At 41.1% G+C, this 72,089-nt stretch overlaps 1 protein-coding gene and 1 pseudogene across 2 annotated transcripts; both read left to right on the forward strand.

Annotated features, from left to right (window-relative positions):
* The first annotated feature begins 3,619 nt into the window (after positions 1–3,619).
* On the forward strand, positions 3,620–45,266 carry LOC137287181 (uncharacterized). Of its 2 annotated transcripts, none has more exons than XM_067819355.1 (2): positions 3,620–3,677; positions 43,287–45,266. In XM_067819355.1, the coding sequence occupies exon 2, from the start codon at positions 43,528–43,530 to the stop codon at positions 44,590–44,592; it is 1,065 nt and encodes a 354-aa protein (XP_067675456.1). In that variant the 5' UTR covers positions 3,620–3,677; positions 43,287–43,527; the 3' UTR covers positions 44,593–45,266. The 2 variants fall into 2 exon arrangements, with proteins under 2 accessions (XP_067675456.1, XP_067675455.1); XM_067819354.1 differs by lacking the exon at positions 3,620–3,677 and adding an exon at positions 41,146–41,271.
* Positions 45,267–49,017: 3,751 nt separating this feature from the next.
* LOC137288071 (uncharacterized) lies at positions 49,018–50,118 on the forward strand (annotated as a pseudogene).
* The last annotated feature ends 21,971 nt before the right edge of the window (positions 50,119–72,089 follow it).

Raw genomic sequence — 72,089 nt, forward strand, 5'->3', positions numbered from 1 at the left:
CTTGTGAAACTCGAGTAAACAGAAACTTTTCACTGTGCTTGCGAACTCTGTCCACAGACGTGTGAATTTTCATCTCCTTACGATTGAAATTACCTGAAATAATTGCGCTTGAAGCAACCCAACAAATTCTTCTAGACATGGCTTATGCGTTTCCCTTTTTACTTGTATTTAAGTCAGGGCTTCAGATGATAAAAGGTGTGTTACTATGAACAGCAAGAACGAAGAACAAGACAGTTTTATTACCACACTTCTCAGCAATATCCAGAATAAAAAGTTAAAGGACAGCCTGTTTCAGAACTAAGATGTGATACTATGGAAATGTAAGGCTTAAATAATTGGGAAGACCAATCCATATTTGGAGAAGGCTCCTCTGGTAACTAATACATGGATATCACATGTATTTACATTTTAAGGAAATATTGTTAAAGATATGGCGGTACTGCTATTAAACCAAATAACTGTTCCTGTACTGTTTAAAGAACAGTATTAAGTTTAGGTTTTACTTGTCGAGAATGACCATATAAAAGTCATTTCTGATTTTCACTTTTCAAAACACGGTAATTTGTTTAAGGAAAACAAATGCGCTTTCTCCAAAACCACATACACGCGAAAAAGAAACGCCCGTAAAATGTCTTTCTTTCTTCAACAACCAAACGAGGGTGATAACAGGGTTAGTATTATTGCCTGTGCAGCATCATACATCCCTTCTGATTTCTGATGAAGAAATCACAGTTATGAATAGGATAGAGTTAAGATGTAATGCAGATTAACGATTAAAATCAAATTCAATATGTTGATGAAATTGTGAAAGTTGAAAGTTCTCAAAGATATGACAGATATGACATTTAAAATAGTTTCAATAGCCGTGGACCACGTTGGCTGAACTTGGAAGGCTCCACAAGAACCCAGACGCCGTTGGTCTGGGTTCGATTCCCCACGTTGGTACAATACCTGAATCTCATAAAAGCGGCGTAAACGTGATATGAGCTGATTCGGGTATTTTATTTTAGGAGGACTACTTACACCTTGTTTCAGATAAACGCACACAATTGCACAAGAAAAAAAATCAATTTTACTTGAAAATCTTGATTTTGATGAGATTTCTTACAAGGATTAGAAAGGCATCGCCACAACGCAACAGAAATCACCTTCCAGTTGAAGTTGTGCAGCAAAAAGCATTCACTGTCGGGCAATAAAAAGCCAGATTACTTTCAGAAATTCTTTTTGAATGAGTTTCAAGGTTAAATCACTACGTCACGTCTTGACACGGAACATCGACATTGAAAGAATGCATTCTGGAGATTAGCAATCTTCTGTTGCCAGGCGTCTGAATGTTACTCTGAACAAGATATGGCTTGCAGCTCCTTGCAACCAAACAGGTATAACAAATGACCGTCCCCGTACAGCAGACCTCGATTTACCTCTGCAGCCCAAGATCGGCACAGTTGCGTGATCGTACTGCCACGGGTGAGAGTACAGTAGCTAGGGTGCCTGGACTTAAAGGTCACATGCAACCAAAAAATCAAAACATAATTAAAACACATTTATCACTTATTCATGACATATAATATACATTGCTGCTTTTAAAAAAACAAATAAACAAAATTATAAGCGTACAATCGCGATTCAAAAGTGTAATAATTTGTACTTGGGCTTACTTCCCCCGAAACGAAGCCCTCGGGAGACCGAACCCAGTCATAGCGGGTGGATACACTCAAGTGTAACGATGGCTTCCGATTGGCTGTTTCATTTGCTGATACACTGAGGGTTCGTTGTGTGTACAGAAAGATGATCTGTTTGATGGGCATTTTAGAAGTATAGCCAGTCACAAGAAAGTAAGATTCTTTATGGATAACAACTTCTTTTTGTGTACTTGATGTGTCGTTTCAGTATGGATTCATATACTGTTGTCAAACAAAATCATATACACTAAAAGAAGTCGTTATCCATGAAGAATGTATATAGAGATGTTGGGTTTGGAAAATACATGTTCTCTGAATTTTCGTTCGATCCAATCAAAAATTATCTCAGCAGAGATGGTGAACTGGAAACTGTCGTTCGTCCAAGTACAAAGCAGGACTTGAAGCTGACAAGAGTTTGCACCAGTTTCCGTCAGATCGTCATCCGAAAAAAATGAATGTAGTTTGCAACCACAGACATAAAAACATGTCATGTGTATCACACGTGCCTAGGTACATAATGTGGCAGACACGGGACTCGGGTGCACGAGTCATAAATCATCTTATTTCCTTTATGTCGTATAGTCTGATAGGTGTTAAGTGTACATTGCACGTGGTCAATGATTGAAGCTGTGTATTGCATGTTGTCTTTAGGAGACAGGCAGGCAGACATATAGGTGTGAATAAACCAGATACTGAGCTTTCTCTATGACAGAGACTGCTTACCACAATCAACAAGGTTTTTTACGTAACGAGTAGATTATGTACTTGTTTGTGTACACAACCAAGATTAGACTACTGCTCACGACCTCAGACGCTGGGCATGCACACTGTTTCAAGCTCCGCGAACCTATTCACTGCGCATGCGTTTTGGACGCAGCGCAGCACAGCTATTGAAACCTGTTTTCCCCCCAGCGTTGGGGGAAATTTAGTTAGTGAAACGTTTGAACTCCGATTTCGTGGGCACTTTTTTCATCGCGTTTTTTTCAACTTTATAGGTTGAATTGGCATTTTTTATGATTTGTTTAGGTAAATGCATACCGAAAGGTATCAGAATCTGCAAAGTTGTGTTTTACGTTGCATGTGACCTTTAAGAGGGTATCCGGTGAAACTGTGCGGAACACGTTGAAGGGGACTGGCCTGAGTGCCAGGAACCCGTCGTCTGAGTCGTGCTACATCGTCACCATCGTGCTCAGCGTCTCCGTTATCTAAAAGCATCCGCTTGGTTGTATAGACATTAACTTCTTCTAAACGTGTGTAAAATTTCATGCACGAAATTCTTTTTGTGGACGAGTTATTCAAGTTTGAAAATACAATATTTTCGCAACAGATTTCTCGTCTATGCGTTTCTTTTTTAAAATAGTATACATAGTGAACGGTTTAATATATGAGATTCGTTCTTAGTCGTTAAAATGTATACGAAGCTTTCTATGACGGCATTCCTATCAAATGATCTTTCATCTAGTTCTTTGGAAGGCCACTATGAAATGGACGGACGAACACAAGGTGAATTTCATTTTCTTTTTCTACAGTATACCGCATAATTATAATAAAATACATCTAGTGCTAGAAACTGATATCTCGTAAAATTATGGGAACTCAATCAAACTTGATTTAAGATAACTATACCCCTACTATTTCGTGGGGGCGTTTAATAACATGACATATTACCTTGTATGCAGATGCCAATAGTGCAGTTTTTAGATTTCAGGACTATTTTGTTACGTTTATATTGCAGTGAGCAAATCTCAATCAATAACATATGAAGCCGCCAGCAAATACGCACACATGTTCATGTATTTCATTTGACGACCCGGGCCAAGGTGTGACACCGAGTTCGAAAACGCTTGTAAGCTGGATGCCAAGCGAGGAGTGATTGGTACTCCGGTCCATGTTTATTAATATCCCTCGGGTTTCTCCAGTATTGTATGCATCATAGTGGATCAGTCTGCAACATTCTGAGTGGGACATACACTATCATCCCTGTTCTACTTGGTGGTAAGTTCGTTGATTGCTGGTTGATAGAATTTTAGTTACATCCCAAAAGAGCCAAGTTTAGTATACATTTTGAATCTTATTTGAATTGTCTGAGTTATGGTTCAGACACGCAAGAATGACATACAGGCCCGTAGACGTAATTTCTGTAGGCGTACAAGCTATTTAAGTGTAGAATAAATATTTTTATGAATTTAATTTTTGTATGATCCATATCAAATTTTCCACATCTCACCTACAATCACATAATTTCTGTTGAATTTTCCGTTGCTTATTTATCGAATGGCGATTAGCTTATCAAAATACGTACAGTGCCGTGAACTCCTTTAACATGACATTGGATTGCGCATTGTGGAACCATGCGTATGTTGATACGTACAGTGCCGTGAACTCCTTTAACATGACATTGGATTGCGCATTGTAGAACCATGCGTATGTTGATACGTACAGTGCCGTGAACTCCTTTAACATGAGATTGGATTGCGCATTGTAGAACCATGCGTATGTTGATACGTACAGTGCCGTGAACTCCTTTAACATGACATTGGATTGCGCATTGTGGAACCATGCGTATGTTGATAACTTCAGTTGCCTGCCAAATGTACAAAGATCCATCTCAATTAATATTGTTGGTGTTACACTGAAATAACATGGAAGTCTATTATATATAATATTACAAATTATAATTACGTCAAGTGTCCGAATATACCTGGTGCGGAACTGTAGCTGCAGCCAAGTATATTTGTGTGAACTAAGCAGGTTCAGGTCGCGTGGTTCATTTTTCAGGAGTTGGTTTGTCATTATTGTCCACGCGTGCCTGTAGTCATCGGCTCGTGGTGAATTAGCTCATGATTTTGATGAACATTACATTGAAGAAGACAAATGAATACGTTGATGAAGACGAAGGCATAGTTTAGTTGTTCAACCTTCTTTAGTTGATTTCACAAGACATGAGAAACAAGTATACATGAATGAGGTGAGCGGACTTCCAGCTCAATCCCAGGGCCTTTCCTGCTCGCGGCATAATCGTGCTCGCGGTCGTCCCTACAAAGACAGTCGGAATGCCGGACTCCACACTCACATCTCACATAGATATATATATATATACACACACACATACAGTATACATACATACATATATATATACATATACACACAGTTTTCATCAACAATGGACAGGCAAAGATTCAAAACTGGACAGATAGAAAACTATAGCACTTCCTTGTACAAGTGATATGATGATAGACGCAGTCAAGGGGGATGACCAATAAAGGCCATAAATGTCATATGCAGTAATTAATGGAAGTGACAAAGAGGAACAAACCGACAAGACAATGTACGCTGTAGTAGTGATAAAAATTAAGAATGCAGATTAGATAATAACAAATGGTTATCATATGGGCTGGCTACATACTGTTTTCATGTATCTTTTTGTTTCACTGAGTCATGAATGAATGAAGTGTACTTGTAGTCAAATTACTAGCAATACAAAACTAAAACTCAAAGCTCTTTGTTTGTTTTTATTTCCACAATTTATCATAATTATTCGCGGAGGTTTTATTTTCGCGGATAATTTTTTTGCGCGAAAAGCGCGAAAATTAAACCCCCGCGAATAATAACGATTTCACATTAGTTTTTTTTTTTAAAGAAATATTTGGATGATGGCTGCCCTAAACTAGGCATTATAACATCATTGTGTACTTTTCAACGCAAGGGCTTATCACTGGAGTGTTATACAGCTTGTATAAAATGTTAAAAATGTTAAAAGGCACAATTGCCAGTGGAAACTCGAGGGTAAAATGTTTGATGATCGGTAAACTGCTTTACTTTTCACAAAGTGCAAGCAGTAAAACACCTGTTACCAAATATTCAGCACTCAGGCACAAACAATTACTTTGTAACAGCTGTTTGTGCTATTGTACACTAAAGTTACTTGGCGCCCAGGTGACAAATGATCAGCTGCCCTTCAAATAGCAATACACTGATATTCTCAAAAATAGCAGAATAAGACAGACAGTTTTTCATGTCACATGTGTGGAATAACAATCTCATCATGTGGACATTTACCTTATTACTTCAGATCTGTTTATACTGGGTATGAATGGAAATGCCATAGTTCAAATTGAGACGCATTCTCAATAACAGAGATAAACAAAATTGGTGCATTTCATAGCTGGTTACCACTTGTGACAGTAATTCTTTATCGTCAAGTAACTGTAAGACTTTATAAATGCGCTATTATTTATCACATTCAATGACATCACCACTTTGCACAGTGTCCCAATAGCCAAATGTTTAACTTCATTAATCAATATATTATCACAATGTTACAAAAAACATATCTCAGAAACATTCTACATCATGTGGCAAAACAGTGCAGTTACCCTTACCATTGAAAAAGACTTGTTCCAGGAAACTCCCGTTCGTCAATATTCTCATTCGAATGACTTGTCGAAATAATCCAAGCTTCCAACACGTGATTGCAAGGATATTTGGGGTGCACATTGTCACTTACACGGAATTTCTGAACATCTACTAAACGTAAATTACAAAACGTAAATTACATCCTTGTATTGTATGTTCAGGATGAGGGTTACATTGCTCCGTTTTGGTGATTTAATGTTTGGAAACAGACACAGTTATGCTGTCCTTTTAAATAGATTAGGGCCAGCATCCACTTGTATGCTTCTTATCTTATTGTGGCCTCCATTTACATGCGGCTTATCTTATTGTGGCATCCATTTGTATGAGGCTTATCTTATTGTGGCACCCATTTGTATGAGGCTTATCTTATTATGGCATCAATTTGTATGGGGCCTATCTTATAGTGGCACCCATTTGTATGAGGCCTATCTTATTGTGGCACCCATTTGTATGAGGCCTATCTTATTGTGGCATCCATTTGTATGAGGCTTATCTTATTGTGGCATCCATTTGTATGCAGCTTATCTTATTGTGGCATCCGTTTGTATGAGACTGATCTTATTGTGGCGCCCACTTCTATGAGACTTATCTTATTGTGGCATCCATTTGTATGAGGCTGATCTTATTGTGGCATCCATTTGTATGAGGCTTGTCTTATTGTGGCATCCATTTGTATGAGACTTATCTTATTGTGGCATCCATTTGTATGTGGCTTATCTTATTGTGGCATCCATTTGTATGAGGCTTATCTTATTGTGGCACCCATTTGTATGAGGCTTATCTTATTATGGCATCAATTTGTATGGGGCCTATCTTATAGTGGCACCCATTTGTATGAGGCCTATCTTATTGTGGCACCCATTTGTATGAGGCTTATCTTATTGTGGCATCCATTTGTTTGCGGCTTATCTTATTGTGGCATCCGTTTGTGTGAGACTTATCTTATTGTGGCATCCATTTGTATGTGGCTTATCTTATTGTGGCATCCATTTGTATGCGGCTTATCTTATTGTATTGTGGCATCCATTCATATGCGGCCTATCTTATTGTGGCACCCATTTGTATACGGCTTTCTTATTGTGGCATCCATTTGTATGAGACTTATCTTATTGTGGCATCCGTTTCTATGAGGCTTATCTTATTATGGCATCCGTTTTTGTATGAGGCCTATCTTATTGTGGCATCCACTTGTATGAGGCCTATCTTATTGTGGCATCCGTTTGTATGAGACTGATCTTATTGTAGCATCCATCTGTATGAAACTTTTGTTATTGTGGCACCCATTTGTATGCGACTTATCTTATTGTGGCATCCGTTTGTATGAGGCTTATGTTATTATGGCATCCGTTTTTGTATGAGGCCTATCTTATTGTGGCACCCATTTGCATGAGATTTATCTTATTGTGGCATCCATTTGTGTGAGGCCTATATTATTGTGGCATCCGTTTGTTTGAGACTGATCTTATTGTAGCATCCATCTGTATGAAACTGATCTTATTGTGGTGCCCATTTGTATGACACTTATCTTATTGTGGCATCCGTTTGTATGAGGCTTATCTTATTATGGCATCCGTTTTTGTATGAGACCTATCTTATTGTGGCACCCATTTGTATGAGGCCTATCTTATTGTGGCATCCATTTGTATGAGGCCTATCTTATTGTGGCATCCATTTGTATGAGGCCTATCTTATTGAGGCATCCATTTGTATGAGGCCTATCTTATTGTGACATCCATTTGTATGAGGCCTCTCCTACTGTGGCATCCATTTGTATGAGGCCTATCTTATTATGGCACCCATTTGTATGAGGCCTATCTTATTGTGGCACCCATTTGTATGAGGCTTATCTTATTGTGGCATCCATTTGTATGAGGCCTATCTTATTGTGGCACCCATTTGTATGAGGCCTATCTTATTGTGGCATCAATTTGTATGAGGCCTATCTTATTGTGGCACCCATTTGTATGAGGTCTATCTTATTGTGGCATCCATTTGTATGAGACTTATCTTATTGTGGCATCCATTTGTATGTGGCTTATCTTATTGTGGCATCCATTTGTATGCGGCTTATCTTATTGTATTGTGGCATCCATTTATATGCGGCCTTTCTTATTGTGGCACCCATTTGTATGCGGCTTTCTTATTGTGGCATCCATTTGTATGAGACTTATCTTATTGTGGCATCCGTTTCTATGAGGCTCATCTTATTATGGCATCCGTTTTTGTATGAGGCCTATCTTATTGTGGCACCCATTTGTTTGAGGCCTATCTTATTGTGGCATCCATTTGTATGAGGCCTATCTTATTGTGGCATCCGTTTGTATGAGACTGATCTTATTGTAGCATCCATCTGTATGAAACTTATGTTATTGTGGCATCCATTTGTATGCGACTTATCTTATTGTGGCATCCACTTGTATGAGGCTTATGTTATTATGGCATCCGTTTTTGTATGAGGCCTATCTTATTGTGGCACCCATTTGCATGAGATTTATCTTATTGTGGCATCCATTTGTATGAGGCCTATCTTATTGTGGCATCCGTTTGTTTGAGACTGATCTTATTGTAGCATCCATCTGTATGAAACTGATCTTATTGTGGTGCCCATTTGTATGAGACTTATCTTCTTGTGGCATCCGTTTGTATGAGGCTTATCTTATTATGGCATCCGTTTTTGTATGAGGCCTATCTTATTGTGGCACCCATTTGTATGAGGCCTATCTTATTGTGGCATCCATTTGTATGAGGTCTATCTTATTGTGGCATCCATTTGTATGAGGCCTATCTTATTGTGGCATCCATTTGTATTGTGGCATCCATTTGTATGAGGTCTATCTTATTGTGGCATCCATTTGTATGAGGCCTATCTTATTGTGGCATCCATTTGTATGAGGCCTATCTTGTTGTGACATCCATTTGTATGAGGCCTCTCCTATTGTGGCATCCATTTGTATGAGGCCTATCTTATTGTGGCATCCATTTGTATGAGGCCTATCTTACTGTGGCACCCATTTGTATAAGGTCTATCTTATTGTGGCACCCATTTGTATGAGGCCTATCTTATTGTGGCATACATTTGTATGGGGCCTATCTTATTGTGGCACCCATTTGTATGAGGCCTATCTTATTGTGGCATCCATTTGTATGAGGCCCATCTTATTGTGGCACCCATTTGTATGAGGCTTATCTTATTGTGGCACCCATTTGTATGAGGCCTGTCTTATTGTGGCACCCATTTGTATGAGGCCTATCTTATTGTGGCATCCATTTCTTTGAGGCCTATCTTATTGTGGCACCCATTTGTATGAGGCCTATCTTATTGTGGCACCCATTTGTATGAGGCGTATCTTATTGTGGCATCCATTTGTATGAGGCCTATCTTATTGTGGCACCCATTTGTATGAGGCCTATCTTATTGTGGCATACATTTGTATGAGGCCTATCTTATTGTGGCATACATTTGTATGAGGCCTATCTTATTGTGGCATCCATTTGTATGAGGCCTATCTTATTGTGGCACCCATTTGTATGAGGCCTATCTTATTGTGGCATACATTTCTATGAGGCCTATCTTGTTGTGGCACCCATTTGTATGAGGCCTATCTTATTGTGGCATACATTTGTATGAGGCCTATCTTATTGTGGCATACATTTGTATGAGGCCTATCTTATTGTGGCATACATTTGTATGAGGCCCATCTTATTGTGGCATACATTTGTATGAGGCCTATCTTATTGTGGCATCCATTTGTATGAGGCCTATCTTATTGTGGCATACATTTGTATGAGGCCTATCTTATTGTGGCATACATTTGTATGAGGCCTATCTTATTGTGGCACCCATTTGTATGAGGCCTATCTTATTGTGGCATCCATTTGTATGAGGCCTATCTTATTGTGGCACCCATTTGTATGAGGCTTATCTTATTGTGGCACCCATTTGTATGAGGCCTATCTTATTGTGACACCCATTTGTATGAGGCTTATCTTATTGTGGCACCCATTTGTATGAGGCTTATCTTATTGTGGCACCCATTTGTATGAGGCCTATCTTATTGTGCCATCCATTTGTATGAGGTCTATCTTATTGTGGCACCCATTTGTATGAGGCCTATCTTATTGTGGCATCCATTTGTATGAGGTCTATCTTATTGTGGCATCCATTTGTATGAGGCCTATCTTATTGTGGCATCCATTTGTATTGTGGCATCCATTTGTATGAGGTCTATCTTATTGTGGCATCCACTTGTATGAGGCCTATCTTATTGTGGCATCCATTTGTATGAGGCCTATCTTATTGTGGCATCCATTTGTTTGCGGCTTATCTTATTGTGGCATCCGTTTGTGTGAGACTTATCTTATTGTGGCATCCATTTGTATGTGGCTTATCTTATTGTGGCATCCATTTGTATGCGGCTTATCTTATTGTATTGTGGCATCCATTCATATGCGGCCTATCTTATTGTGGCACCCATTTGTATACGGCTTTCTTATTGTGGCATCCATTTGTATGAGACTTATCTTATTGTGGCATCCGTTTCTATGAGGCTTATCTTATTATGGCATCCGTTTTTGTATGAGGCCTATCTTATTGTGGCATCCACTTGTATGAGGCCTATCTTATTGTGGCATCCGTTTGTATGAGACTGATCTTATTGTAGCATCCATCTGTATGAAACTTTTGTTATTGTGGCACCCATTTGTATGCGACTTATCTTATTGTGGCATCCGTTTGTATGAGGCTTATGTTATTATGGCATCCGTTTTTGTATGAGGCCTATCTTATTGTGGCACCCATTTGCATGAGATTTATCTTATTGTGGCATCCATTTGTGTGAGGCCTATATTATTGTGGCATCCGTTTGTTTGAGACTGATCTTATTGTAGCATCCATCTGTATGAAACTGATCTTATTGTGGTGCCCATTTGTATGACACTTATCTTATTGTGGCATCCGTTTGTATGAGGCTTATCTTATTATGGCATCCGTTTTTGTATGAGACCTATCTTATTGTGGCACCCATTTGTATGAGGCCTATCTTATTGTGGCATCCATTTGTATGAGGCCTATCTTATTGTGGCATCCATTTGTATGAGGCCTATCTTATTGAGGCATCCATTTGTATGAGGCCTATCTTATTGTGACATCCATTTGTATGAGGCCTCTCCTACTGTGGCATCCATTTGTATGAGGCCTATCTTATTATGGCACCCATTTGTATGAGGCCTATCTTATTGTGGCACCCATTTGTATGAGGCTTATCTTATTGTGGCATCCATTTGTATGAGGCCTATCTTATTGTGGCACCCATTTGTATGAGGCCTATCTTATTGTGGCATCAATTTGTATGAGGCCTATCTTATTGTGGCACCCATTTGTATGAGGTCTATCTTATTGTGGCATCCATTTGTATGAGACTTATCTTATTGTGGCATCCATTTGTATGTGGCTTATCTTATTGTGGCATCCATTTGTATGCGGCTTATCTTATTGTATTGTGGCATCCATTTATATGCGGCCTTTCTTATTGTGGCACCCATTTGTATGCGGCTTTCTTATTGTGGCATCCATTTGTATGAGACTTATCTTATTGTGGCATCCGTTTCTATGAGGCTCATCTTATTATGGCATCCGTTTTTGTATGAGGCCTATCTTATTGTGGCACCCATTTGTTTGAGGCCTATCTTATTGTGGCATCCATTTGTATGAGGCCTATCTTATTGTGGCATCCGTTTGTATGAGACTGATCTTATTGTAGCATCCATCTGTATGAAACTTATGTTATTGTGGCATCCATTTGTATGCGACTTATCTTATTGTGGCATCCACTTGTATGAGGCTTATGTTATTATGGCATCCGTTTTTGTATGAGGCCTATCTTATTGTGGCACCCATTTGCATGAGATTTATCTTATTGTGGCATCCATTTGTATGAGGCCTATCTTATTGTGGCATCCGTTTGTTTGAGACTGATCTTATTGTAGCATCCATCTGTATGAAACTGATCTTATTGTGGTGCCCATTTGTATGAGACTTATCTTCTTGTGGCATCCGTTTGTATGAGGCTTATCTTATTATGGCATCCGTTTTTGTATGAGGCCTATCTTATTGTGGCACCCATTTGTATGAGGCCTATCTTATTGTGGCATCCATTTGTATGAGGTCTATCTTATTGTGGCATCCATTTGTATGAGGCCTATCTTATTGTGGCATCCATTTGTATTGTGGCATCCATTTGTATGAGGTCTATCTTATTGTGGCATCCATTTGTATGAGGCCTATCTTATTGTGGCATCCATTTGTATGAGGCCTATCTTGTTGTGACATCCATTTGTATGAGGCCTCTCCTATTGTGGCATCCATTTGTATGAGGCCTATCTTATTGTGGCATCCATTTGTATGAGGCCTATCTTACTGTGGCACCCATTTGTATAAGGTCTATCTTATTGTGGCACCCATTTGTATGAGGCCTATCTTATTGTGGCATACATTTGTATGGGGCCTATCTTATTGTGGCACCCATTTGTATGAGGCCTATCTTATTGTGGCATACATTTGTATGAGGCCCATCTTATTGTGGCACCCATTTGTATGAGGCCCATCTTATTGTGGCACCCATTTGTATGAGGCTTATCTTATTGTGGCACCCATTTGTATGAGGCCTGTCTTATTGTGGCACCCATTTGTATGAGGCCTATCTTATTGTGGCATCCATTTCTTTGAGGCCTATCTTATTGTGGCACCCATTTGTATGAGGCCTATCTTATTGTGGCACCCATTTGTATGAGGCGTATCTTATTGTGGCATCCATTTGTATGAGGCCTATCTTATTGTGGCACCCATTTGTATGAGGCCTATCTTATTGTGGCATACATTTGTATGAGGCCTATCTTATTGTGGCATACATTTGTATGAGGCCTATCTTATTGTGGCATCCATTTGTATGAGGCCTATCTTATTGTGGCACCCATTTGTATGAGGCCTATCTTATTGTGGCATACATTTCTATGAGGCCTATCTTGTTGTGGCACCCATTTGTATGAGGCCTATCTTATTGTGGCATACATTTGTATGAGGCCTATCTTATTGTGGCATACATTTGTATGAGGCCTATCTTATTGTGGCATACATTTGTATGAGGCCCATCTTATTGTGGCATACATTTGTATGAGGCCTATCTTATTGTGGCATCCATTTGTATGAGGCCTATCTTATTGTGGCATACATTTGTATGAGGCCTATCTTATTGTGGCATACATTTGTATGAGGCCTATCTTATTGTGGCACCCATTTGTATGAGGCCTATCTTATTGTGGCATCCATTTGTATGAGGCCTATCTTATTGTGGCACCCATTTGTATGAGGCTTATCTTATTGTGGCACCCATTTGTATGAGGCCTATCTTATTGTGACACCCATTTGTATGAGGCTTATCTTATTGTGGCACCCATTTGTATGAGGCTTATCTTATTGTGGCACCCATTTGTATGAGGCCTATCTTATTGTGCCATCCATTTGTATGAGGTCTATCTTATTGTGGCACCCATTTGTATGAGGCCTATCTTATTGTGGCATCCATTTGTATGAGGTCTATCTTATTGTGGCATCCATTTGTATGAGGCCTATCTTATTGTGGCATCCATTTGTATTGTGGCATCCATTTGTATGAGGTCTATCTTATTGTGGCATCCACTTGTATGAGGCCTATCTTATTGTGGCATCCATTTGTATGAGGCCGATCTTGTTGTGACATCCATTTGTATGAGGCCTCTCCTATTGTGGCATCCATTTGTATGAGGCCTATCTTATTGTGGCATCCATTTGTATGAGGCCTATCTTACTGTGGCACCCATTTGTATGAGGCCCATCTTATTGTGCCACCCATTTGTATGAGGCCTATCTTATTGTGGCATCCATTTGTATGGGGCCTATCTTATTGTGGCACCCATTTGTATGAGGCCTATCTTATTGTGGCATCCATTTGTATGAGGCCTATCTTATTGTGGCACCCATTTGTATGAGGCTTATCTTATTGTGGCACCCATTTGTATGAGGCCTGTCTTATTGTGGCACCCATTTGTATGAGGCCTATCTTATTGTGGCATCCATTTCTTTGAGGCCTATCTTATTGTGGCACCCATTTGTATGAGGCCTATCTTATTGTGGCATCCATTTGTATGAGGCCTATCTTATTGTGGCACCCATTTGTATGAGGCCTATCTTATTGTGGCATACATTTGTATGAGGCCTATCTTATTGTGGCATACATTTGTATGAGGCCTGTCTTATTGTGGCATCCATTTGTATGAGGCCTATCTTATTGTGGCACCCATTTGTATGAGGCCTATCTTATTGTGGCATACATTTGTTTGAGGCCTATCTTGTTGTGGCACCCATTTGTATGAGGCCTATCTTATTGTGGCATACATTTGTATGAGGCCTATCGTATTGTGGCATACATTTGTATGAGGCCTATCTTTTTGTGGCATACATTTGTATGAGGCCTATCTTATTGTGGCATACATTTGTATGAGGCCTATCTTATTGTGGCATACACTTGTATGAGGCCTATCTTACTGTGGCATACATTTGTATGAGGCCTATCTTATTGTGGCACCCATTTGTATGAGGCCTATCTTATTGTGGCATACATTTGTATGGGGCCTATCTTATTGTGGCATACATTTGTATGGGGCCTATCTTATTGTGGCACCCATTTGTATGAGGCCTATCTTATTGTGGCATCCATTTGTATGAGGCCCATCTTATTGTGGCACCCATTTGTATGAGGCTTATCTTATTGTGGCACCCATTTGTATGAGGCCTGTCTTATTGTGGCACCCATTTCTATGAGGCCTATCTTATTGTGGCATCCATTTCTTTGAGGCCTATCTTATTGTGGCACCCATTTGTATGAGACCTATCTTATTGTGACACCCATTTGTATGAGGCGTATTTTATTGTGGCATACATTTGTATGAGGCCTATCTTGTTGTGGCACCCATTTGTATGAGGCCTATCTTATTGTGGCATACATTTGTATGAGGCCTATCTTTTTGTGGCACCCATTTGTATGAGGCCTATCTTATTGTGGCACCCATTTGTATGGGGCCTATCGTATTGTGGCATACATTTGTATGAGGCCTATCTTATTGTGGCATACATTTGTATGAGGCCTATCTTATTGTGGCATACATTTGTATGAGGCCTATCTTATTGTGGCATACATTTGTATGAGGCCTATCTTATTGTGGCATACATTTGTATGAGGCCGATCTTATTGTGGCATACATTTGTATGAGGCCTGTCTTATTGTGGCATACATTTGTATGAGGCCTATCTTATTGTGGCACCCATTTGTATGAGGCCTATCTTATTGTGGCATCCGTTTGTATGACGCCTATCTTATTGTGGCACCCATTTGTATGAGGCCTATCTTTTTGTGGCACCCATTTGTATGAGGCCTATCTTATTGTGACACCCATTTGTATGAGGCTTATCTTATTGTGGCATACATTTGTATGAGGCCTATCTTATTGTGGCATACATTTGTATGAGGCCTATCTTATTGTGGCATACATTTGTATGAGGCCTATCTTATTGTGACACCCATTTGTATGAGACCTATCTTATTGTGACACCCATTTGTATGAGGCCTATCTTATTGTGGCATACATTTGTATGAGGCCTATCTTATTGTGACACCCATTTGTATGAGGCTTATCTTATTGTGGCATACATTTGTATGAGGCCTATCTTTTTGTGGCATACATTTGTATGAGGCCTATCTTATTGTGGCATACATTTGTATGAGGCCTATCTTATTGTGGCATACATTTGTATGAGGCCTATCTTATTGTGGCATACATTTGTATGAGGCCTATCTTATTGTGGCATACATTTGTATGAGGCTGATCTTATTGTGACATCCATTTGTATGAGGCCTCTCCTATTGTGGCATCCATTTGTATGAGGCCTATCTTATTGTGGCATCCATTTGTATGAGGCCTATCTTATTGTGGCACCCATTCGTATGAGGCCTATCTTATTGTGGCACCCATTTGTATGAGGCCTATCTTATTGTGGCATCCATTTGTATGGGGCCTATCTTATTGTGGCACCCATTTCTATGAGGCCTATCTTATTGTGGCATCCATTTGTATGGGGCCTATCTTATTGTGGCACCCATTTGTATGAGGCTTATCTTATTGTGGCACCCATTTGTATGAGGCCTATCTTATTGTGGCACCCATTTGTATGAGGCCTATCTTTTTGTGGCACCCATTTGTATGAGACGTATCTTGTTGTGGCATACATTTGTATGATTCCCATCTCATTGTGGCACCCATTTGTATGAGGCCTATCTTATTGTGGCATACATTTGTATGAGGCCTATCTTATTGTGGCATACATTTGTATGAGGCCTATCTTATTGTGGCATACATTTGTATGAGGCCTATCTTATTGTGGCATACATTTGTATGAGGCGTATCTTATTGTGGCATACATTTGTATGAGGCCTATCTTATTGTGGCACCCATTTGTATGAGGCCTATCTTATTGTGGCATACATTTGTATGAGGCCTATCTTTTTGTGGCACCCATTTGTATGAGGCCTATCTTATTGTGGCACCCATTTGTATGAGGCCTATCTTATTGTGGCATCCATTTGTATGGGGCCTATCTTATTGTGGCACCCATTTGTATGAGGCCTATCTTATTGTGGCATCCATTTGTATGAGGCCTATCTTATTGTGGCACCCATTTGTATGAGGCTTATCTTATTGTGGCACCCATTTGTATGAGGCCTGTCTTATTGTGGCACCCATTTGTATGAGGCCTATCTTATTGTGGCATCCATTTCTTTGAGGCCTATCTTATTGTGGCACCCATTTGTATGAGGCCTATCTTATTGTGGCATCCATTTGTATGAGGCCTATCTTATTGTGGCATACATTTGTATGAGGCCTATCTTATTGTGGCATACATTTGTATGAGGCCTATCTTATTGTGGCATACATTTGTATGAGGCCTGTCTTATTGTGGCATCCATTTGTATGAGGCCTATCTTATTGTGGCATCCATTTGTATGAGGCCTATCTTATTGTGGCATACATTTGTTTGAGGCCTATCTTGTTGTGGCACCCATTTGTATGAGGCCTATCTTATTGTGGCATACATTTGTATGAGGCCTATCGTATTGTGGCATACATTTGTATGAGGCCTATCTTTTTGTGGCATACATTTGTATGAGGCCTATCTTATTGTGGCATACATTTGTATGAGGCCTATCTTATTGTGGCATACACTTGTATGAGGCCTATCTTATTGTGGCATACATTTGTATGAGGCCTATCTTATTGTGGCATACATTTGTATGAGGCCTATCTTATTGTGGCACCCATTTGTATGAGGCCTATCTTATTGTGGCATCCATTTGTATGAGGCCTATCTTATTGTGGCACCCATTTGTATGAGGCCTATCTTATTGTGGCACCCATTTGTATGAGGCCTATCTTATTGTGACACCCATTTGTATGAGGCTTATCTTATTGTGGCATACATTTGTATGAGGCCTTTCTTATTGTGGCATACATTTGTATCAGGCCTATCTTATTGTGGCATACATTTGTATGAGGCCTATCTTATTGTGGCACCCATTTGTATGAGACCTATCTTATTGTGACACCCATTTGTATGAGGCGTATTTTATTGTGGCATACATTTGTATGAGGCCTATCTTGTTGTGGCACCCATTTGTATGAGGCCTATCTTATTGTGGCATACATTTGTATGAGGCCTATCTTATTGTGGCACCCATTTGTATGAGGCCTATCTTATTGTGGCACCCATTTGTATGGGGCCTATCGTATTGTGGCATACATTTGTATGAGGCCTATCTTATTGTGGCATACATTTGTATGAGGCCTATCTTATTGTGGCATACATTTGTATGAGGCCTATCTTATTGTGGCATACATTTGTATGAGGCCTATCTTATTGTGGCATACATTTGTATGAGGCCTATCTTATTGTGGCATACATTTGTATGAGGCCTATCTTATTGTGGCATCCATTTGTATGAGGCCTATCTTATTGTGGCACCCATTTGTATGAGGCTTATCTTATTGTGGCACCCATTTGTATGAGGCCTGTCTTATTGTGGCACCCATTTGTATGAGGCCTATCTTATTGTGGCATCCATTTCTTTGAGGCCTATCTTATTGTGGCACCCATTTGTATGAGGCCTATCTTATTGTGGCATCCATTTGTATGAGGCCTATCTTATTGTGGCACCCATTTGTATGAGGCCTATCTTATTGTGGCATACATTTGTATGAGGCCTATCTTATTGTGGCATACATTTGTATGAGGCCTGTCTTATTGTGGCATCCATTTGTATGAGGCCTATCTTATTGTGGCACCCATTTGTATGAGGCCTATCTTATTGTGGCATACATTTGTTTGAGGCCTATCTTGTTGTGGCACCCATTTGTATGAGGCCTATCTTATTGTGGCATACATTTGTATGAGGCCTATCGTATTGTGGCATACATTTGTATGAGGCCTATCTTTTTGTGGCATACATTTGTATGAGGCCTATCTTATTGTGGCATACATTTGTATGAGGCCTATCTTATTGTGGCATACACTTGTATGAGGCCTATCTTATTGTGGCATACATTTGTATGAGGCCTATCTTATTGTGGCATACATTTGTATGAGGCCTATCTTATTGTGGCACCCATTTGTATGAGGCCTATCTTATTGTGGCATCCATTTGTATGAGGCCTATCTTATTGTGGCACCCATTTGTATGAGGCCTATCTTATTGTGGCACCCCTTTGTATGAGGCCTATCTTGTTGTGACACCCATTTGTATGAGGCTTATCTTATTGTGGCATACATTTGTATGAGGCCTTTCTTATTGTGGCATACATTTGTATCAGGCCTATCTTATTGTGGCATACATTTGTATGAGGCCTATCTTATTGTGGCACCCATTTGTATGAGACCTATCTTATTGTGACACCCATTTGTATGAGGCGTATTTTATTGTGGCATACATTTGTATGAGGCCTATCTTGTTGTGGCACCCATTTGTATGAGGCCTATCTTATTGTGGCATACATTTGTATGAGGCCTATCTTATTGTGGCATACATTTGTATGAGGCCTATCTTATTGTGGCACCCATTTGTATGGGGCCTATCGTATTGTGGCATACATTTGTATGAGGCCTATCTTATTGTGGCATACATTTGTATGAGGCCTATCTTATTGTGGCATACATTTGTATGAGGCCTATCTTATTGTGGCATACATTTGTATGAGGCCTATCTTATTGTGGCATACATTTGTATGAGGCCGATCTTATTGTGGCATACATTTGTATGAGGCCTATCTTATTGTGGCATACATTTGTATGAGGCCTATCTTATTGTGGCACCCATTTGTATGAGGCCTATCTTATTGTGGCATCCGTTTGTATGACGCCTATCTTATTGTGGCACCCATTTGTATGAGGCCTATCTTTTTGTGGCACCCATTTGTATGAGGCCTATCTTATTGTGACACCCATTTGTATGAGGCTTATCTTATTGTGGCATACATTTGTATGAGGCCTATCTTATTGTGGCATACATTTGTATGAGGCCTATCTTATTGTGGCATACATTTGTATGAGGCCTATCTTATTGTGACACCCATTTGTATGAGACCTATCTTATTGTGACACCCATTTGTATGAGGCCTATCTTTTTGTGGCATACATTTGTATGAGACCTATCTTATTGTGACACCCATTTGTATGAGGCTTATCTTATTGTGGCATACATTTGTATGAGGCCTATCTTTTTGTGGCATACATTTGTATGAGGCCTATCTTATTGTGGCATACATTTGTATGAGGCCTATCTTATTGTGGCATACATTTGTATGAGGCCTATCTTATTGTGGCATACATTTGTATGAGGCCTATCTTATTGTGGCATACATTTGTATGAGGCTGATCTTATTGTGACATCCATTTGTATGAGGCCTCTCCTATTGTGGCATCCATTTGTATGAGGCCTATCTTATTGTGGCATCCATTTGTATGAGGCCTATCTTATTGTGGCACCCATTCGTATGAGGCCTATCTTATTGTGGCACCCATTTGTATGAGGCCTATCTTATTGTGGCATCCATTTGTATGGGGCCTATCTTATTGTGGCACCCATTTGTATGAGGCCTATCTTATTGTGGCATCCATTTGTATGGGGCCTATCTTATTGTGGCACCCATTTGTATGAGGCTTATCTTATTGTGGCACCCATTTGTATGAGGCCTATCTTATTGTGGCACCCATTTGTATGAGGCCTATCTTTTTGTGGCACCCATTTGTATGAGGCGTATCTTGTTGTGGCATACATTTGTATGATTCCCATCTTATTGTGGCACCCATTTGTATGAGGCCTATCTTATTGTGGCATACATTTGTATGAGGCCTATCTTATTGTGGCATACATTTGTATGAGGCCTATCTTATTGTGGCATACATTTGTATGAGGCCTATCTTATTGTGGCATACATTTGTATGAGGCGTATCTTATTGTGGCATACATTTGTATGAGGCCTATCTTATTGTGGCACCCATTTGTATGAGGCCTATCTTATTGTGGCATACATTTGTATGAGGCCTATCTTTTTGTGGCACCCATTTGTATGAGGCCTATCTTATTGTGGCACCCATTTGTATGAGGCCTATCTTGTTGTGGCATCCATTTGTATGAGGCCTATCTTATTGTGGCACCCATTTGTATGAGGCCTATCTTATTGTGGCACCCATTTGTATGAGGCCTATCTTATTGTGGCATACATTTGTATGAGGCCTATCTTATTGTGGCATACATTTGTATGAGGCCTATCTTATTGTGGCACCCATTTGTATGAGGCCTATCTTATTGTGGCATACATTTGTATGAGGCCTATCTTTTTGTGGCACCCATTTGTATGAGGCCTATCTTATTGTGGCATACATTTGTATGAGGCCTATCTTATTGTGGCATACATTTGTATGAGGCCTATCGTATTGTGGCATACATTTGTATGAGGCCTATCTTATTGTGGCATACATTTGTATGAGGCCTATCTTATTGTGGCATACATTTGTGTGAGGCTTATCTTATTGTGGCATACATTTGTATGAGGCTTATCTTATTGTGACATCCATTTGTATGAGGCCTCTCCTATTGTGGCATCCATTTGTATGAGGCCTATCTTATTGTGGCATCCATTTGTATGAGGCCTATCTTATTGTGGCACCCATTTGTATGAGGCCTATCTTATTGTGGCATCCATTTGTATGGGGCCTGTCTTATTGTGGCACCCATTTGTATGAGGCCTATCTTATTGTGGCATCCATTTGTATGGGGCCTATCTTATTGTGGCACCCATTTGTATGAGGCTTATCTTATTGTGGCACCCATTTGTATGAGGCCTATCTTTTTGTGGCACCCATTTGTATGAGGCCTATCTTATTGTGGCACCCATTTGTATGAGGCCTATCTTATTGTGGCACCCATTTGTATGTGGCGTATCTTATTGTGGCATACATTTGTATGAGGCCTATCTTATTGTGGCACCCATTTGTATGAGGCCTATCTTATTGTGGCATACATTTGTTTGAGGCCTATCTTATTGTGGCATACATTTGTATGAGGCCTATCTTATTGTGGCATCCATTTGTATGAGGCCTATCTTATTGTGGCACCCATTTGTATGAGGCCTATCTTATTGTGGCACCCATTTGTATGAGGCCTATCTTATTGTGGCATACATTTGTATGAGGCCTATCGTATTGTGGCATACATTTGTATGAGGCCTATCTTATTGTGGCATACATTTGTAAGAGGCCTATCTTATTGTGGCATACATTTGTATGAGGCCTATCTTATTGTGGCACCCATTTGTATGAGGCTTTTCTTATTGTGGCATCCATTTGTATGAGGCCTATCTTATTGTGGCACCCATTTGTATGAGGCCTATCTTATTGTGGCATCCATTTGTATGAGGCCTATCTTATTGTGGCACCCATTTGTATGAGGCCTATCTTATTGTGGCATCCATTTGTATGAGGCCTATCTTATTGTGGCACCCATTTGTATGAGGCCTATCTTATTGTGGCATCCATTTGTATGGGGCCTGTCTTATTGTGGCACCCATTTGTATGAGGCCTATCTTATTGTGGCATCCATTTGTATGGGGCCTATCTTATTGTGGCACCCATTTGTATGAGGCTTATCTTATTGTGGCACCCATTTGTATGAGGCCTATCTTTTTGTGGCACCCATTTGTATGAGGCCTATCTTATTGTGGCACCCATTTGTATGAGGCCTATCTTATTGTGGCACCCATTTGTATGTGGCGTATCTTATTGTGGCATACATTTGTATGAGGCCTATCTTATTGTGGCACCCATTTGTATGAGGCCTATCTTATTGTGGCATACATTTGTTTGAGGTCTATCTTATTGTGGCATACATTTGTATGAGGCCTATCTTATTGTGGCATCCATTTGTATGAGGCCTATGTTATTGTGGCACCCATTTGTATGAGGCCTATCTTATTGTGGCACCCATTTGTATGAGGCCTATCTTATTGTGGCATACATTTGTATGAGGCCTATCGTATTGTGGCATACATTTGTATGAGGCCTATCTTATTGTGGCATACATTTGTAAGAGGCCTATCTTATTGTGGCATACATTTGTATGAGGCCTATCTTATTGTGGCACCCATTTGTATGAGGCTTTTCTTATTGTGGCATCCATTTGTATGAGGCCTATCTTATTGTGGCACCCATTTGTATGAGGCCTATCTTATTGTGGCACCCATTTGTATGAGGCCTATCTTATTGTGACACCCATTTGTATGAGGCTTATCTTATTGTGGCATACATTTGTATGAGGCCTATCTTATTGTGGCATACATTTGTATGAGGCCTATCTTATTGTGGCATACATTTGTATGAGGCCTATCGTATTGTGGCACCCATTTGTATGAGACCTATCTTATTGTGACACCCATTTGTATGAGGCCTATCTTTTTGTGGCACCCATTTGTATGAGGCTTATCTTATTGTGGCATACATTTGCATGAGGCCTATCTTATTGTGGCATACATTTGTATGAGGCCTATCTTATTGTGGCATACATTTGTATGAGGCCTATCTTATTGTGGCATACATTTGTATGAGGCCTATCTTATTGTGGCATACATTTGTATGAGGCCTATGTTTTTGTGGCATACATTTGTATGAGGCTTATCTTATTGTGGCATACATTTGTATGAGGCCTATCTTTTTGTGGCATACATTTGTATGAGGCCTGTCTTATTGTGGCATACATTTGTATGAGGCCTATCTTATTGTGGCACCCACTTGTATGAGGCCTATCTTATTGTGGCATACATTTGTATGAGGCCTATCTTATTGTGGCACCCATTTGTATGAGGCCTATCTTATTGTGGCACCCATTTGTATGAGGCCTATCTTATTGTGGCCGCAACGTATGATCACATCCTTGAAAATCGTTCTAATGACTAAAGATAAAATTGGTTAGCTCGTTCTGTCGATTGTCTTTGTTGATCAGTTGACATTTGTTTGAAGACAATGTAGCTCTCTGCATGGCATACAACTAATTTTACTTGTTTAAGTTGTTTGTAAATGGTAAATGGTATGTACATCAGCTACCATAAGGTAAATTACGTTACTTCTACCTACAAAATTGAAACAAAAATTGTTTTTCTGTTTTTTTCTCTTTCATGTTTTTTTATGATGTTAAATATAAAAATTCATTATGAAACTTTGTTGCTTGTTTACAAGGTTGACTTAATTTTGAAATATTATCTAGAAGAGAATTACTGGCGGCAGTTTCTTTCATCAACAGCACGAAACGGATAACCAACAGTAAAGAAACAGTCAGTTTCAAATATTTTCTCGATATCTGTCCTTGTCACACGTGGTGATAGAACATTCTGCATGCAGGAGCTGTGTTGTGGAACACACTTCCAGCCAATTTACAAGACAATACCAGCATCAGAGGTGTGACATCTAAACTAAAACCCTCACGTTCAAAGGAGCATACGACTTAGCGCCATTGAATAGTTTTCTGCATTAAGGAGCTATAAGAATGTCTGACTTATCATTACATCACACACCTTTGTTGTTTAATAGTTTCACACCTAGTTCTTTTACGGACTGTTAGTTTCCCCTTGGGAATCAACAAACAACAGGGTTCAAGACCAACATGTAGCATGTTTGCATGCATTTTCATCCCTACAGCTGTTCGTTCATATCCATGTGTGGATTTATTACAAACACTCATTTTCCGATAATCGAAACAAGCCGAGCTGTGTAATTTATTCCGTCACATGCACGATGGATGTGTGCAACTTCTACAGTATGTTTTCTATTAGTATAGCGTCAATATCGGTGTAAGCTGCTCAAAGGAGCTTTGTTGTTTAACAGGGTTTATACTTCTGAAGGTCAATCGTATATTCAGATTCCAGTGGTTTAGTATCTAATATCTAGAGGTTCTAGTTGAATTTTTTCTCTCGATCTATGGATGTTAATCTTCTACGGCACATCATATTAATCTCAACTCCGAGGGGAGTCAACGAGGGGATGTCAATAAGTTTTGAGCCTTGAACATGTTTCATACCCAGGTGTCACAGCCTTTGATGCGACATTGAACCTTGGGGTGTAGCTGATGTGATATATAAGTTTTGGTATCCTACTCTCAGACGTTATTGAACAGCTCACACTGACAGAAAGAGACCCCCCTCACGGCAGTGAAAATGAATAAAATTGAGTATAGAGCAGTAATTAAGTTTTTAGTTCTTGAAGGAAACTCGGCGATGAACATTGAAGAAATGCTTTCAGCAGTTTATGAGAAGTCTTCCCCTTCATCTGCTACCATCAAACGATGAGTCAATGAATTTAAGCATGGTAGAGAGAGTCTTGAAGATGACCACCGTCCAGGTCGCCCCACAACAAGCACTAGTCAGGAAAACATTGACAGAGTGCATAGACTTGTGCTGGAAAATCGTCGAATCACACTCCACGAGTCAGAGGGGACCACAGGCATTTCACACGGATCCATCAAGACAATTCTTCATGAACATCTCGTCATGTCTAAGGCGTGAGCAATTGCAAGATGGGTGCCAAGAATGCTTACAGATGAAATGAAGCAAACAAGGGTCACCATAAGCAACTCCATGCTAACCAGATACAACAAAGAATCCAGAAGATTTTCACTTTAGTCTAGTAACCTGTGATGAAACCTGGATCCACCGCTATGATCCTGAGAGCAAACAAGAATCCATGGAATGGAAACATGTCACTTCTCCCAGGACCAAAAAGTTCAAAGTCTCCAGATCAGTGCAGAAGGTAATGGCGACAGTCATCTGGGATAGCAAAGGCGTCATCCACATAGATTACTTACCACAAGGAAGAACAATGAATGGGGAATATTACGCTAACTTGTTGGGGTAAGTGCGACAGTCAATCAGGGAGAAGCGCCGGGGCAAGATCAGACGTGGTATTCTTCTACATCAAGACAATGCTCCAGTACACATCTCTCGCGTTACAGCCGCTGCTGTCCAGGAATGCGGGTACGAAATCTTGCCGCATCCCCCCTACTCTCTAGACCTGGCACCAAGTGATTACAATCTGTTCCCAAATCTCAAGAAACACTTGCGTGGTCGTAGATTTCAGGATGATAAAGAGCTTGTTGCTGCTACTGAGGCTTGATTTGAGGACCAAAATGGCGCCTTCTACAGAGATGGCATCAGCGCCTGGCAGAAAAGATAGAACAAGTGTCTTAACTCACAAGGTGACTATGTTGAAAAATAAATGTGGTTCATACCAATATTTTGTGTTTTTCTATGCAAGGTTCAAAACTTATTGACATCCCCTCGTAGGTATTGTGTCTTTTCCCCATCTTTACGAGGTACCCATTGACAGCTGGGTGGACTGGGGCAGTACATGTACTTTGTCCATGTTTACTGTACCCGTTACTAGATGTTTTCACACATCCATCCATGTGACTACCATCTATTTACCAACAGACCGGTGGGTTCTTTTAAGTGCACAGGGTTGTATACTGGCACCTGGCGCCTTAGACAGCTCGCCCACCACCCAGGAGATATGATACTTCTTGACGCTATCACTTATCATTAAATAAAAAAAGCTTATAGTTTATTTTGTTTCGGAAGTGATGTCATTATCTCAGTCTTTCTTATCACTGACCGTGTTCGGACTATTTGTTATTGTTGTTGGTTGTTGCGGTTTTGCCTCTGGCCCATTGGATACTATGTTCGGAATCGTGTCTGAAAACTCCAAGAGGTCATATTTAGATTTATGCATAAAGATTTCAAAAACTCTCCACAAGACCAATGACAAAAGGAATGATTTCAACCTTCCAATAGACAGCTTTCCTCATGACGAGCAATATTCCAACAGCTCAGACCTTTGGTGTTTACATTTCACAACCTTTGAGGTACAGTCGAGCCTGCTCCTTTCACCAAGATGTCAAAAAGCCCCCATACCATTCTAGCTTATAAATTGCAATATTACAATATTCAAGGCCTCACTAAAGCTTTTAAAACCTATTATGGAAGACATGTCGAGGACATTTCCAAGTTTCATGCATGCTCGTTGCAATACCGTATTTTCTACCATACTTGCCTAATTATTTCAGGTGAACAGCTGAGACTAGATTTATAACGGGTTCCATCGATGGGGCTGAATCGGCTTTTGAATTAGTTTCCAATTTTCCTAGTCATTTGGGCTAGGTATGCCTGCAAGTTATTAGCCTACAAAATGATTCATCAGCCCGAAATTTGAAAGTAGAAACTAAGCCTAAGTGCACAACTGTGTGAAATGCCATCATTTATCAGGCTATAGTCATGCACGATTTGATTGTGTATTATAACATGACAATTCGGAGAGAGTGATATATTAAAGAAAATGACCCCATGAAAATTCACTAGCCAGTCGGACCAGTGACCGTGAAGATTTACTGACCCGATTGGATTTGTGCTAGACACCGGCTTGCGGGCCAGTGGTTATTTTGTACACTGGGCAGGATATGCCCTTTTCGAGCACTCCAGGTGCCACTTTATCCATACATGTCATATGTGAAACCGTACTTTTTCCTGATAATTTCTGAATCTCGAAATTGAATAAAAATTAGGGCTGTAACGATGCATCGACGTATCGGTGGATTGTAATTACTGAGTCTCCCATAGCAACTTATCGATGGTAGAAACGAAAATAGCACGTGTAGGGTAGTGATTGACTTCCGTTGATAAATTCGTCGCGCAAATACATAATGTTTGGCTGCAGACTTGCAACCTCATATGAGTTTATGATTTAACTGTTTACTTGATCTGGGTTTCACTTTTCTTTTCAGTTATTAACGTTTGAAACTACCTCAAGTTGTTTTTATTGTGGCTTGTCTCATTCACCAAAACAGATTGTTTGCTTACTGCATCCATTGACTCTTAGGTTCCAGGCTGTGTATTGGTTGGTAAGTCATGACTGTAGCTATCATGACCAGGATCTGCTTATAGCATTTCGTCACTAGCAACATTAAATCCTACATCTTTTTAACTTTAATGAATCGACCGCTGTAATATGCTCCGGCATATGACTGTTCGTACACACGTGGCTGTCATTTGTACTGCCTGCCGTGGTTGCACCTGGTGCATACAGCACAGGGGCTGGTACAGCGTCTTGAGAAAAGGGGCTGCACACAATTGAGAAAAGGGTGGAAGCGGGGTGGGCTGGGATAGGGGTGCACACTTTAGAATCTCTTACCAAATAATCAGGCACAAACAATTACTTTGTAACAGCTGTTTATACTATTGTACCCTAAAGTTACAATGAAATCTGCGTGACGACGCCCGGGTCACAAATGATCAGCTGCCTTGCAAATAGCAATACACTGATATTTTCAAAAACAGCAGTATAAGACAGACCGTCACTTTTGCGGGATAGCAATCTTAACATGTGGATATTTAGTTTATTACTACAGATCTGTTTATACGGGGTATGAATGGAAATGCCATTGTTAAAATTGATACGCATTCTCATTAACAAAGATAAACAAAATTGGTGCGTTTCATAGTTGGTTATCAGCTGTGACTGCTATTCTGCATCGTCAGGCAATAATCACACATGGTGGTTTCAACGATATCAAACGTCATCTGCATAAGAACTCCGTCTATTTTTTGCGTGACGTAAGTTACACAATTCTTGTTAATTTTAATCCAAATAAACAACATCAAATGACAAAAGTTGACAACTAATTAATGAAATCAACAACTTCTGGTTAACATGAGCATTAGACACAGAGACCCTGATCAAAATATCTCTGTGATGATAATTACCTTTCAACAATCATAATGGACATCAATGATACCATAATAATCAGGGAGCACAACAGAACAAATGTTAATGATTCATCTGGCTTTAGACACTGCTCTGCTGATCCGCTTTCTTGTTCTTGGTGGCCCTGTTTTCGCCCTCCTAAAATTGGGTAGCTCTACAATAACTGGTTCGTGTGTTGTACTGGACACACCATTGTCATCAGACACTGCCGTCACCAAAGGCTCATGTGAAACAACTGCCGTTGCTTCATTCTGGTTCATAGTAGCAAGAATGGCCTTTACTTTTTCTCTATATTTTCAACATTTCTTTAGTTTCTCTTCCTACGTCTTTGGCTTATACTGATTGGCTTATCATACTTTTTAACAGATTCTGTTTCTTTCCTGTTCCATTTGTTTCCTAGTTCTAACTTTTCCCGTTCTCTCTTTCTCTCTGCCTCTCTGCTTGAGATTTAGCCATAATATCGGCAATAGTTGACCACAATTCAAGCAACAATTCACATGTTCATTTTAAAACAAAGGACTAGAAACAAACATTTACAAATGTGTGATGCAAGATGAGTGTCCAAATTAATGTTCAAAGTGACGTCTCGAATTTCTAGAGAAATCACGATTGGGACCCTGTGCACGTGCATGTGGCTACTGCGTTGTGTACCTGCATATCATACATTAGTTGCATCCGTTTGTATGAGACTTATCTTATTGTGGCATCCGTTTGTATGAGACTTATCTTATTGTGACATCCGTTTTATGAGACTTATCCTATTGTGGCACCCTCTTGTATGAGACTTATCTTATTGTGGCACCCATTTTATGAGACTTATCTTATTGGGACATCCGTTTTATGAGACTTATCTTATTGTGGCATCCGTTTGTATGAGACTTATCTTATTGTGGTATCCGTTTGTATGAGACTTATCTTATTGTGACATCCGTTTGTATGAGACTTATCTTATTGTGGCATCCGTTTAATGAGACTTATCTTATTGTGGCATCCGTTTGTATGAGACTTACCTCATTGTGGTATCCGTTTGTATGAGACTTATCTTATTGTGGTATCCGTTTGTATGAGACTTATCTTATTCTGGCACCCATTTGTATGAGACTTATCTTATTGTGGCACCCATTTTATGAGACTTATCTTATTGGGGCATCCGTTTTATGAGACTTATCTTATTGTGGCATCCGTTTGTATGAGACTTATCTTATTGTGGTATCCGTTTGTATGAGACTTATCTTATTGTGGCATACATTTGTATGAGACTTATTGTATTGTGGCAACCATTTTATTAGACTTATCTTATTGTGGTATCCGTTTGTATGAGACTTATGTTATTGTGGTATCCGTTTGTATGAGACTTATGTTATTGTGGTATCCGTTTGTATGAGGCCTATCTTATTTAGGAATCCATTTGTATGAGACTTATCTTATTGTGGCCGTATCGTATAATTACATCCTAAAAATCGTTCTAATAACGAAACCTAAAATTGGTTAGCTCGTGGATTGTCTTTGTTGATCAGTTGACATCTGTTTGAAGACAATGTTGCTCTGCATGGCATACAACCAATGTTACTTGTTTAACTTGTTTGTAAATGGTAAATGGTATGTACATCAGCTACCATAAGGTAAATTACATTACTTCTACCTACAAAATTGAAACAAATTGTCTTTCTGTGTTTTTCTCTTTCATGTTTTTCATGATGTTAAATATAAAAACGTATTTTGAAATTTTATGTTGCTTGTTTACAAGGCTGACTTAACTTTGAAATATTATCTAGAAGAGAAATACTGGCGGCAATTTCTTTCACCGACAGCACGAAACGCATAACCAACAGTAAGGAACAGTCAGTTTCAAATATTTTCTCGATATCTGGGTTGGATCGTAGTCATCAAATTGTTCTCCAGTCACCATGCAATTGCCAGAACGTGGTTTGGGTGACTGTGTGATGGACTGGGTTAATTCTAGTGTGTATGTAAGCGCTTGTTGGCATACATTGGCTACCTTTTCGGGGAGGACTGAATTCAAACTCCTACTGTTTGTCTTTAGAGGTACGAAATACTTACTTCAGAATACATTCATGAGTTCACCATCCCCTATCAGCCAAGGAGGACGTGACGGTCTATGTCCACTCTCTTGGTTAATGTCCTTGTCACACGTACAGTCACACGGGGTGATAGAACATTCTGCATGCAGGAGCTGTGTTGTGGAACACACTTTCAGCCAATTTACAAGACAATACCAACATCAGAGGTGTGACATCTGAACTAAAACCCTCACGTTCAAAGGAGCATACGACTTAGCGCCATTGAATAGTTTTCTGCATTAAGGGGCTATAAGAATGTCTGACTTATCATTACATCACACACCTTTGTTGTTGGTTAGTTTTACACCTAGCTCTTTTACGGACTGACTTGTTAGTTTCCCCTCAGGAACCAACACACAACAAGGTTCCAAAGAAACATGTAACATGTTTGCATGCATTTTCATCCCATAGCTGGGCTCTGGATCAATGAAGGCAAACATGAAATAAATGATAGACTGTCAATTGTGTTATTTGATTAAACACAGCAACTACAAAATCATTCGTTCATATATCCGCCTGGAGGTATTACAAACACTCATTTTCCGATAATCGAAACAAGCCGAGCAGTGTAATTTACAAAGTCACACGCACGATGGATGCGTGCAGCTTCTGTATGGCAATATCCCGATCAGCTGTTCAAAGGAGCTGTGTTGTTTTACAGGGTTTGTACTTGTGAAAGTCAATGAATCGTATATTCAAATTCCAGTGGTTTAGTACCTAATATCTAGAGGTTCTAGTTGAATTTTTTCCCTCGATATGTGGATGTCTATCTTCTACGGCACATCGTATTAGCAATTTCAACTCCCTGGCGCGCCTAGATATTGTGTCTTTTCCCATCTTTACGAGGTATCCATTGGCAGCTGGGTGGACTGGGGCAGTACATGTACTTTGTCCATGTTTACTGTACCCTTAACTAGGTATTTTCACATATTCATGTGACTACGATCTATTTACCAACAGATCGGTGGGTTCTTTTAAGTGCACAGGGTTGTGTACTGTGCACTAGGGTTTGTGACAAAAATGATAGAATGTGCACTCTAAGGTTTGTACTCCGGGTCAGAGGTGGGCTCAATCCTGGCACCTGAAGTTCTCTGGATCACTTCCCTGACGCCTTAGACAGCTCGCCCACCACCCAGGAGATTTGACTTCTTGACGCTATCACTTATCATTAAATAAAAAAGCTTATAGTTTATTTTGTTTCGGAAGTGATTTCATTACCTCAGTCTTTCTTATCACTGACCGTTTTCGGACTATTTGTTATTGTTGTTGGTTGTTGCGGTTTTGCCTCTGGCCCATTGGATACGTATACGTATATGTTCGGGGTCGTGTCTGAAAATTGCAAGAGGTCATATTTAGATTTATGCATAAAGATTTCAAAACTCTCCACAAGACCAATGACAAAAGGAATGATTTCAACCTTCCAATAGACAGCTTTCCTCATGACGAGCAGTATTCCAACAGCTCCGACCTTTGGTGTTTTCACATTTCACAACCTTTGAGGTACAGTCGAGCCTGCTCCTTACATCAAGATGTCAAAGAGCCCCCATACCATTCTAGCTTATAAATTGCAGCATTACAAAATTCAAGGCCCTACTAACGCTTTAAAACGTATCATGGAAGACATGTCGAGGACATTTCCAAGTTTGATGCATCAGTGACAAAAGGCATGCCCAGTGCAATGCCTTATTTTCTACCACACTTACCTAATTATTTCAGGTGAACAGCTGAGACTAGACTTATAACGGTTTCCATCGATGGGGCTGAAGGGGACAGGGGTGCACACTTTATTTTCATCTGTGTTTCAATGGTCATTAAACATAATTTCAGGACAAAAGGGGGACCCCTGACGGTGCGGGCCCTGAAGCACACCCACACCTCCCCCGATCCTCCCATACAGCAGTCACTGCTAATATTGCTATTAAAAATCTACCGAGATTCCATCTCGCTTGCCTTTTTAATGTAAACACGTGTGAGTGAGTATGGTTTTATCGAGTTGGAATCGAACCCTGGTCTTCAGCGTGATGAGGGGACGCTTTAACCACTAGTCTTCATCCCAACTGCATGACCTCACTGTAAAAGAACTTAAGACCTGTGTCCAACCTTTCCTTCTTGTCCACTCTAATTGAAAGAGCCGTCAATCAAGAGTCCATCTATCGGTCAATGCTATCCTAGACAAGTGCCCAGTCCACATACCGCCAACATCACACCACCGAAACAGCCCTGATACGTGTCTTCAATGACTTCCTGCTTCCATTAGATGATGGCTTCATCGTTTCCCTGGTCATGTTCGATGTGAGATTTAATACCATCGCCCATACAGTTCTCCTAAGCCGTCTTTTGGTTGAATCTGACGTCAGAGGTAAATGCCACAGATGGTTTTCATGCCACCTGGAAGTTCATAGACAAGAAGTTATCATCCGCAATGAAAAATCAGATTTCTTCCAGCAACACTGTGGTGTTCCACAAGGCTCTGTTTTCTGTCCGATACTTTTCACGCTGCGCACGGCAAATCTGGTTAACATCATCCAACACTTCAAGCGTCTTCACCATAGATATGCTGACGATACACAAATGATGGACAAATTCAAAGAACCTTTAGGAGATCTGCCACGCACACCTGTTTGTACCGTAACTATGTCATGGATGGCAGTAAGAAAGCTGAAACGGCATCTAAAACACCCACGGGTGATGCTGATCGGTACTAAGCAACAGTTATCAGAGTAGAAGAACAATCCAACATCAGTCGAATATGTTACTATCATCTCCGATCCATCAGCAACATCCGTGACTTAATAACTGCAGAAGCTGCAAGGGCACATGACCATGGTCTGATAACGTCAAGACTAGACTATTGCAACAGTTTGCTTCAGGGCACCAGTGGAATCTAACTGCTATCTAAGCTACAGGTGCTGTAAAATGCTGCATCACAGGTCATCACAAGACATGTGCACAAGCTCAGAGACTTCCGCTGGCCAAAAAAAGCTAGAATAGAGTTCAAGCTTCTTTGTAACACATACCGATGCCTCCAAAACACTCCATACACTTCAGTACGTAATCTCCTATCAGTTGACAATCTCCTCCAAGTTCCTATGCATCAACTGAAGACATCTGGCTCCACATCCTTCTCCAGCAGTGCCCCTATCCTCTGGCCCTCACTTCCATCAGAGTTTGTGAAAGTGTGTGAAACCTTTGAGCATTTCAAATCAGGTCTGCAGTCCCATCTGTTCTCGGAGTATCATAGTGACGTATACATCCAGGGAACACCTCCTGGGTTTTATCTTTACACAATCGCAGTATTGTGGTTATCATTAAGATCCATCGGTGTAGGGAGGTGTTAACTGACATTTAGAATTAAGGGTCCTGCCTGGAGGCGTGGGACTGGGTGTTTATGATAACAGGGTATACGCCCAATGTTTGCTGAGAAAAATTTAAACAAAGGAGATACATTTTGGATGTACTTTGAATACATGTTGAAACAATTCGGTCCTGTTAATATATGAAGTTGTAAAGATACTTACTGAAATGATTTGCTCAATATCAACATTGAAAGGATGTCCTCACCATATATTGAGTTGCGCGGTTCTTGATAGAGAGCTGGCTGCCAGATGCAAACACTTATGCAATATAAACATGTTTTCGTCCCAGGACCGGATGTTGCTGTACATTTGATATTTTATCTTTTTGTCGATACCATTGTTAATATAGCTCCATTAGAGGCGTGATTGAAACAGCATCTAGAACTTTAATGATTTCTCACACTTACACACACACACATATACACACAGATGCGCGCGCGCACGCACAGACGCGAGCACGTGCAGACACACGCGCACGCATACTCATATACTCATGCATGCACATACACACTCACGTAGACACACAAACAAAACAAATTCTGAGGATCCTTAGTAGAGATATAGTTTCTTGAATTCTATCCGGTTTCACATTTTCGTGGATGGTTTCAAATCGTGTGTCTTTGACAATCAGGAATTGTGTGGGATTTACTGACATTTTGTATTGACATACGAATAGCCCTACCAGCTGTCATACACCGCGTGCGTGCCTCAAGTGGAATCAGCTTATCATAAGTGTCTTTGATATGTATTACAATACATTCATCATGACTTGCTGAAATAGATACAGACAGACAGACAGATCGACAGATAGACAGTCTCGCCTAATGTACATGCAAGAACTATATGCTTCCACTTTATACATCAATAACCCATTAAGTATGGCTAAGTTTCTGGAAAAGGTTTGTAAATTAGAACCGTATAAATATAACTCAATATTCTGCACATAAGATTCACATGATATCTTTAGAAGGGTTTATGCCTGTACATTGTGTAAAAAATGTTGGTTACTTCACAAAGGCGATAATGTATGACTGTTACTGGTTCACCAGCATCAAATAAATGTGAAATTATTCTGTAATGAGGACTGTCTGTCTGTCTGATGTACAGAAATATTACGAATAAGTACAAACACGTACTTATGTACACAAGACATGTTTGTCATGGAAGACTATGATTTATTGATTTAAAACAACATTTCTTTTCACATGGAAAGTTGAAATATAATATCTTTAAAATACACACGCATATGAACATCAGATTTAAGGTACAGGGTGTATCAAATTCCATCACTGATGCAGTAAAGCCCGACGTCGTGACAGAATACATTTTTTATAGGGTTTTACCAATGCTAAACACATTAGACACCATGAAATGTCATATCGCAAAACCCATCTTAAGATATCACGAAGCACACGACAAGGTCTGGTTTACCGCATGGATTCTGTTCTTAAACTACTATCGGGTAACTGGTCTGTCTCACAGTTCCTGAATAGAGTTGTTTTACCCTCTGCCCAGGTCTCTCTCTCCTTTGCTAAGGCTTAAATGAAGCAAGTGTAGATTCCCCCTTTCATCGATAATCTCCAAACGTTCCGATAAATCTTCTCTAGTTCCCTGGCTGCAATGTATGTATTTCCCCCCTTTGCTTTAAGATTTCCTCTTGATGATTTGCGTATTGACCCGTGACGATCCAGGTTAGAATTAATATCCAAGCGGGTTTGGTAACTGATATACGCACTGGTTAGTGAGATACCATTGCCCCTGAGCAATACCCGTTACAGTTGCAGGCGAATAATAGGTGACCAGCCACCCCCTTCACTGAGCGTGCACGTGCTGGCCGCTAAATATAATACCGGTAAAAGGACTTTTGGACCAACTCATTACAGCCATTAGCCATCCCGTTAATGAACCAAAGCAGTCAAGTTTCAGACAATATCATCAAAGCACATCCTGGCCAGTTGCTTCACATATCCAGTAAGGATAATTAGGGGCCTAATTAAGATCATTACAGATGACCCATCACTGACCAGGAGCTAAGGGGGACCAAAAAACAAAGACAAATATTGACCAACCATGGGGATATATAACGACTCAGGCAATAGGGCCAGTAGAGAAGCGGTAGAGACGTTCTAGCCTACGCCTGTGGGTAGCTCTGAATAAACAGTTGTGGACCGAGACAGACTTGTGTTGTTCATGTACTGGACATCCACTAGAGAGACACAGCACGACCGTTTCTAAGTGCGATACTGGTGGAGACAGATCTCGGTGCCTCTTCACGTCCAACAGACAAGACCCAACCAAGAGGTTAGTGCTTAACTTTATACTTCGTCTGGGCTCCACAACGCCAAATCTGTTATCTACATTTGGGCAAAATGAAGCCTGTTCACCGTTGCTCACCATCACCTCATCAACATGGTCATCGCCTCCCAAGTACCTTTTTTGCATCCTGTAAACTACAGCCCAGGGATCCGTCTCAGTTGCCCTCCTATGTGGCCTCACCATATGGAAATTCTACACTGCTTTCATATCATACTTTCACTTGAGCTGTGATTGCCATCTCACTCTAGCTTCGTGTCTGTGCGTGAATTTGAACGAGTATATAACGTCATAAGTCGGGCAGAATTGCGCGCAGGACCAAACATTGCTACATTTCACAAAGACAAGAGCCGATTCACTTCAGCAACGGAATCAACGCCCAACAAGACCAGGACCCCAAGTCAAGTTCTTTTCAACGACCGACCGTGTCACACCCTAACAGGACCAGACAGGAGACAACTCAAGATCAATGTGCTAGAACTGTTATCCTGTGAACTAGTCAGATATTCTATTCCTTATCCGATGGGGTAAGCATTTTTGTCACTGCACGCTTACTTATGTTATATAAGACCAGCGTATTTGCTAAAATGTCATTGTCATACATTAAACGTTTCGTGCACGAGGAACTTCTACTTACCGTCAAACAACTACATGTTACCTGCCCGAAACTCACTACCCATCAGATTATCTTTAGAAACAACAACGACCTACCACATTCATCTATACTGCCGACAAATTAAGACCAAGTTGACAACAATGGCATGTTGTTAGAAACAGGAGGGATTTAGGAGTTAACAGAAAGGAACGGCCTGGTAGTAATAATTCTAAAGTGAATTTTGAAAATTTGAAATGAGTTTGCTGACAAGCTTGCCAATTTATTCATGGATTTCGTAGCCTGATTCCACGACGTTTCCAACGATTTTGCGAATTCATTATTATTCTGTAAATGCATCGCAAGATATGTATAAATCATTGAAAGTAATATTTGTAGGTTTTTTTAATGCATTACTGCCAAATTGTCGCAGTACTTCTGACATTTTTGTTTGTAAACTGCCGTTTTGGAAGCCCCCTCCCTCCCTTCCGTGTGGAATGGCTGGTGTACACATATTTATGGTTTTATCAAAGTGTTTGTTCAAAACGCTGTACATACGCTTATACCGGTGTTGCATGACTGTGCATGTTGAAAAAATAAAAACCCTGGCGTTGAAAAGTGAGTCCAGGTAATAACTCAATGTTGAAAAAGTACCTACCGGATCCCTTGTCCACTCAGGTATGTTTCAGCCTCACACCGGCAGCACAAAATCTGTCTAGAGGTTCTTTCACCCACTCACAGATCTGACAACCGGTTGAAAGATTCACTCTCATAACGCAGATCTCTAAAGACGCAGATCTCCCAAATTGCAGATACAAATGTTACACTAATTACTTGGGCCTTGCTTGTTAATGAAATGGCCTTGTCCACACTTTCATAAACACGGAGAACAAGAAGGGACTAACTAATGGATACCATGTCCTAAAAGAAGATAAAATAATTTCTTTGTGTTAATCAGTTTCTTGAAATCCACAACATCACTGTAGAATCTGCCTTTTCTTCAAGTTATATGCTTTTGAAAAAATTAATAGATTGAAGAATGAATATGTTGTCAACTATTGAGTGAGTGATTGTATGAGTTAATATTTAACGTCACATCGGCAATATCTCAGCCATATCGTGACGAGACTATTGAGTGAAGTGATTGAGCTGGTGACCCATTGGAAACGTGTCCGCTCCCATAACAAGATTTTGTGTACCCAAACCCTCATCGGTAAAGTGCTAAGGGACCGTTCATAATTTATCATGGGGTGGGGGGTGGCTGGGGGGTTGGGGGGGTTTGGGGGTGTGTGATGAGGATTTTCAGGGGGGCTCATTCATTTTGTCCACAGAATATAGAAGTATAGAAGGGTGTATGTGTGTGGGGTGTGGGGTGGGTGGGGTGTGTGTGTGGGTGTGTGTGTGTGTGTCAGCCCCCCTAGTGATAAATTATGAACGGTCCCTAAATGAGGGCATATGAACTTTGATGTCAAAAGCTGTAGTCAAGAATGCAGACGTGTCTTAGACTACGTGCCACACGCATCCTGTTTGTTTTGAATTATATGTAACCCTGTTCCGAGTTACATGCTCTGCCTCCTACCTGTTCACTTTTAAACATATGTTTGAGTTTATGGCAACTGGCCTCTGACCATGGGTTCCGAAGAGCCTAGAGCTCAACATATTGGCCATCTGCACTTGTCATCTGTATTTCTGGGTCTTCTAGAGCTAGGCCTGTACTCTACCAGTGTCCTGGAACCTGTCCCGCAGTACATAAATGACAGAGGGAGACACCTGACGACGGTGAGCAACATGTCTTATAGATTCATCATCCTGATACTATGCAAGAGACCCTGCTTCTATCACAGGCGCTTGACGGCCTGTGGTGTTGCATGGTAGAGAAGTTGTGAGGCTTCGATACTGTCTGCAGCTGCTTTTATAGGATATGTTGCCATTACCTGCGTAGGAAGTCTGTCTACCACATGCCCTGGGTTGTTGTGTTTGATGGTTTGAATCAGACATGGTGCAGCTGTGTTTCAGCACCCTTGTTTTTCGCTGTTTGTGACAATGTTTCATTTCACTCAAACTCAACGAATATTGAATCGGTTGCTTCACTGAAAATTCTAACATGGCGTTTAAAGTGCCCATTAAGCACCATTAAGATGCATATAACCTTACAGTATAAAGGACCTCATCACATCTAAGTTTACATATGACTATCGAATTTTTAGAGTGTTCCCATACTTTTTGTTTGTAGGATACTATGAATATTCTCCGACACTGAGTGAGTGAGTGAGTAAAGCTTTATGCTGCACTAGACTACACCACTGCCCTCTACTATTCGATACCGGTGATTCTGTGATAACATTCAAGCAGCTGTGGGTTATGTTTGGCTGAGAGTGTGTATCTATCTGTTTTGTCAATTGTTTCGTTTTCACAGAAAATATTTGTCTAGTCGACATCGTTGCCGCTGTTTAGCAGCTGCTTTAACCCTGTTAAGTTATGACTTGAAGGTGAGTGCTAGAAAATTTAACTAACTGGGTTAAGGACAATATCATCAAAAACATATTTCGGAATTTTTAATGCAAACCTGTTATTTATTCATATTTTTACCAATATAAAAAATAATTTTTTAAACTTATAACGGCAGCGTATGAAAGTACTTCCCGAAAGTCTAAAGCAGCCACTTTGCAAAAAACCTATGAGCGAATTTTCTCGTAACGTAAGTATTTTGTTGTATGCAGTAATTTTTTTTCTAAATTGTGCACTCTTCAAGTTTTTCACCGACCTGGCTTGGAGTAACGAGAAAGTACTCGAAGCAACGAGCAATTAATCGTGGCAACATGAAAATTATCCAATTAACGAGGAATCATGTAACTGAAAAATATTGTTCAAAGTATATCTCAAATGTTAATTGAGGTGGAATAGATGAAGTCCTAGGGATCGTTTCACGAAGCAATCTTTACTAAGGTTAACCCCCCATTCTTTAACACTGCTCTGTGGTTACCTTAGTGACTTACGAACACCTTAGTGCTTTGTGAAAAGAGGCCCTGAGAGGTATATCTTAAATCTTTGGGACGATCAGCTAGATATAATAACGTATTGATTACATGTTTGGTGACAGGAAAGACAGGACGTTGTGTTCGTATGGTAGATAATGAGGAACCGGGAGATAGACCCTCAACGCCATATTTAGAACATTGCACTTGAAAACAATTTAGCTGGACTATAGTCCGTTTGGCTCAAAAGCGGGCCGATGAATTGCAATCTAACTCGAAAACTAATAAACAAAAAAATATTCAATGAAAAGTTGATTATAATTAAAACATCAAACCAACTCTGTGGGGTTTTTGCGGAATATTTGTCCCCAAAATGAAAAAGTTGTTTAACAAACTATCATAAAAATATTGACACAGTTGACACTGTTTGTTACGAGGGAGGAGTGCGGAGAAAGGGACAGCCAGGTGTGCGAGAAGTTTACAAGTGATCTTCAGCATAGTTGCTTCTCTTCAGAGGCGATTAACGGGACCGGGTGGTGAGACTATCTGAGTTGGTTGATGCACGTCACTGTATGCCAGTAAAGTAGACCGATGCTCGTGACTGGACTGTCTGGTAAATAATAGATTATTTATGGACCACCATCATACACCTAGAATTTCGCGTGCAGCATTAAACTTTTGAAAGAAAGAAACAAAACAAGAAAGTCTGAGATCGAGACCTTGAGAGGCCACAATGTCGTTTACATTGTTCTGCGATGATATATTCCAAGCAACAAGGTTTGTCTCCTGGGCACGTGAGAATACGTCGCGTGATAATGGAGATATCATCTACTAGCTTCTCTACGCCTTGGGGCGTATTGCCGGATACGTAGGCTCTATGTATCACACTTGAAAAGTGATCCAGTGTGATGTATTTCAAGGTGTTCTTTAAAGTCACTTGCTAAACAGAAATGAAAAAAAAATGCCTATATTATATCCATACTTATTTTTTTTATCTTTTTTTTGCCTGAATTCTAAAATCAAAGTATGTATGATATGTTTTTTTGCCTAAATTATAAGATCAAAATATGTAAATGTACTGAAAAACAACCGCGGGGCGACTAAGCCTAATGATCTGAGGGAACAAAGCCAGGTGTGCTACCGCCTAAGGCTATAGACAATGTGTTTGGACGAACTCGCCGGCGGCTTGACCTTGTCGATCATGTCGAGATACACATCCTTTTAACTGGTCGGCGACAGTTATCTTGTGTATTCAATTTATATATCACATTTCGATAGAGGCTCGAAATTACACCACTCACACAATGGAACGTGATTGTCTTGCAGCATATCTCAACATCGGTGCATCTATGTGTATATACCTTGTCCTCGGGTAGATCGAACACTTGCTCATTGAGTATAGACATAGCTGTTTTAAGGTAAGACAATGTTCCACCTGTTGGAGCCGCCATTTAACATTACTTATTTATTCTTTTGAAATCACAATTTCAGTTATGTCACTTAGTCAACATATTTCTACTTCCAGCAAAAACATTAGTATGCAGTATGTTTCCTATCCTATATGTTTCCTATCCTATATGTTTATGATGTTTCATGTCTACATCAACAGTGTGAGGTAAGGTAGCCCAGTGGTTAGAGGTACCATCAGGTTAGAGGTTCATCAGGTACCATTCACAATAGGGTACAAAGCCAAAAGCATATTTCTGATGTTTCCCGTATTGATATCGCTGGAATACTGGCGTGCATTCATTCACCAATATCACCTGGACGTGATATGCGTTTTATCAACCGCTTAAAAGGGGACTTATTATGGTTCTCCATAACAAATCTTCAAATCTTCAAATCTTCAAATCTTCAGATCTTCAAATCTTCAAATCATTGAATATTCCCCGTGTGAAACTTAGACCTTATCACTGTTTAATCACGGTAATCAAGGTTTAATATAGGTTGATATGGGTCATGAAAATATGGCTGAGCAGGTAAACAAAATATTTACTGTCCATTTGTTTTAGCCGAGTAATAAGTGCATAACTGATGCTGCGAAAGAAGTCCAGAGATAAATAAATATGACGTGAGCGAGTATGGTTTCACGCCACTTTGGGCAATATTCCAGCAATATCAAGGCGTGGGACATCAAAAATGGGCTTCATATATTGAACCCATGTGGGGAATCGAACCCGGGACTTGCGAACGTGTTTGTACACATGTCCCCCGTCATTCACATTGTGCATGCAACTCGATTAAAATCATCCTCACACATATTGAACCCATGTGGGGAATCGAACCCGGGACTTGCGAACGTGTTTGTACACATGTCCCCCGTCAGTCACATTGTGCATGCAACTCGATTAAAATCATCCTCACATATCTAGCCATAGGTACAGCTATTAGCATATGAAGCGAGTTTGGCACCCATGAAGATCTGAGTTAGAATTTATTATTTTTACTGTCATTAACATTATCGTTCAGTTCTTTCACACAGGACATACATTCCTGTACCATACTATAGGTGCTTCTCAAGGACGGTATCTATATAATTTTGTTAGAACCACACCTATGGAAAGCTTGGCTTCAGGAAATCCCGAAATTGTGGATGTCTTTGTGGCTAGGTGCCTGTTTACTGTATTAGTTCACATGTACATTTGCGAGCATGTTAGTAACGAAACAAAACAAAACACACAAATGGTAGCTTGCATATTTTTAGGATTCGGATTCATGCATCAAAGTCATTTAAACGACAACGGAACAGTTGTCTAAATTCTGGAGTTCAAATTCCACACTCAGATAATTTATTCACACAGTCGAACTTGAGGGCATATATGAACCTCGGATGTCTTCTCACGTCGGGTAGTTCGTCTCTATCAGGGCGATATTACTGGCCCAGGGCATATCCGAAACCAAGTCTTGAGCTCACACAAGGACTATTGCCCCAGAGGCAGATCTTTGTGATAGCAGAAATGCTGCAACCGTTTTGGCATGGACATACTGCAGGTCTAAATCTCTGATCTCCCTCGGGCTCCTTTTCGTGGGTTTGTATGTTACTATCATACACACAAAAAATCAAAATCATATAGATTCAGAGAGTAAACCATAGTTTAAGTTCACTCCTTCACTGGGTCCAAAACATACAAGCAAGAGATCGCGTCATGTAACCCTAGAGCGACCTAGGACCGTGCTATCAAAAGCGAGACGGCTAAACGGATTTAACCAGATAACGGCTTCTGTTTCGGGTTCGGCGTGACTCACAAAATACACTGGTCATTGATACGGTTCTCTCTACAAACCGAAATCCACATATAGCACTAATATTTGACCTGATATTCAAGCCTCATAAAACCATTTGTTGTCATATAAAATCGTTCTTCTGTCCAGGTGCTTTTTAAACCATATAATGTCAAAATGGCCCTAACGCAATTGCTTCCAACTGTTTTAGCTGCTGTTCAACGACTGTAGCCCGGCAGGATACGGCCATATAGCGGGGTGTTCAACGACTATAGCCCGGCAGGATACGGCCATATAGCGGGGTGTTCAACGACTATAGCCCGGCAGGATACGGCCATATAGCGGGGTGTTCAACGACTATAGCCCGGCAGGATACTGCCATATAGCGGGGTGTTCAACGACTGGATACAGTAGGATACGGTCAGATAGTGAGGTCAGCTGGGAAAGCTAGTATGCGTGGTTACATCACCCGATCAAAGATTATAAGAGTGTTATGGTTGGCTTTGGTGACAGTTGCTACCCTGTACATTGGTTCAATAAGGAATAAGGGGACGAAACAAAACAGCATGGTGCTGGAGGAAACACATCAGAAAGATCACCAAGAAAGTAAATCACTGTCAGCAAAGAAGGATAATGATAGAACAAGAACAGATTCCCCGGAACAGGTGCTGCTTGTGCTTTTTTCCACGTGGATTAACAAACGGGGGAAAGAGCACGTGCAACGTAGCGTGCTTGAAACATGGAGGACCTGGGTGCCACAGATCACACCTGTGTTGCTGACCGACGATCCGGGGGCAAGGCTGAACGCTGAAAAGTCTGGATGGCAGGTGAGGAGGGTAGGGGAGACAGGGTGTGGCAATACCAGCATGCCCACTCTCAGAGGAATGTTCAATGACATTAATGCTCAGTATAAAGGAACTGCCTATATGGTTGGGTTTGCGAACGGTGACTTGGTTTTTGACGATGGGCTGCTGAACACAATGAGAGCATTTGTTAAACAAGAGAGTGATGTATTGAAGACGCGACCTGTGATGGTGTTAGGGAAAAGGTTAAACGTGGACATGAAGGACAACGTCACTGTCACCGACGTCAGCCAGGTGAAAGGTCACGCAGCACGTGGACGCTACCCTGGTGAGGGGTCTTCTGACTACTTCATTACGAATCACTTGTTTCCCTGGGATCGGGTGCCAGAGATTGTGATTGGACGAATGGGATTCGGAATGTGGATTACGGCATATGCACGTGCAAATAACGTGACCCTTTACGACGTCACGAAGACGGTGACTGCAGTTCATATGACCACAAAAGAAGGTATTTTTGAATCGGGTAAAAGTCCCAATACATGGTGTAACCATAACTTGATAAATGCTAATCATTTGAAGCCAAAGAGCTACGAGTGTGGTTGGATTGATTGTGCAAGGAGACGTTCCACGTACACGGCCGACGGTGCTATTGCCTTCACAGATGTTCAAAACAGTACTTTAATGAAAGGATGTCATCTATGTGGCTACAACTGATAGTGGTGCATTCGCGCCTGGGGAATGCAGACAGAACAGTCGATTGCATTTGAAAGCTTATTTGTGTCAAGTAGATTCCTTTATAAAGTGTTCATTTCAATAATATCCAACTCTTCGACGTCACCACAGTTGTCCTCAATAATCGTGCATAGATTTTCGATCGTTCACGACTCTCTTCCACAAATTCCACAGGGCTAAGATGAACGTATCTCCCATACGTTAAAAAGACTTACGACACACGTAACGCTAAGGTGATCTTAACTCACTTTCGTTAACATAGACTTACGGCAGTTGTAACGCTATGATGAACGTAACTCCCATACATTAGCATAAGACTTACGACAATGGTAGCGGTAAGGCAATCGTAATTGCCATACTCCCATACGACGTCTCGACGTGTTTTCTCCTGCTAGAAACTTACAAACCGTCCTGTTTTGCCAGTGTGTGTTGGTGTTAGGGTGGAGGTTGGAGATGGAGTTGGGGTTATACTGTAGACACTCCTCATTGTATTTGAGATTGTCATATTATTTCGTTATTTCATTTGAATCAGCTGATCTGTATCATAAATTGTAACAATGTTTAAGAAAGGATTTCTTGCTTTTAGATTTGGTGTTGTGACGTTTATGTTTGTAAATAATACTGTACTGCAATAAATATTTATTTTAAAACACTCATTTTAACTTTGTACTTAGCATGTATAGGTACATGTACGCAGACTTGGTCTCATCCTTATGTGCCTGAAAGAACATAGATGCGACGGAAAACTCTACTCAGCCCAACTTGAACTAAATGGAAGCTGACACTCTGTGTGAACTATAAAATTAATAGTCACATAATCAATTGGGTAATCGAGGAGGAGGTTCAGTTAAGTTATTGACAAACGGGACCATGTAGTCAGGCTTTCTGACTCGTTTTCGCCTGTCATCGTGTCCCATTTTCGTAGATCAATAATCACTGGACTGTCTGGTCCAGACACAATGATATACATACCGCCCCCATATGACTGGAATATCGCTGGGTGGGGTGGTGAAAATAGCCCTTCTTCCCATCTAAAGACTCGCTAGTGTTAATATAGAATCTTTCTTCAGTCAACTGTTGTGAACTAGATCTTACAAAATATTGCATATTGTTTAAAGGTACTGTTTACCCATGAACTGGTGTATAGAGAACAGATTCGTAACGTTGAAAAGATTATTGTCATGAGTTCAATAAATAATGAAACTCAGTAAAAACTGGCGACTTCTTAACTAAACGTGCTTTTCAACAATTTGATGCTTAATCCTCAAGCAATTCATCTGCAGATAGTTTACAGTTAGTGGAGCACTTTATGTTCGATGTAGTATCACATACAAACACGCACGCACACGCACACGCGCACGCACCGCTCACACACACACAAAAACACGCACACACACAAACAAACACACACAAAGAAACACACAAATTACATAAAGTGAGTGCTTTAAGTGAGTCTCAAGGTTGGATCCAGGAATTTTGAAAGGAAACTCGATTCCCGATGATTCCAAGAATAACGCAAAGTTCACGGGGCGCGAATGTAAAGTGAGTCTGGTAGTGACCCTGATTTAGAGTGATCTCCCTTTGTTGTGTAATGTATCGCCCCTTTGCACCTTCATTACCATGACGGACGTTAGTGCTCCGCTGTTAAGAGCATTTTCGGTGTCTCGTTCACAGGTGTCCAATGACGGAATTATTCAAATCGATTACAAACGTATCAACAAAGATAAAAAAAAGAAAAGGCAATCGTCGAAGCAAACATAAGGTCAAAAACACCTAATGCTACCTTACCATTGAATAACCTCTGACTGTTGGTTTTATTGAGGCTGCCATTGAATATGAGGACATCCTCTCCTTTGGTCGCCCGCTAGTTTAGATTTACGTGCGTTGTTCCTAAGTATGATTTCAAAACCTAACAAGCTGTTAAGCAAAGCAGGTGCAAAACAGCTGGGGAACATTGTTTTAATAAAATCAATACACTTACCTGGTCCAAGTATCGGTTTTGTCATTTACTACTGGGGTACAGAAATAAAATCAAATATCGTAATCAAAACCTAACAAGCTGTTAAGCAAAGCAGGTGCAAAACAGCTGGGGAACATTGTTTTAATAAAATCAATACACTTACCTGGTCCAAGTATCTGTTTTGTCATTTACTACTGGGGTAGAGAAATATAATCAAATATCGTCGAGTTGCCTGTGTGTACTATACTTCGAACGACAACATGGCAGCCCTTCCCACAGAAGTGAAAGATAGACAATGGTTGTGACCGGATTTCGACCCGTCAATAGCTCTCGGTAAATATTGCGTTTTCCACGATGCACGATTTAAAATAGACACACTTACTGGATCGGATAGGCGACACTATGGTAATGGAACGCCCTCTTGACTTTGTTTAACAGTAGTGAAAACTAAGATCTGATTTCAAAGACATTGATCCATTGCTAAAATGTTTGCTTCGGCGAAGACCAAACTCTCTCTTCAACTCGTGAATCAATCAATTGTTGTCCTATTCTGCGCTAAAACATTGTTCCCGCAGGCCCAAAGTGCAAGTACGAGGGGATGTCAATGTTTTGAGCCTTGCACAGAAAAACACAAATATTGGTATGAACCACATTTATTTTTCAACATAGTCCCCTTGTGAGTCAAGGCACTTGTTCCATCTTTTCTGCCAGGCGCTGATGCCATCTCTGTAGAAGGCGCCATTTTGGTCCTCAAACCAAGCCGCAATAAGCTCCTTATCATCCTGAAATCTACGACCACGCAAGTGTTTCTTGAGATTTGGGAACAGATGGTAATCACTTGGTGCCAAGTCTAGAGAGTAGGGGGGATGCGGCAAGATTTCGTACCCACATTCCTGGACAGCAGCGGCTGCAACGCGAAAGGTGTGTACTCGAGCATTGTCGTGATGTAGAAGAATACCACGGCTGATCTTGCCCTGGCGCTTCTCCCTGATTGACTGTCGCACTTACCTCAACAAGTTAGCGTAATATTCCCCATTCATTGTTCTTCCTTTTGGTAAGTAATCTATGTGGATGACGCCTTTGCTATCCCAGATGACTGTCGCCATTACCGTCTGCACTGATCTGGAGACTTTGAACTTTTTGGTCTTGGGAGAAGTGAGATGTTTCCATTCCATGGATTCTTGTTTGCTCTCAGGATCATAGTAGTGGTTCCAGGTTTCATCACAGGTTACTAGCCTAAAGTGAAAATCTTCTGGATTCTTGTTGTATCTGGTTAGCATGGAGTTGCTTATGGTGACCCTTGTTTGCTTCATTTTATCTGTAAGCATTCTTGGCACCCATCTTGCGCACACCTTAGACATGACGAGATGTTCATGAAGAATTCTCTCGACGAATCCGTGTGAAATGCCTGTGGTCTCCTCTAACTCGTGGAGTGTGATCAGCAACACCCCAAGGTTCAATGTCGTACCATAGGCTGTGACACCTGGGTATGAAAAATGCTCAAGGCTCAAACCTTATTGACATCCCCTGTACATGTATATACAATGTACAACATCAGGCTGGATTTCTCTCCATAATAGCATGATAAATAAACAAAGCAATATCTTCAGTTATTACACGATTAGCAGTTGATAATAGCGGTATGTGTGTTTCGAGCATTGCTTTGGTTAATGACTTGGCTTACATGTGTTCATTGACGCAGTAGGGACATGCACATATCGCTAATTTCTAATCACATGTATTATAACCAGGGACACTGTAACAGTGACATTATAACCAGGGGCATTACAATTAGGGGCATTATAACCAGTGACATTATAACCAGGGGCATTATAACCGGTGGCATTATAACCAGGGGCATTATAAGCAGATGCATTATAACATTGGCATTATAACCAGTGTCATTATAACCTGGGACATTACAACCAGGGGCATTACAACCAGGGGCATTACAACCAGGGGCATTGTAACCAGGGGCATTACAACCAGGGGCATTACAACCAAGAGCATTGTAACCAGGGGCATTATAACCAGTTATAACCAGGGGCATTCTAACTAGGGGCATTCTAACCAGTGGCATTGTAACCAGGGGCATTCATTATAACCAGGGTGCACTGCGGGTAATATCTCGCATTAGAATATTTAAGCATCATATGGCCTATCTTTACAACTTCAAAGGCATTTTGTATTAGATACCAAAGCTTTCTTGGCCTCATTTGAAAACCTTCGATGGAGAGGGGCCAATTTAGATACTGAGATACTGGTAGGACAAGAACATCAAGTGTAGTTGATTAAACATTTTTGCTGCCGGGTGACGTTGAACCAAGAAGATGTTTGCAAAGCAGTGTTAGGCTTGCATAGTTTCCTGCAACTGTTTCAGCAGTTTGCCGAGGGTTACACTACACCATCAACAGTCATTTTGTTTGTCCTGACTGAGGAAGGCAAGCATGGTTGGATACATGTCTCGGTCGAAGCTTTTCAAAACATTGTGTGTGGCATTAATGGTGGTCGCCCTACTGTTCATTGATCCCAACAGAAATAAAGGGACGAAACAAAACAGCATGGCGCTGGAGGAAACACATCAGAAAGATCACCAAGAAAGTAAATCACTGTCAGCAAAGAAGGATAATGATAGAACAAGAACAGATTCCCCGGAACAGGTGCTGCTTGTGCTTTTTTCCACGTGGATTAACAAACGGGGGAAAGAGCACGTGCAACGTAGCGTTGTTGAAACATGGAGGACCTGGGTGCCACAGATCACACCTGTGTTGCTGACCGACGATCCGGGGGCAAGGCTTGAACGCTGAAAAGTCTGGATGGCAGGTGAGGAGGGTAGGGGAGACAGGGTGTGGCAATACCAGCATGCCCACTCTCAGAGGAATGTTCAGTGACATTAATACTCAGTATAAAGGAACTGCCTATATGGTTGGGTTTGCGAACGGTGACTTGGTTTTTGACGATGGGCTGCTGAACACAATGAGAGCACTTGTTAAACAAGAGAGTGATGTATTGAAGACGCGACCTGTGATGGTGTTAGGGAAAAGGTTAAACGTGGACATGAAGGACAACGTCACTGTCACCGACGTCAGCCAGGTGAAAGGTCACGCAGCACGTGGACGCTACCCTGGTGAGGGGTCTTCTGACTACTTCATTACGAATCACTTGTTTCCCTGGAATCGGGTGCCAGAGATTGTGATTGGACAAATGGGATTCGGAATGTGGATTACGGCATATGCACGTGCAAATAACGTGACCCTTTACGACGTCACGAAGACGGTGACTGCAGTTCATATGACCACAAAAGGAGGTATTTTTGAATCGGGTAAAAGTCCCAATACATGGTGTAACCATAACTTGATAAATGCTAATCATTTGAAGCCAAAGAGCTACGAGTGTGGTTGGATTGATTGTGCAAGGAGACGTTCCACGTACACGGCCGACGGTGCTATTGCCTTCACAGATGTTCAAAACAGTACTTTAATGAAAGGATGTCATCTATGTGGCTACAACTGATAGTGGTGCATTCGCGCCTGGGGAATGCAGACAGAACAGTCGATTACATTTGAAAGCTTATTTGTGTCAAGTAGATTTCTTTGCAAAGTGTTCATTTCAACAATATTCAGCTCCTCGACGTCACCACAGTTGTCCTCAGTAACCGTGCATAGATTTTCGATCGTTCACGACTCACAAATTCCACAGGACCTTCACTGATGTTCAAAACAGTACTCTAATGAAAGGATGACATGTGTGTGGATATACGTCGTAGTGTTGTATATTCATGGGGCTAATCTGAACAATCTGATCTAATGTAAACTTCTAACATTAAAAATGTGTGTGTATCCTTATCACTACTTTAATCTTTGCTAGGTTTCTTCACAAACTGTGTACTGCACTGTGAGTGCAATCCTGGGAATAGATAAGATAACACTTGTACAGTGTTCCCGTATTTGTTTTCATGAGTATAATTAATATATTGATGTTGATAGTGTATGTATCATATATGTATTTACCACTTCACCTCAATAAACAACTAGTATCGCACGGAGAGATGTAAGATTGTACTTATATTTCTCCAGTATCTCACTGGGGATTGGATGGTTGTACTTAGGCGTGGCCAAGGGACAGGTTAGACGGTGGAATCCATCAGCTAACCCTGCCGCAGAGCGACAAACACCTGGTGTCTCTCCAGGGTCACAGGCAATGGCGTGATGGCTCTTTCGCCTGTGGTTGCCCTGTACCTGATACCTACAGCTGACACCTCCTCCTCTCATCACTACTCTACTACTTCCTTCATCGTACTTCAACTACTGGTGTCTCTCCAGGGTCACAGGCAATGGCGTGATGGCTCTTTTGCCTCTGGTTGCCCTGTACCTGATACCTACAGCTGACACACTGATGTTATGAATTAGATGTTCTGCGGCGCTTCACAACAATGGGCGTCACCTGAAACAGTGACAACTGAAATGTGTAAATTGTTTCCTAACGCCATGCAACACGACATCATGGTCAAACCTCAATATGGCAATATCAAGTTGGCTCCTTCAGCCAGGGAACAGTTTCTTTTTTATATATATTTTACGTACGCTTCTCGTTATCGGATCATGCTGAGCCTTGTGTGTTGTTTTACGCCGCGATCTTCCGGCTGTATGGGGGCGGTCTGTAAATAGAGTCTCGACCAGACAATCCAGTGATCAACACCATGAGCATCGGTCTACTCATCTGGGATATGATGACATGCTTTAACCAAGTAAGCAAGCCTGACCACCCGACCCCGTTCCTCGTCTTTTCACGAGCATGGGTTTCTGAAGACCAATAATTCTACCCGGATAGCCTGAGATACGTGCATGTGAAGGTGAATCAACGTACAAGAAAGTATTACTATCAGTGTCTTTACGTTACTCAAGGCCTATTTTGAGCTCACTGCTGTCGGAAGCTTTTCCATTTGGGCTTGTGTTTGTACCGGCATCTGAACAGTGAGTATGGGCTTACGCCTCTTTAAGCAATATTCCAGCAATATCACGGCAAGGGACACTAGAAATGGGCTTCTCACACTGTACCATGTGGGGAATCAAACCCGAGACTTCGGGGTGATGGGCGAACGCTTTAACCACTAGGCTACCCAACCGTCCACTGAAAACTGAAACCCGGTCATTCCGGAAATCGAGCTTCTCGGTCAATAGCTCCCTAGTAACTGACCACCTTAAAGTAACGTACAGTTCTGTGAATCTCGCGAGTATCGTAATTTGGGACGGATGTGCAGATCCGGGTACATTATCTGATTTGAAATACAGCATAAAACCCACCAACCGTGGGTAATGAGATTTGCATGGACTTTAATACATACCAATAAATGAATGGAAACAATGCAACAATAAATAGGCAAAATCTGCTCGTACAGGCAGTACATTCACTACACACAGAAATCTTGAAGTCTATGTTTGTTATCCATTCTACAGTTAAACCGCCTCATGTACTGCCCGCGCATCTTGTGTGATCGTTGTATTCATTATTCCTAATGTTAGTGGACGGTGGGATAGCCTTGTATAAAAAACATTCGCTAGTCACGCCGAAGACCCGGGTTCGATTCCCAAAATGAGTACAATGTGTGAAGCGCATTTCTAGTGCCCCACGCTGTGAAGTTCATGGAATATTGCTGACTATTAAAAGGAAACTCGCAATATTCTTTCAGAAAATAAATCAGTAAATGATCAGTTCTTTGCTGATAATTTACAGATGAGACAGTAAAACGACTAGTCAACTAGACCGTGCCTAGTGAAAATCCATTCGGGACAGTAAAGCTCCACGATCACTGGCCCGACTGGTTAGTGAATTTTCATTGGGTCATTTTTTTAAGTATATCACTTTCTACGACCTGTTAACTTATAATACATATATAAATCTTGGAAGATTATAGCCTGATAAATTATGTCGATGGTAATTATCTATTTGTATTCTTTACCTTAGTTTCCTCTTTCAGATTTCGGGTTATAGAGTTATTCTGTTGGATAGCAACTTTCAGGGTCATCTAGCCCGACTGGCTAGTAAATTTGGAAAATATTTTGCACACTGGTTCATAGATGTATCACACTTGTGTCCGCGTCACAATGACGGGCGATTGGGTGTCTTGAATTATCGATAACTGGTTGTGTGTATCCATGCCCTTGTACTTTTCTTTATTGATTGTGAATTGATTGTGAATTGATTGTGATTTTTTTTCAACTTCAGACTCAATTGTCGATCGATGCGCAAAAATAGTGATATGAGCATGGTATGTCGTATTGAAAAATAACTTCTTGTGGGATGGCCATTCATGCATTCATTCATTCATTTTATTATTTTAAATTATGTTTTTTGTACAGGTTACAGTAAATAGCGCCAGTAGCATGGAACATAGCCCAATACTATTTGTTTCAACCACCTCATACGAACGTAACAACATATGTGTGTATCTATCATTTGTCATGTGCTTGGTTTACAGTGAGATCAGTTTATCTTAGGACATAATTGATATGTAATCAAAGGGGGACAACTGGTGCATCGGGCCATGCCAGGGCATATCTGTGTCACCCAGCTACCAATTTATGAACTCGTGCTATCAAAAGATATTCACTCTGTGTATATCAATATTTGACGGGAGATGGCCTCTGAGTGCGAGTAGGTAAGAATTATTGAGTATCAGCGTTTAACTTAATAACTCCAGATGACCTCGGGGTTACAGTCGACCGCGTTCAAAAATAAAAACCAGGTGTTGGTGTTAGCTTTAGGATATAGGTTGTCGATGTTTATTAATTGAGCTATAATATCTGTTCTTATTTCACTGCGGTTAGTGAAATAAATTATTCTGGGACAAATATAATCCCTTACTCCTTTTTGGGGAACCTGTAACTAACATATGATCAACAATCACCTGGAACAAATCGTTTAACGTATTGCGGGAACACACAACAGGTAAAAAATCAAATGATAGAATTAAACCTTTAGCAAATTTTGATGAAAAACCGTGAAAACCACAGCAACATCCATTTAACTAGATTCTTTCTCTTAGATTCAATTGATTTGATATAGTCAGATATCGCCATATACTGCATTTACGTCCCTTCATTGTCTTTATATCTGCACTGGAACTTGCCATCTTGTGACGTTGTTGCCATCACAGTCATGTCTGAATGTTGTTATCGCCACAGTTTTGTTTTCTAGGCTGGACGTTTATAGTAAAACCCGAGTCAAGGGAATCTGTAGTCAAAGAAGCTCCTTTAAAATACCACGTCCCATACCATCACAGTAACTCTCGGTATTAACATGCCAAAAAGTGTCTCGGAGATATTATTCAGTTTTGCTGATAAATTAGTGATGAAAGCATTTTAGCTAAAGTCAGTTAGTGATGATCATTCTTTTGTTTATTTTACAAACGTTTGCAAGTACTTTTTGGCATGGGGATTGCATGGAACAAACGTGGCGTGATGTACAGTCACCTGTCTGCAAGGCGATAGGGTACCCTAGTGCTTAAAGCCTTCGCTCGTCACGCCGAAGACCCGAGTTCAATTCTCCACTTGGGTACAATGTGTTACCCATTTCTGGTATTCCCCCTCTTGATACTGCGAAAAGAAATGAGCTTCACGCATTGTACCCTTGTGGGCATTTGAACCTGGGTCTTTGGCGTGACGAGCACCACTGGGCTACCCCACCAACCCCACCCCTATGTAGCTTACATGACGCCGATGTGGCGTACCATTTACTCTATCAATATCAAGAATTGTCCTCCTTTTAGATTCAATTAAATTTCTTTTGCAGGCAGATATCTTTTTTGAAGTTGTGTGATGTTTCCTGGGAAATGATGTCAGTCTATCAAACCACTTCAACCGCCCTTTGATAGCACGCTCCCAACGCCGAGTGTGTCAAGGCATGTTTAAGTGGCCAGTATCACCGAGAGCCACAATGCAATATATATGATCGGAAATCATTGCCGCGTGAGTTATGACACATTTACTGAATACTGTGGTGGCTACAGCTTGGCTATTTGAATCCCAGTCAGCTGTACACCCAGAGCAAAATCACTTAGCAATCGATCTGTTCTCCTAGGCGTAAAGTGAGGCCGAACTCTTGAAACAACGACACGCATGTACAAGATACCTTCACCCTGGCCTGTTCGACCTTTCCGCTTTATTAGATTTTTTTAAACGATGAACCCTCCCTAGGGTTTCTGTCAGAGGTAGGGAGAAATCAATATGTAACTTTATGTTAAGTTACCTGAACATTTCCTTGAGAAAATAGGTATCGAAGTTAAAAAACACATCCTGCTTACAGAATATTTAAGCTGTTTTTTTTATTATTTTAGTAAGTCAATTAAAAGATTGATTGATATTCTTTTCCGAAATTTCATTAACTATGAGTCATGTGTAAGCAGCTTGAAAAATGGAATTGTTCGATAACGCCATGGATACACATGGCGATTTGTCACCAGCACTCCGCTTGTGTGGAATTGTCATTCACAAATATGGAATTACTTCAAATCCTCGGATATAGACAAATCCCAAATCACGACAATCTAATTCAGTACCAGTTCCTCAGTTCTTCATTATGGAGTCCGTGTATTCGTTAGGAGCTTGATAAAGTGCGTTTGTGTGAGTGTGTGTGAGTGTGTGTGTGTGAGTGAGTGTGTGAGTGAGTGTGTGTGTGAGTGAGTGTGTGAGTGAGTGTGTGTGAGTGTGAGTGAGTGTCTTGGTGAGAGAGTGGGTGTGTATGAGTGAGTGTGAGTGAGTGTTTGTGAGTGTGTGTATGTGAGTGTGAGTGAGTGTGTGGGTGAGAGAGTGAGTGTGTGTATGAGTGTGTGTGTGTGAGTGAGTGGGTGAGAGAGTGTGTGTATGAGAGAGTGTGTGTGTGAGTGAGTGTGAGTGAGTGTGTGTGATGTGAGTGAGTGTGTTGGTGAGAGAGTGAGTGTGTATGAGTGAGTGTGAGTGAGTGTGAGTGTGAGTGAATGTGTGTGTGTGTGTGTGTGTGTGTGTGTGTGTGTGTGTGTGTGTGTGTGTGTAGCCTCTCAGTGATCGGTGGTCTCAATGTGTGACCTGTCATTGAAATGGTGGTGTCAATGTGTGACCTGTCAATAATTGGGGGGTCGCGATGTATGACCATCATTTATTGGCCGATCTCGATGTGACCCGTGTTTGTTCGGGTGGTCTTATTACGTTACCTGTTTTGGATCTTTTAATATCGATGTGTGGCCTGTCGTTGATGGGGTGGTCTCGTTGTGTTACCTGTTACAGATCTTGTGGTCTCGTTTTGTGGCCTGTGTTTGATCAGGTGGTCTCCACGTGTGACCTGTGTTTAATCAGGTGATTTCGATGTGTGATCTGTGTTTAATCGAGGGGGCACAATGTATGACTTTTCACTGAAATGGTGATCATAATGTGTGACCTGTCATTGGTCGAAGGTCATCTTTTCGATCTGCCTGAGATATGGTCAAGCAGGATACACTTGATTGTGGCTTGTCATGGGAAGTCGATATTGTCATGTTTACCCATTGGACATCAGAATTGCCATGTTTAACCATGGGATATCAGTTTTGCCGTGTTTAACCACGGGATGTTAATATTGTCATATTTTACCATGGGGTATCAGTATTGCCATGTTTAACCATGGGGTATCAATATTGCTGTGTTTAATCATGGTATATCAGTATTGCCATGTTTAACCATGGTATATCAGTATTGCCATGTTTAACCATGGGGTATCAATATTGCTGTGTTTAATCATGGTATATCAGTATTGCCATGTTTAACCATGGGGTATCAATATTGCTGTTTAATCATGGTATATCAGTATTGTAATGTTTAGCCATGGGATGCCAATGTTGACATGTTTAACCACGGGATGTCAGCACTGCCATGTTTAATCATGGAATCCCCTTGCACAAAGCTGCTGTAATCGTAACCCTATGTTAAAGTACAGCGCTAAATTGTCGTCGCGCTAAAATGCTTTGTGCAAATAGGTCCGGTACTGTGTCATTCACATTTTACATGCAACTCCATAAAAGTCATCTCACACACAGTCGGGGTTCACCTAAAAATAATTGCAGCCTAGCAAAGAGACGAGGGAGGTTCAGACCAATTCGTTGTGCATAGTTGTGTCCCTTGCTGTCGCCAGGAAGCAAGGATTGCCGGTTGGAATCCAGGTTCGCAACGATTGTTTCTATGCTGGCCTCTACCTTATATCACAGGTTGCGTCAAATTGGTAAACATCTAAGACCTGTGTTACTTCGGATCTCCCTCCCACATGAAGATTACACTCCGTCATACATCTGAACGCCTGTTGAACCAAACTCACACTGACACATATTTCAGACTGTCTGCCACGCACACCATTACCGTATTGGTTGCCACTATTTCTAGTGTTATTTTTAATGTGTTGTTTTTTGGGTGTGGGCATGTATGTGAATGCGGATAATCGCATACATGAAATATATATTACTGAAACTAACAAACAAGCATAGATCACCCGTATATAATACACAGTGACAAGCATTTTAGCAAGACATGTTTAGGTACTGAACTTGTTGATAAATCTAAACGTTTAGGATATGGGGATGCTTAGATTTAACCCTGTCTTTATAATTATTTAACCCTGTCTTTATTGGGGCAGCCTTATGGTTAAAGCGTCCACTGAATACAAGGGTTCGATTCCACATACGAGTACAATGTGTGAAGTCCATATCTGGTGTCCCCAGCCTTGATATTGTTGGAAAATTGCTTGAAGCGGCGTAAAATCATACCCACTCACTCACTTTTTGTGCTTACATTCCGAACACATTTCACAGTATTCAACACTCTGTTCTATCCCCATCCTTACAAGTCTCTTTCCCTCTGTTTGTCCCTCATTCTCTTGATGTCTGAGACGTATCGATATGGATGGGTTATTAGGACTGAGCAGCTTAAACTCCAACCCCCGTCTACTCAGCGTCCGTCTGTTCCAGCCACCAGAGCGACTACTTAAGGGGGATGAGAAGGTGTGTCTGTGATGGGACATGGTAAGTCGCTTGTTCGACAGCTGAGATGTGATCAGGCTCCGGGGACTGTCAAGCAAATGTTTGCTAAACACCAGTTTGCGCTAGAGAAAACACAATCCCTGAGCCGAGTGGAGGAGACGATTAACCTGCCAATGAGGTATCAATACCAGATCCATCGACCTATGAGAGCGGTGGGGTAGCCTAATGGTTAAAGCGTTCACTCGTCACACTAAAGACCAGGGTTCCGTTCCCTTAATGGGTACAGTGTGTGAAGCCCATTCCTGGTGCTCTGTGATATTGCTGGAATATTGCTAAAAGCGCCATAAATCCCCACTCACTCATTTACTCAAACACACATTCGATCATTCACTCACTCCAGTACAGGGATAGTCAAAATATGGTATACCACTACGGCGCATTTCCACCAGTTAGGTACAAAGCATATTGACAGTGTACCTCCTGTGGTGATGCGTTGGCTTTGGAAATCAGTAATAAACATGCCCTAACATTCATGCCTTTTCTCTACAAGACGTCTACGGCGGCCATATTGGAAATTAACGAAGAAATCAGGTACCTGATCCCCAAAGAGTTCGTAACGTTAAAACGTGCGGTAACCTTGCAGTTTATCATCGGCTTACGAATGTCGTAGCGCTTCGAAAGTTTTGTAGATCGGGACCAGGTACCTTAGTGTCTGATATGCGTATAATGGCGCTATCCCACTTATTTTCACGTTTCTCTCTGGGTCGATCTGCCTCCCCGAAACTGACGTTCCTAAGCGGTAAGAAGGATTCCTCACATTTGTGCAATGTGTGAAGCCCATTGATATTGCCTGTGTATTGCTAATAGCGACGTAAAACTAAATTCAAACGTCACTCGCACCTAAGCGTTCATAACATGACGCAGTCATTTTGAGAATGACTCTACACCGTTTTTGGCACTGAGTCAACAAAACTACAGGGATCACTATAAACAGGCTTCACACGTTGTATCCACTTAGAGAATCAAACCCAGGAATTCCGCGTGACAAGCTAACACTTTTTTGCTTTGTGTTGTTTGCTCGCTGTTGAGCGCAGCTGTGAACACGTTTAAAACTATATGGCGGCGGATTGAAATTTATCCAGTCTGGGCCATTCAAAGCAGTAGTTGGTGGCCCCATATGCCAGTAGCACGACGTTATCTTGTCACTGTAAATCGGCTCACGCGATGACCCAGTGATGTGGCTGCTGATGACGTCACCGTAGATGAATAACCCGCAAATAGCGATCCTCATAGGGTGTTGTGACTATGGCACGTCCAGTTCTGTGTCGATCACAGTGTACTTTCTTTTGCTCGTCAGTTTTTATTGGCGTATTTTTCATCTTAACTGTATCGCTGCAAAGTCACTGGAAGTGATTGTAATTTGTACACTTTATTAAAAGATCTAAAATTACATTATTACATACTGAAACACCGGAAAACTGTAAGTGAAAACGTAAAATCTGTATGTGCAAAGTCTTGAACAATTATGACAGATATATTAGTAATATTGTAAAATCATGGTATTTTATTGTTAATAAATGATGCTAAGTGAACCTTTAACAAGGCCAGTCTCACAAAACGATCGCAGTCACACGACGGTAGGTCAGTGTTAAAGCATAGGCTCGGAATTACGATCGTCTTAGCGTAATGATCTCTTTGAGGAAAAGGTCCCAGCAGTCAAAATTACTAAGGCTATTGTGCCAATGCACAAAGTATTCATGCGGCCGCAACCCTAGAAAAGTCATCACGGCATCGTGTAACCGTACATCAGGAGGAACAACCGAACGCGTTACCCCCGACGCGCCTGCTTCAAGAAAGAAGGGACACTTCAGTCTTACATTGTCTTCCTTATCACCTTCGTCAGTGTGTTCGTCTTTCATTGTATAACATTACTTAAACAGGGGTAATTCAACTATCAGTTTCGGGAATTTGTCAATTCAAGCAAACATATTGCCAGTGTTGCCCATTTGAACCTACAGATTGGGTTGCCGCACTATATATAACGTTTACCGAAACCATACTAATCAGCCGCGATCTCACGTCTGCCTGCGTCACGTCTGGACACCACTGAACAACTGTAGCAATACAACTCTGAATGATTGTTTGACAAAGCGTCGACTCCACATTTGGACAAGAGGCCAAGCTAGTTATGCCGTGTCGCCGGCTTGTTTCCGACAGAGAATTAATTTGTCTGTCTGGGACTCAGACGACAGTTTTGACCGCCACCATTGATGTAAGGTGTTCAGTGCTTGCGCTTGATTTCAAAGAATATTCCGGACGATAGATTTAATGATGATTTGCAGTGAAGATCGATACCGTGCCCACAATTTGGTCTGCCGCACTTTTGTAAGGTCGCCACTTCAGCTTGTTAAAATATAGAAGTTCATGGCCAATTTACCTCAAAGGGAAGCGCTTACCCTGCTTCAAGACGCTTATATTTCTTTTGACAAATCGCAATATAAGTAATTGTTGACGTAGGTCCCGCGTAGACGAAACTTGAGCTCCTTATCAGAGTCTCACCCATCAGGCGTCGTAGCCCCGTTGACATTTAAGGTTAGGACGGACCCCTGCAGCTTATGCTTGACGAGACGGAGACTAGACAGATCTCTCTAGACAAAAATATTCACTGGTTCACTGGTGGCGACTGTGTAGAATTTATGTCCAAGTAACCAACGGCGTTAGGCACTGCCCATACTACTCAATCGTTTCGATCCGGGTTAGATTTGGTCTCCGGCTACACCTGATATTCAGAGCCGACACACGGTGGTCAGTCTCGCTGGTGCCACTCACTGGATGGATATAGATTATTTACAGAAAACCGAACTGTCACTGAGATCCTGCTGGCAATAAAACATTCAAATGTTAAATGTTTACTAATGAGCCTCGGTATGGTGGGATCCATACAACAAAATAACAGTACACTAGACCCATAACGAACACGCTGGTTGTGAACTGACGGCTGTAAAGAGCTGGTCAGTGCTCGGGCTACTTTTAGTCGAAAGGCGTAATTCGAACAGCGATTATAACGAATTAAGATATAGTAACACGACTGTCAATGTCGTATAATCGTATGTCACTGACAGAAATTTCTAGCAACTAATTAACCCAAATCGCGTTCCCATTTCGTACATATTTTTGTCCAGGTGGTTTTACAAGTCCCCACCTGGGGAAATGTTTGTTCTTAGCCATACGTGGAAATACCTGACTTAAACATGCAAAGGCTTTTTCTCTCCACTTTGAAAGCGGATGTGACGTCATCCTTAGAGATCAGATGACTTCCGGTAATAGCTGTCTTGAAATATTCGTTGGAAAGGAGTGAGTGAGTTTAGTTTTACACCGCACTGAGCAATATTCCTACTATATGTCAGCGGCCTGTAAATAATCAAGTGTGGTCCAGACAATCGAGTGATCAACAACATGAGCAGCTGGAAACTGATAACATGAGTCAACCAAGCCTGTGTGCCCGATCCCGTTAGTCGCCTTTTATGGCAAGCATGGGTTGCGGAGGGCCTGTTCTACCCCGGACCTTCAAAGGTCCCGTTGGAAGTGTGGCAGAGCACGATCAGGAGAATGAGGTGGCTGCTTTGGGTCCTCTAGTTCATAGCATGGTGTATTTTCCTGATGGAAGGCCACACCTTTTCGAAGCTTGAGGTCATCACTTAATTCCTTCAAATGTGCAGCGTAATATTTTCCGCTTATTGTTTGGCCTTTTGGTAGTCAGTCTACACTTTTGACAACCTCAGCAATCCTAATCACCTTTAAATGAGGCAAGAACCAAGATACCGTATTTTAAGTCATGGCCGAAATAAATGCTGATGAAACAATTTACTTGCCACCTGCTGATAATGAATTGAACGGTGCTGATGAACAACCTTTAAACGACAACATAAGCATTGTCTTGACCTTCAACCTGCAAGTCGCGTGAATGACACAAGTAAGGGAGACAATTGCGTTTACTCTCGGCAGGTCTTCAAAGACCTTCAAGTTTCAAAGGTTTTATTTACAAACTGTACTTTCCTTGCGTCAGTCCTTACGTGAGGATATTGTTGCAATACTCGTGAACGGCGTAAGTGAGAAATTACCTCTACAGGATAAAGCATTCCAAATAAACGTGTAGGGTTGAAAGAGGTATTCGATGCTCGTAAAGCATCAGTGTAAATTTCAGTTTTCGTGTGAATCTGGCTGTTTAATTCCATCTCCACTGCAAGCTGGGGATAAAAAGAGATAATCAAAGACCAGATAATGTGTTTACATCTCTTTATCAGAATAGTTAAATCTTTTTTGTAAAAAAAAAACAACCCTGAAAACGGTGTATCGTGTGATGTGATCGTGCTTCCACATAAGAAATGTCCTTCTTTCTTGTGTTTACTCATCACACACTGCCAAGCTGCGTATGTTACGGATATTTCATGATAAATCAAGGCAACGGTGACGCTTTCAGCCCTTAGGCCAGCAGAGCCCTTGCTCTCTGGTTGTTGTCATATTATTTTGCGGTTGTCAGTGTTACTCTGACAATGTGTTACCGCCCTTTGATTGGTCCAAATGGGATATACTTGAATAGGCGGCCATTGATCTAAGGCGCGACTACTTGCATCTCTCAGTAACCAAAGGATCCGGTGAATATGATATTTGTCCCGATTATAAAGTATGGTTGAAATGCTTATTTGTAATTTGTAGATTTACTAATACATAATTATATAGATCAAAACTTGTTTTGACCAAATATCGATCTAGTCATCTCACTGTAAAGCATGTTAAAGAGAAATTAATTATTGACATAAAGAATCGCGATCAGTCTATATTGTGTTCATCGTTGTTTTGTCAACATAAATTGTTTCTCTTTCGTTTGCTGTATGACATCCTACCCGGTAATATTCCAGCTGCTGACAGTAGAATCGTCTGAGGTAGTAGCGACCAGAATATTTGTACGTATGAAGCACACGAGACAAGTTGTAACCTTCAGAGTCGACCTGGTATGACTGCAGGATCACAGGACAGATCCACACAGCTACATGACATACGTCAGGACTCACCAAGGCGTCCTCTACAATTACGGCAATACAGCAAGAAACGGCAGTGGTGTCATAGTACATGACCACCTCAGCGACAGAGACAAGTTTGGTGGTGTGACGAATCATATACATAATGTACATCGCCACACTGAGGACAGGCGTCAAGACTAACGCTTAGTCTCTGAAAATCGGGGCCTGTGAAGCAGGCGAATAGGAGATAAGGAGATGAGGTGCTGTAGGAGATGAGGTGCTGGCAGATGAGGTATTTACATGCGGAGTTGCATTAGAGCACCAATAAACGTAGAGGTACTATTAAATGGCAGTGCAGATCTTACGGACAGGGACAATATTCAGATTTTTAAAGCAGGTATATCAAACTCCTAAAAGTTGAGTAATTGGATGTAATGTTTAGGATCTGAATAATTCGTGCATTCAATGCCTTACTTTAATTTAAATGCCTTATTCTACTTTTGTATGTATTTTTCCATCCCTGTACATATAGTTTGTTTCACATCTGCATGTAAGACTAAGTGTATTGAACGAAGCATGGCCCCAACAAAACGTTATTCGACTAAGACATGGTCATGTAATATATACAGTATCTCTGCGCGAACCCAAAGGTAATATATCTGCTCAACACGAGGAAGACATCTGCACGATTCCAATGAGATAATGTTCTCGACTCCAATACAATATCTGCCAATGTGGTATCTGCTCAACTCGAGTTAGATATCGACTCCAGTGAGATACGTGCACGACTCCAATAGTAGATCTGTTTGAATCCGACTACAGGCTGCTCATGCTCTCTTAAACCCTCTTAAACGCCCCCAATACAATATCTGCCCGACTCCAATACGATGTCTGCCCGACTCCAATACAATATCTGCCCGACTCCAATACAATATCTGCCAGACCCCAATACAATATCTGCCAGACTCCAATACGATATCTGTCCGACTCGAATATGATATCTCCAATACAATATCTGCCGGACTCCAATATGACATCTCCAATACAATATCTGCCAGACTCCAATACTATGTCTGCCAGACTCCAATACAATATCTGCCAGACCCCAATACAATATCTGCCAGACTCCAATACGATATCTGTCCGACTCGAATATGATATCTCCAATACAATATCTGCCCGACTCCAATATGACATCTCCAATACAATATCTGCCCGACTCCAATACTATGTCTGCCCGACTCCAATACAATATCTGCCAGACTCCAATACGATATCTGTCCGACTCGAATACGATATCTGCCCGACTCCAATACAATATCTGCCCGAGTCCAATATATCTCCAATACAATATCTGACCGACTCCAATACAATATCTGCCCGACTCCAATATGATATCTCCAATACGATATCTGCCCGACTCCAGTACAATATCTGCCCGACTCCAATATGATATCTCCAATACAATATCTGCCCGACTCCAATATGATATCTCCAATACGATATCTGCCCGACTCCAATATGATATCTCCAATACGATATCTGCCGGACTCCAATACAATATCTGACCGAGTCCAATATGATATCTCCAATACAATATCTGACCGACTCCAATACAATATCTGACCGACTCCAATATGATATCTCCAATACGATATCTGCCCGACTCCAATACAATATCAGCCCGACTCCAATACAATATCTGCCCGACTCCAATACGATATCTGCCCGACTCCAGTATGATATCTCCAATACGATATCTGCCCGACTCCAATACAATATCTGCCAGACTCCAATACGATGTCTGCCAGACTCCAATACGATATCTGCCCGACTCCAATACAATATCTGCCCGACTCCAATACAATATCTGACCGACTCCAATACAATATCTGTCCGACTCCAATACGATATCTGCCCGACTCCAATACAATATCTGCCAGACTCCAGTATGATATCTCCAATACAATATCTGACCGACTCCAATATGACATCTCCAATACAATATCTGACCGACTCCAATACAATATCTGACCGACTCCAATACAATATCTGCCCGACTCCAATATGATATCTCCAATACAATATCTGACCGACTCCAATATGATATCTCCAATACAATATCTGCCCGACTCCAATATGACATCTCCAATACAATATCTGACCGACTCCAATACAATATCTGCCGGACTCCAATATGACATCTCCAATACAATATCTGACCGACTCCAATACAGTATCTGCCCGACTCCAATACGATGTCTGCCCGACTCCAATACAATATCTGCCCGACTCCAATACAATATTTGCCCGACTCCAATACAATATCTGCCCGACTCCAATACGATGTCTGTCCGACTCGAATATGATATCTGCCAGACTCCAATACAATATCTGCCCGACTCCAATACAATATCTGACCGACTCCAATACAATATCTGACCGACTCCAATACGATGTCTGCCCGACTCCAATACGATATCTACCCGACTCCAATATGATATCTCCAATACGATATCTGCCCGACTCCAATACAATATCTGCCAGACTCCAATACGATATCTGCCAGACTCCAATACAATATCTGCCAGACTACAATACAATATCTGCCCGAGTCCAATATGATATCTCCAATACGATATCTGCCCGACTCCAATACAATATCTGCCCGACTCCAGTATGATATCTCCAATACAATATCTGACCGACTCCAATACAATATCTGCCGGACTCCAATACAATATCTCCAATACAATATCTGACCGACTCCAATACAATATCTGCCAGACTCCAATACAATATCTGCCCGACTCCAATATGACATCTCCAATACGATGTCTGCCAGACTCCAATGCAATATCTGCCAGACTCCAATACAATATCTGCCAGACTCCAATACAATATCTGCCCGACTCCAATATGATATCTCCAATACGATATCTCACAGACTCCAATGTGATATCTGCTCAACTCGAGTTAGATATCCAACAGTACTCCAATAGTACATCTGTTTGAATCCGACTACAAGCGGTTCATGCTCTCTTAAACCCCTTTCACACTGGAGACGGAATGAACTGAATTCTAAAACTTCTTACTGCAGTCCAGACGCATTCCAACTATTCGTGTCAGTTCTTGTAACATATCAGAATGTTTTTAACATGTTCAAAACTTTCGAGGTGCATTCGAAGTGGAAAAATATCGAACGGTATTTGAGGTGCATTCTAACTGCATTCTAAATATTTTACTGCATTCTAACTGCATTCTAAATATTCTGAACATATTCGAGGTAGAATAAAAAGACAAGCCACCTCAAATGCTGTCAGGATGTCTCTAACGAGTCGGAACGTATCTCAATTGCTGCTGGGCTTCAGATTGAATAGCCTCAAATGTATCGGAATATTTCGATTGAAGTTGGAATACAGCTCGAATGTACCCTGAATACACCCCGAATACAACCAGAACGTCCAATACTCTTGAAATGAACCTTGACGTCATCAGAACACCGCCGAAACGCATGAAAACGTGGTCACTTGTCACTGAAACGTCAGATAGCATTTGGGAGTCGCAGTCTTGCAAAGCTTGAAAAAATTGTGTATTTTGACATTCTCTCCCGAATGCGGTTTGAATTTTGAAAAATACTTTTTTTTCTGGCTGATTCTCCTTGATTCCTTTCAATTCCAAATACGTGTGAAGGAGCCTTTAATGACGGAATACTATCTCTGCTCGATCCGAAGTGATATCTGCTCGACCTGTAATATCTCTGTCTGCCCGATATGAAAGGAGTCAGTCATGACATTTTGATAATCGACTAATACCTCTGTTTAACTCGATTAAAATTACCACTAATCTCACATTTGAAGTCAGTTAAGAGTATTTTTTCAATCGAGTGATATCTCTGTTAGCTTCAAAGGACTTCAAAGGCGGAATGTGTTCTATTTATTCAGTTAAATTATCACATAAACTATTATTTATCACCTTGTAGACTTATGCAAGTGTATACTTCTGTTAAACTCGGCTAAACCCACCACTAGCCCCATGTGTTAGGAGTGAACAGAGACTTTCTTCTAATCAAGTAATACCTCTCCTCATGTCATCCAGGCTCTATGGAGTATTGTATTGTGCCAATGTAGTTCGGGGAGGTGTGTCTCCAGTGTTGCCTAGATTGCCTCGTTCATTATACACACCATAATGACGAGAAAGGCAATCGCTACTACGAAATGTAAAGACATTTCTTCATGGAGTTAATATTTTTTAACGATTAACTTGTTAATTGTCAGAGGGTGACATTTGCTATCAATTTCGAGTAATAAATTCCGATCCTGAAAGATGACAGGCCATGATTGATTTACGGGACGGTACAGTGCATACTTGATGAAAGTGGCCCCAACTGCTACACTTGATACTGAGTAGAAAACGTCAACAGATGATGAACAACCAGCCCCGACCATCAGGGAGCGGCTGGGTAGCCTAATGGTTAAAGCGTCGCTCGTCACGCCGAAGATCCGGGTTCAACGCCATGATATTGCTGGAATATTCCTAAACCGACGCAAAGCCATACTCGCTCGCTCACTGGCAAAAAACCTCCCCGATAGCCCGACATAATACAGGATCCCAATCCGCAACAACAGTTTATCATAGGCTAAGAAACGACGTAGAGCTACGAAGGTTTTGTGGATCAGGAGCGTGATGTTGAATAGTGTCAAACAGCCCAGTGTCACTATTTTCAGACTATTTCCTTCTATGTGTTACCTGCCTTCGTCATTTCTGGATACCCCTATGTAAATTTGGGTCCTGCGTCGAATGTGTCCTCTTACGGCGTTCCGTGAAGGTACCGGGTAGAATAAGCCTTCAGCAACATATGCTTGCCATAATAGGGAGTGAGTGAGTTTTAGTTTTACGCCGCACTCAGCAATATTCCAGCTATATGGCGGCGGTCTGTAAATAATCGAGTCTGGACCAGACAATCCAGTGATCAACAACATGAGCATCGATCTGCGGAATTGGGAACCGATGACATGTTTCGACCAAGTCAGCGAGCCTGACCACCCGATCCCGTTAGTCGCCTTTTACGGCAAGCATGGGTTGCTGAAGGCCTATAGCTATTCTACCCCAGGACCTTCAAGGGTCGCCATAATAGGAGACTATGCTTGTCGTAAGAGGCGACTGACGGGATCGGGTGGTCAGGCTCGCTGACTTTGTTGATGCATGTCATCGTATCTCAAATACGTAGACTGATACTGATATCAGTCACAGGAATATCGGGTCTCGATTTAATTACAGTTCGCCATCATATATCAGTAATGCTGCTTACAGCTACTTTGAACAACAAACAAACAGTACTAAGGAGTGTCGAGAATACAGATTCGCGGATGTTTCAGATTTGGTTAGGGTGAGTGAGTGGGCTAAGATTCATAGTCACATCGTAAATACTTTAGCCATGTCGTGACTTTAACAAATTACAAATTCATAATAAATGCAATTAAATTATTTAAAAAGTCGAAGGACAGTATGCTAACTAGATTAGAGAATTATAACTAGCACAAAAGCTGTAAAATAAAATAAATTTTATGAACAATTCAACATATAAAAGCAGGCTAAAGATCACCAGCAACTGGAGGTAGATTACCTACAAATCCCTTAAAACCCTAACAATGATATTTTGAACAAATACCCCATGTTTGAATCTTTGTCCTGAAAAGAATAGTTGTTTAAAACTTTATATATGTATATAGCGTCTTTGTGAACGATTTTGATTGATTCCTTTCTATTTGTAACGAAAAATAATCGGGAGCACTATCTGTACCTTATTATTTTTTGGCGTAAGAGTATTCATAGGGAATGCGTATTTTAATTATTAATTTTTTAAATACGTTTATTTCGCAATCAGAACTGGTACCTACAGATGGTGCACGTAATAGCAGTAGGGGGTACACCTTATGTTTTAAATTTTAGCTTTGATAGATCTTAAAGGAACAACTTCCTCCCTTAAAACCCAAAGAATCAAAGTATATCACACATTCCTACTTCTTTATCGGCCTCTATCCATCCAATCACAAAGCCTGATTAAGTGGAGCTGCACTTAGTGACTGTTACGGCTTCTCGCTCCGTCTCCGGGTTTGATCAGTTGCAGGGATAAAAACACCGTTATTTCAAACAGCTCCGAGTTCGGTGTTTTTTTCGCCAACAGCGAGGTGTAAATGCTGGCAATTTGTCGGGCCTGTGCTTTGCGGACGTAATTTCGCAATTAACACTAGAATGAGTGAAGTGATCTTTTTTCAATTTGTTTCCTGAGAACTTACAGTTTCAGTGCTTTGTTGATGCAGTGTGTTCGCAGCTTTTTCTCGTCATCGCCCGGAGAAACCAATGCTGTCTTTCTTCAAAGTGTTTAGAACTGTGAGTCAGTTGGAAGCGATTTAAGGCGTAGTCCTGATGTTACAGTTAATACGTAGCACAAAGGTGGGAATTTAAACAGCAAAAAAAAAGTGTTGGCATTATAAAGTTCCTAAAATGAATTTCTTGTGCCAAGGATTGATAATGCTAAACGCATATATAAACTTGTGAATTGTGCACAATCTGAAACACTGTGAGTATTGCATTGCGTTCGTACCTTCATGTGTTGCATCGTGTGCATGCGTCACGTGTTGCATTATGTCCGTACGTTCACGTGTTGCATTGTGTCATTAAGTCGCGTGTTTCATCGTGTCCATACGTTTATGTGTTGCATTGAGTCCATACATTTACGAGTTTCATCGTGTCCACATATTGACGTGCTGCATTGTGTCCACACGTTCATGTGTTCCACTGTGTCCACACGTTCACGTGTTCCATCGTGTCCACACGTTCACGTGTTCCATCGTGTCCACACGTTCACGTGTTCCATTGTTTCCACACGTTCACGTGTTCCATTGTCTCCATTCATTTTCGAGTTACAGCCATACCTTCACCAGTTTCATCGTGTCGACACGGTCGCGTCTTGCATTGTGTCCACGCCTTCACGTGCTCCATTGTGTCCATATGTTCACGTGTTTCCTCGTGTCCACACAATGGCATGTTGCAATGTGTCCATACGTTGACGTGTTGCATTGTATATAGAGGTATATAGTTGATATACAGAGATTATACATACAGTGAGTTTAGTTTTGCAGCGCAGTCTGCAATATTCCAACTATATGGCGACATATGGTAAATAATGGAATCTGGAGCATACAATCCACTGATCATCAGCATGAGCATCGACCTACGCAATTGGGATACGATGCCGTGTCAACCAAGTCAGTGAGCCTGACCACCTGGTCCCGTTAGTCGCCTCTTACAACAAGCATTGGGTTACTGTAGATAAATTGTAACCCCGAGAAAAACAAAAAGAAACAAATCACCCAAGGAAAACGAGTACGGGGCGTGGTTGACAGGATTACACACAAGCATTAGGATTTGCTTGTTTTTCATAGTTGATTGGGTTGGTTAGAATAGCCTGAGAGTACACGATGCGGGAGATCTGAGGTAAAAGGGTTCTCAAAGGTAAAGCCTGTAGTATAAACCAAACGATAAACAAGAGGATTATGACTGACTGAAACCTTTGTTGAGTTGATGGTAAGCTGCAGGAAGACGATTGACTGGCGCTTGGAGTCTTTTGATGTGGACTGCTTTTAGGAGTTTCGGATTTGGAAGTCTTTCAGGCTGATTCTGGGAGCTTGGGTTTTGTCCCACTGGATACTGTGCCCGGGTTGTGATGGATATGTCTGATAAAGCTGAAGCTGAGCGGCGATGATTTGAGGGGTCTTGGTGTACCGCAACATATTAGGCTGTACACAATCACACGGAATGTTCGACACACCGTGTGTTAGGAGCATGGAATGTTCGACACACCGTGTCTTAGGAGCATGGAATGTTCGACAAACGGTATGCTCAACACATAAAATGTTAGGTACACATAATGGTCGACACACGGTATGTTCGACACACGGCATCTCCCGACCGGTCCGGATTTTTGTCTTGTTCTTTGTAATTGTACTGGAAAGTGCTATTTCTCTTGGAAATTGCGTGCATGCCGAAAACGTCGCCCCAAATGTGATTTAAAAGTTAATCATCATATGTCGCGTCCTTACTTAGTACTCCAATCTTCTTCTCATACATTACATATAACTGGTCTCCAGCTACTCGCGCTGATCGTAAGAGGTGACTAACGTGATCAGGTGGTCAGACTCGCTGACTTGGTTGACACATGCCATTGTATCCCAGTTGCGTAGATCGATGTTCGTGTTGAGTATGTACTTGGCTCGATTATCTACATATGGCCGCTGCCATACAGCTACAATATTGCTAAGTGTTCCGTTAAACAACAAAACAAATTTAAGTACCTTTATCAAATTACTTACTTAGATAGATACGCATGGAACGTACAAAGAGTTAAAATGGCAATGGATATATGAAACCTTGAGCCATGTAGAATCTGCTTTATGGTCCGTCTTTGACGTTCTGTGTAACAAGAGTGCTGCCAAAGCTCCAAAACGATACATCCGGTGTAGAATACGTCATTATTGTTTTGTGGCGATAGTGTTTAAAGCGGCCTTACAATACCTTTATAAAAGTTTTGTTAACGCCAGAGGATCAAATCCTGATATCCAGTGCATCCTGTCGTTATGTTTTAACGGTAGAACGATGAAGACAAGGAACAGACCTATCATGCGGGCATGAGGACATGCAAGAGAAGAGATTATTTTATATATACTACCCAAAACAAGTTAAGGACGACTTTGTACTTTCGTATTCCTGCAGTAATCTCTCATTGCATGGTGAAGATTAGCAATGTAAGAAAGAATCGGATGCGTCTTTTTCCTTTTACGTAGTGCAATATACGATCATGAACTGGTGAAATGCCAACAGGATGACGGTATCAACAGTTTTACCAATAAACGACCAAAATAAAACAAAAGAAACATACTAGATGGACTTCTGTACATGCGCATCGATACGTACGAATAATACATGACGTAAGTCTAACGGGTCCGTTTGGTCATGGTCACTGACTTGGTTGACACGGTCCTGTCATCGTACCCCAGTTGCTCACTCGCTCCAACACACAGTATATCCCCTCTAGTCCTGTCAGTACCATCTCCTCTGAACCTGGAACCAATTTCTGTGTTTAGTTGTCATGGAAACTGTAAAAAGTCTGTAAAAATATAATACTAAATAATAGGTGAAAGAATGACATTACGGCCTTGACTGTTTTAGTCCTGGTCAAACAACTCGTACAGCCCTCTTTTTGACATCTACTCAGAAATACTTACGATTGGTGGGGCGGTGCTTGACCTCGTGGTTAAAAGATTCGTCATAAAATGTTTGAAGCCAATTTCTGGTGTCACCAGCCGTAATATTGCAACAATGTCTTGTTATTAAATGCGGCGTAAAACCATATGCAGCACTCAGCCACTGAACCGTTTACCGAGTACGGGAAACTGTGTAAGTGAGGTACAGAAGGTCACAGCGGTCGTAACCGTGTTCCCAGTTGGATTTTCTCCAG

The sequence above is a fragment of the Haliotis asinina genome, chromosome 6, assembly GCF_037392515.1.
Source record: "Haliotis asinina isolate JCU_RB_2024 chromosome 6, JCU_Hal_asi_v2, whole genome shotgun sequence".
Classification (NCBI taxonomy): domain Eukaryota; kingdom Metazoa; phylum Mollusca; class Gastropoda; order Lepetellida; family Haliotidae; genus Haliotis; species Haliotis asinina.

What these genes read in the sequence shown, in the direction of transcription:
- LOC137287181 (XM_067819355.1), top strand. Translation starts at nt 43,528, where the DNA reads ATGCGTGGTTACATCACCCGATCAAAGATTATAAGAGTGTTATGGTTG.